At 46.3% G+C, this 72,089-nt stretch overlaps 1 protein-coding gene across 2 annotated transcripts; it reads left to right on the top strand.

The window, feature by feature from the left end:
* Positions 1–15,231: 15,231 nt before the first annotated feature.
* On the top strand, positions 15,232–47,882 carry LOC138741289 (CD151 antigen-like). 2 transcript variants are annotated; one of them, XM_069895134.1, is made up of 8 exons: positions 15,232–15,316; positions 28,836–28,937; positions 29,675–29,866; positions 42,754–42,828; positions 43,851–43,955; positions 44,986–45,144; positions 46,486–46,572; positions 46,997–47,882. In XM_069895134.1, exons 2-8 carry the CDS (start codon positions 28,854–28,856, stop codon positions 47,057–47,059), a joined length of 765 nt encoding a protein of 254 aa, XP_069751235.1. In that variant the 5' UTR covers positions 15,232–15,316; positions 28,836–28,853; the 3' UTR covers positions 47,060–47,882. The 2 variants fall into 2 exon arrangements, with proteins under 2 accessions (XP_069751235.1, XP_069751227.1); XM_069895126.1 differs by lacking the exon at positions 15,232–15,316 and adding an exon at positions 15,390–15,542.
* The last annotated feature ends 24,207 nt before the right edge of the window (positions 47,883–72,089 follow it).

The following is a 72,089-nucleotide window of genomic DNA, read 5'->3' as shown; positions in this document are numbered from 1 at the left end:
CTGTCCCTAAACCTGGTGGTGCAAGTGTTGTGGTATCTATAGTGCTTTCCTGATGGCAGCAGTGAGAACAGCGTGCAGGCTGTCTAGTGAGGGTCCCTGATGATCGCTGCTGCCCTCCGACGGCAGCATTCCCTGAAGATGTTCTCGATGGTGGGGAGGCCTGTGATGTCCTGGATTGTGTCCACTACTTTTTGGAGGGCTTTACGCTCAGGGGTATTGGTGTTCCCATACCAGACTGTGATGGAGCCGGCCAGCACACTTTCCACCACATCTCTGTAGAAATTTGCCAGGGTGTCATACCAAACCTCTGCAAACTCCTGTTGAAGTAGAGGTGCTGATGTATTTTCTTCACGATCACATTGGTGTGTTGGGTCCAGGAAAGATCCTCCGAGATAGTGACTCCCAAGATCATAAATTTGCTCACCCTCTCCACCTATGATTCCCCAATGATCACTGGATCGTACACCTCTGGCTTTCCTTTCCTGAAGTCAACAATCAGCTCCTTAATTTTGGTGACAACTCCCTGAACATTGTCTTTCAAGACATGTTCTCCAATCCAGGCAACAATATGAAGGAACAAAGATATATTGGGGTCCAAGTCCACAGTCCCTCAAGTTTGCTGTGCCAGTGGATAGGGCATATGGTATAGTGGCCTTCATTAATTGGAGGGATTGAGTTCAAGAACCAAGTAGTAATGTTACAGCTCTATAAAACTCCTGTTAGACCACACCATGTATTGTGATCAGTGCTGGCTGTCTCATCACAAGAAAGATGCTTTGGGGTGGGTGTAGAGAAGGTTATTCTGGACATTGCCTAGATTGGAGAACATATTTTGTGAGGCAAGTTTGAGGGAGTTGGGGCTTTTCTCTTTGGAGTCATGAAGGATGAGAGGTTCAACCAATGAACCACACAGTCCAAATGGTCAGGAGGAGGCATGCAAGGAACAGAGAGCTTTGGTGACCAAGACAGGATGCAGGGACCATCCAATGATCCCTGTTTCCAGTGTCACTACTAGATCTTGTTTCTTTTACATGATTTTGATGTGAAGGAAATCTTTAGTGGTGCGTAATGCTAATCACAGTCTTGTGCATATTTGTTTACTGCCTCTGAATCCAGAATTGTTTTGAAATTAATGATCACATCATGGTTACTTTATTGTTAAAGTACTTGTCTTGAAATTAGACTCCCCTGAAAAGTCTCTTCAATTTTCCATAAATAAAAGTAAAAACAAAGAAATAAAGGATGAGGGGTGACTTAATAGAGATGTATAAGTTTATGAGGGACCTAGATATAGTGGGCAGCCAACACCATTTTCCTGGGCTACAAAAGCAAACATCATTCAGGGCCCAGTGAAGCAACATTTCACTTTCAGGGGTCGTCTACTGCATCCAGTGCTCCCGATGTGTCCTCCTCTAAAGGAGAGGTTAGACGCAGACCGGGAAATTGTTTCATTGAGCGCCTCCTCTCTGTCTATCTAAATGGTGGGTATCTCCCAGCGGCCAACCATTTCAATTCTACACTCCACTTCCACACGGACATGTGCACGGCTAATCCAAGGCCAGCCACAAATTGGAGAAGCGACACCTAATATTCCGTCTGGGCCCTCTCCATCCGAATAGCATTAACATTGACTTCTCCAGTTTCCATTAGGTCACTCCCCTGTGTCCCTCCCTCCCCTATCCCTCCGTCTATGGCTTTCCACCTCCTTTCCTCTCCATTCAGAGAGCCATCCGCCTCAGCACAGGCCCGCGCTCCTCCCCCTGCCCATCTCCCCAACATTTTATTCAGGCACCTGTCTGTTTTTTTTGAAAATTTTATTTAAAAGTTTTGAAAAATACATTCGTACAAAATTATCAAACAAAAATATCCACTCTCCCCCCACCTCCCACCTAATCTGCCCCCGAATACCCCCCCAACCCCCAAGAGCTAAAAAAAACATTATGCCGGGTATTTAATGGTTGCTGCCTGGTGTGCCAACCCTTTACATCACAAATAAAAACATTTACTTAATATCCAAATCCATATATTCCAAATATAAACTCCACATTTTAATAAAAATAGGATAATTATTTTGCAAATTCTAAGTTATCTTCTCCAAATAAAGACACGATTGTATTTCATTATGCTATCTTTGTATATTCAGTTCAACATAATTTTTCCACATAATAGCTATACATTTCCTAGCTACTGCCAACTCTAAATGTATAAATGCAATTTGGGATTTATCCAATCGTAATCCCGTTGTTAATGTATTCGTATAACCCAACAAACACGCCAAAGGATCAAGTTGCAAATCTGTCTTAAATAAATCTCCCAAAAATTTAATAATTTTTTTCCCAAAAAAGTCTAACTTTTGTACATGCCCATAATGAATGTAAGAAAGTTCCCTACCTGCCTGTTTTTAGCTCATACCTTGATGAAGCACTCAGGACCAAAATGTTGGTCATATATTTTTATCTTTGCTTCATAAAGAATGCTGTGTGACTTGTGTTTCTCCAACAATTATAAGAAGAATATCAATAAGGTAGAGAGGGTGCAGAGATTTACTAAAATGCTGCCTGGATTGCAGTGTCTAGAATATAGAGAAAGATTGAGTAGACTGGGTCTTTATTCATTGGAGCATAGAAGGCTGAGGAGGGATTTGATAGAGGTATATAAAATTATGAGGGGAATAGATAGAGTAGATGTGAATAGGCTCTTCCTTTGAGGGTAGGAGAGATTGGAACGAGGGATCATAAGTTAAGGGTTAGGGGTCAAAACTTTAGAAGTAACATAAGAGGAAGCTTCTTCACTCAGAGAGTGGTGGCTGAGTGGAATGACCTTCTGGAAGAGGTGGTTGCAGCAGGGTCAATTTGTCATTTAAGAGAAGGTTGGAAGAGTACATGGATGTGAGGGGATTGAAGGGTAGGAGGGACTAGAGGAGATCACTTAAATTGGTGCAGACTCAAGGGGTGGAGATGGTCTGTTTCCATCCTGTAATTGTTCTATGGTTATATGTTATATAATTTTGTATAAACTAAAATTATGGCATCAGCAGCTTTTCTTGTTTATCAAAAGAAATCTGTTTAAGGTGAGTGGAGCAAAGTTTAGGGGAGATGTCAGAGGTCAATTCTTTTTACTCTGAGAGTGGTGGGTGCCTGGAGTACATTACCAGGAGTGATGGTGGAGTCTGGTACAATGGGGCCATTCAGAAGACTCTCAGGTACATGGATGTAAGAAAATGAAAGGGTTATGGATGTGAGTTAGGGATTGTTGTGAAGTAGGCTTACATGGGCCAGCACATCATCATGGGCTGAAGGGCCTGTACTGTGCTGGAATGTTTCATTATTCTAAAATGGAGGTATACGGGAGACCACTGGAACCTGAGGCCAAACACAGTCTGCTAGAGGAATTCAACAGACTGAGCAGCATCAGTGGGAGAAAAAGAACTTGGGTTGCTTCAGGCCAGATCCTTTCATCGAGATAAAGGAAGAAGATTAAAACGTCTCAGGGAAGCTCGGCCATTGAGTGTGCAGTAGATCCCAGTGGACTGGGTGTGTCTGTCCTTTTGGAAGGAAGAAGAAGCCATTGAACACTTTTATCCATTTGGAATGGCCTCAATAGCTGGCATCTGACTTGGAGACTTTGGTCCTAGACTAGGCTAACTGCTGCTCACTCCAAAGCAAGAACCTCTCTCTCCAGAACTGGTGACCTCTCTCTGTGAACTGCAGCCCTGTCACCCACCTCTCCTTCTGAGCCAAGCATTCAGTTCCCTGAACTTCGTGACCCCACGCCAACGTGTGTTGGCTCATGCAACAATCAGAGATTGTTAGCTGCGATGTCCTCTCTTTCCATTTCAATCTCCTTAAACTCTCTGATCAGAGCTTTATTGCTCTCGTTTACATTATTAGTCTTGACAAGAACAATGAAAACTACATCTCCTCTTCCTGTTTGTAAGGCATTGGTCAGGCCGCACTCAAGACTGTTGAGAAGTTTAGGGCTCCTTATCCAAGGAAGTACGTGCTGGTGTTGGAGTGGGTCCAGAGGAGGTTCACGAGAATGATCCCGGGATGAAAGGGTCGATATATGAGGAGCATTTGAGGGCTCTGGGACTATACTCACTAGAGTTTAGAAGAAGAGGAGGGATCTTATTAAAACCTATCAAATACTGAAAGGCCTGGATAGGGTGGACATGGAGAGGACGTTTCCTGGAGTCTGGAACCAGAGGGCACAGCCTCAGGATACAAAAACATTCCTTTAGAACAGAGATGAGAAGGAATTTCTTTACCTGGCCTGGATGGGGGGGAGGGGGGAGTGAATCTCTGGGACGTTGCCACAGACCGGAGGGCTGTGGAGGCCAATTCATTGAGGGATATTTCAGACAGAGGTAGATCATTTCTTGATTAGGAAGGGAACCAAGTGTAACAAGGAGAAGGCAGGAGAATGGGGCTGAAAAGGGAGAGCCAATCAGCCATCGTGGAATTATGGGGCAGACTCAATGGGCGAAATGGCCCCATTCTGTTCCTGTCTTCTGATCTTACGCAATTCATGATGAGATATGGGTATCAATGGCGTCAGGTGCAGCATAATCTCTGGGTGGGCCTGAGAGAATGCCATTCCACCACTGCCTTCACCATACCCCGACATCAATGAGACCATCTTCACCTTCCCCATGGCGGTCTTCCCGCAGCCTCACAGCCCCAGAGACCCGCATTCGAACCTTACCTCAGGTGCTGACTACATGGAGTTTGCACACCCTCCCTGTGACAACGTGGATTCCGTCTCCCACCTCCACGGGTGTTCTGGTTTCCTCCCACATTCCAGAGATGTCGGGGGGAATAAACTGCTGTGTTCCCCCCAACCCTTGGTGTGTGAAAGAAAGAAAAGGAGCAAAGGGGAGTGGACGGACATGTGAGGGAGAGAACGAGTGGCAGGTGTGCAGGTAATCAAGGAGAGGGGTAGTGGGACTGAAGCAGGACAGACGGGCTGGCATGGTTAGCATAGCAGCTTTTCCAGCACGTGACTCTGGTTCAAATCCAGTGCTGTCCGTTCTCACTGTGACTGCGTGAGTTTCCTTCTGGTGCTCCAGTTTCAAGAGTCGATTTATTGACCTGTGATAAAGACAGCGCAAAATTTGTTTTCGAAAGCCGTAAGATGGACAGATTTGCAATCGGCAGAAATTGCCTGAAGCACTTCTTACAGTCAGAGAAAGAGAAGCAAAAGAGAGATCCCCAGAGTCACCGTGCATTCGCCTCCAGCGCACCCGCAGCCTCCGCAGCCACACAGAGTCCAGTCCAAACCATCGGCAACCCAAGCTCCAGATCCCAACCTCCCACACAAGCAGGAATTCTTCAGAGCCCTTGGCACCCTCTCGCATCCCAGTTCCGATAGCTGGTACCCCTTCAGCCAGTCTCGAGGCAGTCTCCAGCTGTCCACAGCCTAGCGTGAATCCCTCGACTGCAGCCTGTGCAGGTTCCTCTCACGTCTCAAAGATATACAGGGGTAGTAGGTTAATTGGTCACATGGGTGAATTTGGGTAGCATGGGCCCATGGGCCAGAAAGGCCTGTTAGCATGCTGTGTCCCTAAAATTTAAAAAATACATTTCGAAAAATATTAATAAATAACTATCAAATAAACTCTGCATGGAGCTGAATGGTCAACTGCCACCGTAAGTCGGTAAATGTCAGACAAGGGTGAAAGTTCACTGAGCCCTTGGACCTGCCCGGCTCACAGCCCAGGATCTGCAGCCTCTGACCCCTCCCAGGTCAAAGCCCCCGCTGCTTGGACTCTGACACAGGTTGCACACCTGGTTCTGCCTGACTGCCACCACCATAACTGAGCCCTAAATGAAATGAAGCTGGGAAAGGGGAAGGGGGGGGGGAGCTTAGAGTGCTTGTTTTGCCCCTCATGATGTTCAGGCATCCTGTTCAATGATGTGAAGGCAGTGACCAGTGACAAAGACGACTGGGGGTGTGGGGGGGGAGGCGGGGGACAGAACTCTCCAACATCCTCTACCCCGAAACACACCTTCGACCAGGATGTTGTTGGGTCACAGGCCCTAAGTTGCAAGGAGAGGGGGCTCCCCAGACAAGATGGGAGTTTATTGCATTATACCTACACAATGTACTGCTGCAAGGAGATTATTTCCTGCTGGATCTACATAAGCGTGTAAAATGCATGATTGTAGCGGTAGCTACGTCTGGAATACACCACTGGTCAGTACAGGTTTCAGTTGAACTGCTTTATTTGAATCTTCGTGTGTGCCCTTTAAGGGCCGCTGTGAGCTCCGCCCCGCGCTGGCGGTGATGTCACCACGCTGCCTAGAGGTGCGTGCCATGGCCACGAGGCCCTGTTGAGCCCCCAACTGCGCCATCTTTCTCGCAACTGCTCCAATACCGTGGCGTTACACGCGGAGCCGGTTTGCCAGCAATCGATGTGCGCCACCACACTATAAATATACATTACAAAACAATGCACCATGAGAGAGCAAAAAATTATATTAAATAAATATTCACAACTTTGTAGAGTTTTATAAAATCTTGAGGGGCAGAGAATGGGAGATGGCCATGGTTACATTTTCCCCAGCTCAGGGAATGATAGAGAGGGGTAAGGTTTAAAGGGGCACCTTCTTCACACAGAGGGGGCAGTGGGTCTGTGGAACAAGCTGTCAGAGGAGGTGGTGGAGCTGGGGCAATCATACTTAATCAGATACAGAGATAGGAAAGGTTTAAAGGGAAATGGGACAAGCTCAGGAAGACAGCTTAGTCAGTGTGCTGAACTGCTGTATTCCTGATTACCTGGTTCCGCCCTGTCCTGTGACTGTACCTGTAGCCCCCTCCCTCTTTTGACCTTGTAGAAAGCCTCAAACACTTTGACCCTTCCCCAGAAAGCCCGGGTCACGGCACAAGTTGAGGTCCCTGTCCACTGTGAATGAAAGCCTGTAGATCAGTGACTCAGTCGCAGCCTCTCGAGTTATTTAGTGCGCGTCAGTTGGCATGGATGAGTTGGGCAGAAGGGCCTGTTTCCATGCTGGCTGGCTGTATTACTTCGTAGATGTGAGTTTCAAGGATGGGACCAGACTCCATGTGACCCCAGTGATACAGGTAGGCCTGGCACCCCTCCTGGCTGATTTCATCCCCATTCCACCTCTCTATCTTTCCCTCTTGCTCTGCTTCAGTTTCCCATTTCTCCCCCCCCACCCCCCGCCCCACCACCTTCTCCTGGTGTCTGTTTCTCTCCCCCTCTCTCCTTTCCCTTTGCCTGCTTGTCTCTATCTCAGTCCCTAGGAGGTTCTCAGTGGGTCGAGCAGCATCTGTGGAGGGAGGAAGAAGGAATGAGCACCGTTTTGGGGCTTGTCGCGAAGCATTGACGGGTTACTCCCCCCACCAACCTGCTCGCCCTGTCCCCGCGGAGGTCTGTGCATCTGCTCCAGTTTCCAGCAGTCCTTTTTACCTCCGCACTTTGCTCTCAGTGCCTCTCCACATTCCACTGTAGCTCTTACAATTGAACACCAATTAAGACACAGAACAAAACCCATCATTGTGATATCCTGGAGAAGCAATCTTCTATCTAGAGCTGACATACACTGGTGATGTTGTTCCTGTGGTGAGCAGTAGTGATGGCTCCTGTGAGAGGAACGTTTGTTTTACTCTCTGATACTTGAGAGAAACAGACCAGAGCAAGGAGGAGCTGGAGGGTTGCGGACAAAAGTTCAATGGTGGTTTAGTGATCAACAGTTAAATGCTTATTCACAGACTTTGACATCCCTTTATACATAGAACAGTACAGCACATTACAGGCCATTCAGCCCACGATGTTGTGCTGACCTATGTAAACCTACTCAACTCTCCTCCCCTCCCCTCCTCCCCCATCCCCCATACCATTTTGTTCAGGTGTCTGCCTGATTGTAGTTTGTGGACCGTTTCCAGCTTCAAGGTCCTTCAATCCATGGAGATGGACTATCACCATGAATGTCCATGGAGGTGAGAGGGGAGGGGTGTCGCCGAGGATGGGAAGAGGAAAGTTATACAACACCCCCCTCCCCTTGACCCCTACACAGGCTACTTAACCATACAGTCTGCTTCCGTGCAGGTGTGCATTTCACTCTCATTCCACCATATTACCACAAGCACTGATCTCTATCTGGGGTGAGGAGGGGGTTACGGTGGGGGAGGGGGGGGAAGGAGGGGTCTGAGGAAGAATGGTTCCAACCATAGTGGATAAAGTGATTGAGGCAGGTACTCCCACTCCAATCAATGATATACCAATATCATGAGTTTATTGTCATGCACATAAGTACACAGAACTTCCACAGGGACCAGGCCCTCCATGACTCACTCCCCCCTTCCCACCAATCACCCCCTTGGGATCTACCCCTCTGACTATAGGAGATGCTCCACGCCCCCATACCTTCTCCCTCGGGGCCCCAAATAGTCTTTCCAAGTGAAGAAACATTTCAAGTCAAGTCAAATCATCTTTATTTGTCATTCATACCATGCTCACACAGTAAAGACGAGATAGTGTTTCTCCAGGACCTCGGAGCAGATTTACACTAATATAAGTTAGAATAGTTCAACACATTAAAATATTACAACGTATACAGTCCACGGTTCACTATCACATATGTTCTGGGAATTCAGGAGCCTGATGGCTTGGGGGAAAATATTGTTGCCCAATCTGGACGTAAGGGCTGAGTGCTACGGTACCTCCTACCAGGTGGCAGAAGGGAGAACAATTTACGAGAGGGGTGTGTGAGGCCCTTCACAATGTTTATAACCTTTCGCCTGCATTGAGTGTTATTTGTCCTTCATGGTAGGAAGGGAACCCCCAGTGATCTTTTCCGCTGACTTCACTCTCCTCTACATGGTCTTGTGGTCTGAGGTGGTTCAGCTTCCAAACCAGGCGGTGATGCAGTTGCGCAGGATGCTCTCGATACATCATCTGCAGAATGTAGTGAGGACGGAGAGTGGGAGATGATCTTTGCAGGAAGTAGAGGAGCTGCTGGGCTTCTTGGCTATGGAGCTGTAGTTAAGGGACCAGGTAAGATTCTCCACCAAGTGCACTCCAAGGTACCTGATAATCTTGATGACCTCAATGGTTGAAATGTCAGTGGTCAGCAGAGGCTGATCCTCCCCTGCCCCGGGCCCTCCTGAAGTAGACAACCATCATTTTTGTTTTATTAACATTTATTAACAGGTTGTTGGCTCTGCACAAACAGTTTCCTGACACTCGTGATTCACGTGAATTTGCAGAGGTCACCTTCTGCATCTGGTGCTCCCTTTGTGGTCTCCTCTACATTGGAGAGGCTGGAGCAGACTGGGAGATCACTTCGTTGAGCACCTCGGCTCTGTCCTCTGCAATAGTGTGGATCTCCCAGTGGCCACCCATTTCAATTCTCCACCCCATGCCTGTCCATGGTCTCGTGTACTGCCAAACTGAGACCACCTGTAAATTGGAGGAACAACTCCTCATCTTCCATCTGGGCCGCCTCAAAATGGATGATATTAACATTGACTTCTTCGGTTTTCAGTAGCACCACCTCATGTCAATCCCTATGTCTCCTTTTCTCTTGCTGGATATCTCTTTCTTTTCCCTTTTTCCTCAGTCTGTTTTCCCCCAAACCTCCATTCATAGAGCCAACCTTCCCCAACTGTCCCCCCAGTCAATTCTCACCTTTCCTATATCCAATGATCACCTTTTGTCTGTTGGTCTGTACTCCTCCCCTGCCCCATCTTTTAATTCAGGCACCTGCCTGCTTTTCACTCATACCTTGAAGATGGGCTCAGGCCCGAAACATCAGAAATATATCTTTACCTCCCATGGATGCTGTGAGATGGGCTGAATCCCTCCAGCATTTCTGTGTGTTTACTGCAATCACAGACTCTCGTGCTTCACTCCACTGACATTCTTGTTGCTGTAGCTGAACAAGTTCACAAAACACACCAACAAACAGTATAAATCTAAATACCACACAAGAGATACTAAGTCTAGAAGGATCGATTACAATGGTACAGAGGGACCTTTTGGTGGTGCTGGAGTAGTGTTATGGCAAGGGAACATTAGGAATGGCCAAGAGCCTGATAAATGAAGGTGCTGGACTTCAGGCCTGAAGGTAGGAGGGAGAAGAAGTGGTGACCAGGGTGATGGGGGTCCTTTATGTTGTTGGCTGCCTTCTTGAGGTGATGGGTAGTTGAGGCTTTCCATAGTGTGGATGAGTATTTCATGCCCAGCATGGGTGCAAGGGGCTAAAGGGCCTGTTGCTGTGCTGTGTGATTATGAGTGTGATTGGATTATTGATAAAGCGTCAGCTAGCGTTTGGGAAGGAAATTCCAAATTGTCCCTTTCCGTTTTGTGGAATCCTGCCTCTTGACCAATTAATCACAGCAGTTAACCTTAGGGACATGGGAGGAATCTGGAGCACAGAGTGGGGTTAACCCATGGGATCACAGGGAAAACATGCAAACTCCACCCAGGGATTGACTGAGGTCGTGATCAAACCTGGTCCCCTGGAGCTCTGTGTTGGGAGACGCCCTCAGTATAGTTCCACTCCTGGCTTTGATACCGACCATTGTTCACGACCCCATTCATGAAAAGGTGATTCCCGGCAAGTCTATTTCATTTGAACACCTTGGTCCAAATAACTTCTCAAACACTCCACTTCAGAGAACAGTTTCCTGATACTTGACCCACTAATTTGACTCTGTGAGCCCCAGCACCTTCCTGATGTCTCTGCCAGTGGAGCAGGTGGGGTTGATCAAGAGGTGAACACAGTTGGACTTGTGATTTTCAGAGTCCAGGGTTTGATCCTGGTCTTGGGCACTGTTGACGTTGAGTCTCCCCACCCCCATCTCCCCTGTTTCCCCTCTGAGAGTTGCTGGATGAATTGGTCTCTGTGAGCTACTGTTTGAGAAACTGCGGAGAATAGGTCACAAGAAAATTAGTAGGAGAATGGGATCACCCTGAGAGCTGGTACAGACTCAATTGGCCAAGTGGCCTCCTTCGATATTACAAAATCAAAATATGAAATAGCTGTCCTGATTTGCATTTCTGCTGAGCTCTCAACTCTTGTGCACCCCTGCTGCTTCCCACATGCTCTCATTCCAGCCTGACTCCATCATGCACCACGCATTCTCCGACCACACATTCTACATCCAAACATTCTTCTCTGAAGAATTAACTCTGTTCTTCTGCTTATTCTTTGGATAGAACCTCTCCTTGCTGCTCCCTCTGGGCAGAACATACAGAAATCTGAAGTCCAGCACCTCGAGGCTCAACAACAGTTAATCCAGTCTCTCGAACCTTTCTGTACTTGTGTCACTGGAAGGCCAGACCATGAAGAAACCGTCTGCACTGTCGAAACATCACTTCTTTTCTTCTTGCACTAACAGTGCCTGTTAATATTAATCTATCTTTAATATTTACTATCTATTTCCATTCGGGGTCATTTAATGGATACTATTTCAGTTTTTTTTTCCCCAAAAAACCTGTTCTGATGCAGAATTTCAACACACTATTACATTGTACTTCTGTGTGAACAGTAAATATAACAGATTTATTGTCAGAGTACATACATGACAACACATACAACCCTGAGATTGGTTTTCCTGTGGGTGTGGCAGAATTACCACTTATTGGTAGTGCCAAAATAAACTGTGCACAATGTACACATGTAAACAAATAAATAATGTAAATAAATGTGCAATATAGAGAGGAGGAAAAAAAACAATAAAGTGCAAAATTAAGAGTCCCTGATTGAGTTTGATGTGGAGTCTGATGGTGGAGGATAGCAGCTGTTCCTGAACCTGGTGGTGCGAGTCTTGTAGCACCGATATCTCTTTCGAGAACAGAGTATGTGCTGGGTGGTGAGGGTCTCTGATAATTGCTGCTGCCCTCCGACGGCAGCATTCCCTGTAGATGTTCTCGATGGTGGGGAGGCCTGTGATGTCCTGGGCTGTGTCCACTACCTTTTGGAGGGCTTTACACTCAGGAGTATTGGTGTCACCATACCATACCATGATGCAGCCGATCAGCATACTTTCCACCACACCTCTGTCGAAATTTGCCAGGGTTTCTGGTGTCGTACCAAATCTCCGCAAACTCCTGAGGAAGTAGAGGTGCTGATGTGCTTTCTTCACGATGCTATTAGTGTGTTAGGTCCAGGAAAGATCCTCCGAGATAGTGACTCCCAAGAACTTTCATTTTCACCCTCTCCACCTCTACATCTTCTTTGGCTTGGCTTCGCGGACGAAGATTTATGGAGGGGGTAAAAAGTCCACGTCAGCTGCAGGCTCGTTTGTGGCTGACAAGTCCGATGCGGGACAGGCAGACACGATTGCAGCGGTTGCAGGGGAAAATTGGTTGGTTGGGGTTGGGTGTTGGGTTTTTCCTCCTTTGCCTTTTGTCAGTGAGGTGGGTACATGTGTAATCCACAAAAGTGCTGGAGAATCTCAGTGGGTCATGCAGCATTCATAGGAAGTAAAATTAAAACTTTACCATAATTAACATTATAATTCCTTTCCTCACTGTCAGTAACCTTTGGAAGTATTTCTCTGGAAAGCAGATTTGTGTCATGTCTTTCAATTCCCATTACTGTCAATCCCTGAATGGGGATTTCCATTTGAAATCTCCAAGTAATTCCACACACTGAGGGTCAAACATGATGAAGAAGGGCGTGGATAAACTCCCAAATATTTAGTGATAAATCTCATCGCATGGAAGTAACAACAAAATTAAACCTGGTGCAGATCCTGACTAAGTTGTCTATTCTTGGCACTTTAATTCATTAAAAAGTCGGCTTGAAATGTGCAGTTTTAATTTTTGGTTCACACAACCTACATTTTGGCTATTGGAGCACTGAGGACAACACCTCAGAAAAGATGTGTCAGCTTTTGGTCTCTTAATAGTTAATATTATTTAATTGACAATATCTTCACTTTCTTATCAGGGGAAGATATTTTACCTATTTTTTTTATCACCTCCCCACCCCTGCAGTACCAGAATTTTCACTGAAAAATAGGTGGAAGTTAAAATGAATCATTTGTGTAGACTGCTGTTGCAGTAGCATGCCAGCAAGAGGATTGGAGGCAGAAGGACTCACTCAAGGCCATGGGCTGCTGGAGACAGACTCACAGGAACCAGGCATTGGGACTGAGATCCGTGAGGGCGTGGATAGCACGCAAGGCTCTCGAAGGTGCCTTTGTATCAGGGGACCGGAACTGGGAATCTGTGTTCACTGCTCGAACAGACAGGAGCCCAAGCAACTTCAGAGGCTACGGGAGCACAGGGGGCGAATGCACAGATGCTCGGTATCTCTGAAGTGATTCTCCCAGTCTAGCGGCAACTCTTGGTGTGCCTTTATGGCAAGCTGCCATTAACAAATGTTGATTTTATTATGGGTATGATAATAAAGGAATCTTGATTTTTATCAGTGAAATTAAATGAAAAGCAATATTTTTGGACATCATTTTAGGATTTTGTTGGTTGGAAATGGAAAAAGACAGTTTCAGTGAGGGGTACCGACCCAAAACATCAACCGTTCTTTCCTCCCACTGATGCAGCCTGGCTCGCTGAGTTCCACCAGCAGCTTGTGTTAAGCTTCAGATTCCAGTGGCTGCAGTGTCTCCAACAAATATTCATCAATGCAGTTAGTGCAAGAGGAAAGTCAAGTCACATCAAATTTATTGTCATCTGATTGTACATGGATCTCCGGTCCTCAGTGCAAAACATGCAGATACATAACCAGACATAACACAACTACAGATAAACAATACATACTGTATGGAGGGCAAAATTTTTTTTATCTATACAAATAAATAATTCTTGTTTTGCACATATGAGAGTCTTGGAGGGTCAGTGTGAGCAGTTTCTTTGGTCGTTCAGCATTCTCACTGCCCCTGGGAAGAAGCTGTTCCTCAGCCTGGTGGTGTATCTCTTCCCTGATGGGAGCAGCTGAAAGATGCAGGATGGAAGTGGTCCTCAATGATTTTGCGCGCCCTCTTCAAACAACGATCCTGGTAGATCACATCTATGAGAGGGAGACAGACACTCTTACGGTCCTGTGGATTGACCTCCAATCTATTTCTCTGCAGCAAACATACCACGCTGTGACGCAGCCGGCCAGGAAACTCTCAATAGAGCTCCTATAGAAGGCTGACGTAATGGTGGCCGGTCGCCTTGCCCGCTTCAGTCTTCTCAAGAAGTGCAGTTGCTGTCGCACCTTCCTGTCATGTAAGGAGATGTTCTGTGTCCATGATAGGTCACTAGTTAAGTGAACTCCAAGGAACTTGGTGCTCTCCGGTCTCTCTGCTACAGAGTTGTTGATGTGCAGTGGAAAAGTGGCATTACATTTGTGCAGACAGATCTTTTGATGGTCCTGGAATTTATGGTCAGGGTTAGGGATGTACGGAGATGTTCAAGAACAGGGTAGCTATTGGGTAAAAACTGTTCTGGAACCTGGAGATGCTGAACTTCAGGCTTCTGTGCCTTCTACAAGTGGGAGTGTCTGAAGAAAGAAGCCTCTATCCTCAAGGGGCTCCCCCACCACCACCACCCAGACTATGCCCTCTTCACACTGCTACCATCAGGAAGGAGGTGTAGGAGCCTGAAGACCACACAAGGACCGCGTCTTCCCCTGGGCCATCAGATTCCTGAATGATCAGTGAACCACAGGCACTGCTGCACTTTCACTGATTTTTGCACTAATTTATTTATTTTCTTTTAAAAATATTTTATTGAGTTTAATAAAACAAAACCTATGTACTTAATAATCGAGTGAATGACCTTGGTCATTATATACATAACATACATCAATTTTAAATCGAAAACAGCCATAAATCTTAACCAAAACATTAAATCTAAGAGTGGATTGAATTAACAATTGACACTTTCTATTTTCCTCTCTTTTTTATTGAGTTTTATAGAACATTGTTGAGTGAACACAAAGTTGCAAAATGTGAAATGTAATTTTATAGCAATATTTGCCTGTGATGTCGTCGCAAAACATGTTCATGACGAGAAATTCTGATTCCATCGACTTGACAACCCCGAATGTCTCTGTCCGGCGATCTTTAGTGTCTCGACCTGAGTGTTATTTGAATCAATAGACTGGGTTAGATTTTGAGTCTGGACACAGGGCGATGTGTTGAAAAGCCGCTCCCTCTGAATAATTCTGAAACATCTTTTCAAGAGCAAGATTTTTATGTCCACAAGTGCCCGGTGGACTCCAGCCCGAGCCCCAGCGACGCCCACCTCAGGCTTATCGCTGGACGATCGAGTCACTGGGTCCAGGCACTGGGCGGGACGGGTCCGGACTCGGGTCCAGGTCCGGGCACTGGGCAGGTTCGAACTTGGGTCCGGGGTGGGCAGCGGGCAGGGCGGGACGGGTCGGGTCCAGGTCCTGGACGCGGGGCGGGGTCTAGCGCCGGAGGGTCGGACCTGCTCGGGCGGCTGCGGGTCCGCCCCGAGAGGCAGGGCTTCGACTCCTTTGTCAGTCGCTTCGCTTTCCGGCCAGTCAGTTTGGCAGCGGCCCCGGCTCAGGAGCGGCGTGTGACGGGCCTGGAGCACGGTAAGAGGCGCCGCCCCGGGCACTCCCTCTGGGCCGCAGCGGGAAGGTTGTCCGGGCCGGCAGCCGCCGACAATCCCAACTTCCCAACTTTCATCGGGCCGACGGAAAGTCCGCACTTCCAGTGGTGACTGGGCGTAGGATCCTACTGTGGACCGGCACGGTCCGGGTGTGGGATCCTGCTGTGTACCGGCACGGTCCGGGTGTGGGATCCTGCTGTGTACCGGCACGGTCCGGGTGTGGGATCCTGCTGTGTACCGGCACGGTCCCAGTGTGGGATCCTCCTGTGTACCGGCACGGTCCCGGTGTGGGAGCCTGCTGTGTTTGGGCACGCTCCTTTTGTGGGATCCATCTGTGGACCGGCATGATCCGGGTATGGGATCCTGCTGTGTATGTGCGTGGTCCTACTGTGGGATCCATCTATGTGTGGGCACAGTTCCAGCATCGGATCCTGTTGTGTACTTTCATGGTCCGGGTGTGGGATCCTGCTGTGTATTTGCGTGGTCCCAGTGTGGGATCCATCTGTGTGTGGGCACAGTCCCAGCATGGGATCCTATGGTGTACTTTCATGGTCCGGGTGTGGGATCCTGCTGTATACAGGCGTGATTTGGGTGTGGGATCCTGCTGTGTATGGGTGTGGTCTGGGTGTGGGATCCTGCTGTGTACAGGCATGGTCCGGGTGTGGGATCCTGTTATGCATGTTCACAGTCTAATGTGGGATCGAGCTGTGTATGGGTACAGTCCGGGCGTGGGATCCTGTTGTGTACAGGCATGGTCTGGGTGTGGGATCCTGCTGTGTTCTTGCTGGAGCTGGTATTGACCAGAAGAGTGTGCAGCCCCTCTCAGTGCGCTGTTCACTCTATCGGGCTGAGACTGAGGAGTGCGTGGGCCTCTCCACCAACATTGATATTTGCTCACACCCAGCCACAGTTCACCTACAATGGCAGAGGGATGGGAGCACTCAGTTAGTCTCTGGCCACTGACCCCTCACCCCAGTGTGATCCGAGGCTTTTTCTCACTGACCCACTGGTTACTGGAGATAAAATGCTTTAAAAGGGATGTCACACTGTAGCCAGCACACATGTTTAACTGTCATAATTGCTATAGGACTGATTGATGCCCCTTTACCCTCTGTGCTGCCTTGGAAAATAGTTTGGCTTGTTCAGCTAGCCCTGTGTTTGTTTAGATGCCCTTCATTGAGTAGTGTTACCTGGTGCTAAATGTCATGCGAAGGAACGTGCTGTACAGACCACAGCACATGTTGGGGAAGAAGAGTCTGCACCACGTCCACACCCCATTCTATTACTCTCCCTTCTAGTTGCATGCAAAGACTTGGATTTTCCACATGTGGATTGGGGTGGTGTTACACGAGTCTGGGGTATCGGCGTTACCTCCATGACAAGACCTGGTGTCCTATTTTGTTTTTTTTTGTGCTGAATCTCAGTGTCATCCTTGATCTCTGGCAGTAACTCAGGGCAAAGCAGTTCGGAACAGTTCTCTGTACAGCGTTATAAAACATGCAAGTCGATTTAGTTACCATGCTGTGACTAGCAAGTACTTTTAGGTGCGAGATTACGTCTCTTCACACCAAATTCATACTTCACATTGAACATGGGTGTAAACAGTGTCAAAATTCTCATCCACCCTGACCAACTTTTTACCCATTTACTTCTCAAGAATCTTTCTTCTTACACTCCATTCAAAGACTTTGTTTTCACCACTCATTTGAGGGGAAAAAATAACACTCCAGCAGTCTTGGACAAGGTGACGCCTTGTCGCTGGTTTTAGATTTGAGTCATGGAGTGCACAGCACAGAAACAGCCCATCACTTCCATGCTGACCATTAATTACTACGAATCCCCTTTCTCAGCTGTGGACTGAAGCTAACTGCACCTTGATGGTTGGTACAAGTGCTTGTGCAGGTCACCGAAGCCCATTTTACACTGAAAAGCCGCATTATTGCCAACTCTGGAAGCCGGCTTGCTTGTTCACGCAGAAGAAAAGCTGGGTCGGTGTGTCCTTTTACACAGCATGCCAGCTTCTCGAAGCAAGTTGAGACCCCCCACCCCAACAATCCACCTTCGATGTGTTCACACAGCTTGAAAGCTGGATAATACCCAGCTTTAATCATCTGTGTAAAAAGGGTAATGTGGAAACAGGAGCTTCGGCTCAACCTCCCCACACCGACCAAAATTACCCTCCTTCCCCCCCCCCTCCCCCCCACACGTCCCACCTGCCTGCATTTGGCCCATGTCCCTCTAAACCAGGGGTGCAAACCTTTTAGTTTTTAATTTAGACATACAGTATGGTAACAGAGCATTTCGGCCCATGACCATGTACCGGGGGTGTAGGTTAATTGGGCGGCATGGACCCGTTGGCCAAAATGGCCTGTTACTGGGCTGTAAATCTAAATTAAAAATTAAAAGATTGACCATCCCTGCTCTAACCTCCCCACACCGACCAAAATTACCCTCCCCCCCCCCCACACACGTCTATCCAAATTTTTCCCATTCGTCACAATGGTAGCTGCCTCGACCATCTCCTCTGGCAGCCGGTTCTATACACCCACCACTCTCTGTGTAAAAAGAGTTGCCTGCTAAATCTCCCCCCCACCCCTGGTAAACCAATGTCCTCTGGTTACTGATTCCTCTCCTCTGAGCAAAAGGCTCTGCATTCACCCGATCTATTCCCTTCACGTATTTGGTATACTTGTTAAACGAGTCCCTGTCTCAACTACTCCTCCCAGGCAGTGCATTCTATATTCCTACTGCCCTCTGGGCAAAAAAAATCTTTCCTCAGATCCTTTCTAAGCCTTTTAAACCTCTCCTTCAACATCTGCCCTCAGGATTCAGATATTTCCACCTTGATGAAAAATGTTCTACTATTTAATCATGTCTCTATGCCTGATCTCAGAGAGATGTCCAACGTCATGAGAGAAATAGGTTTGCGGGGGGGGTGGGGGGGGGGTGCGGGAGAGATTTAGCGGGGTAACTTTTTTTTACACAGAGGGTGGTGGGTGTAAGGAATGGACTACTGGATGAGGTGGTTCAGGAAGGTACTATTGCAACGTTTTAGACAAAGAATTGGACAGATATCTGGACTGGATGGGTTTAGGGGGATATGGGGCAAATGCAGCAAGGTGTGATTAGTGTGGGTGGGACATTTTGGGTGGTGTGGGGGCAAGTTGGATCAAAGGGCCTGTTTCCACACTGTACAACTTGATACCCCACAAATGGTATTGCTCTTCTCACATGAAGCTTGTCAGGGCTCCTTGAGATCATTTCTGTTTCAATCAAGTCCCCTCTTGCTATTGCAATCCCCAGCCTGTGAGACTGATCTGTGCCAGACAACCGTCTCATGTCTGTGGTTGTATAATGGTGCAACTCAATCATCCCTCATGGACTGAGATTGCTGTTGCCTGCTGACAATGCATCTGAGCAGGGAAATTGGAGTGCGGAGTCTGATATGAACCATCGCCTGTGTAGCGACGTAGTAGCCATGCAGCCGTCTGGGAGTCGGCTGTTACACTTCTGTGTCCAAGATCTGTGGCAACCAAGCCACACCGAACCTCAGCTGAAGGGCATAGAAACACAAAGGAAAGATTGGTGCAGCACAGCTGAACTCTGTGACTGTCCTGTCACCCCACCCCCATCCTTGTTCTCCACTCTTTCCCAACCGCATGGTTAGCTAAACACCGTGATTGGATCGAGTGTATTTTGGGTGAGCCGCCTCTTCCAGAGATGTCCACGCTGGACCTTGCCCAGTCCATGTAATCCTACAGCACAGAAACAGGCCATTCAGCCCAACTCACTCATGTCAACCAGTGAGCCCCCTTCCCTCCCAGTCCCCGTCTCCCAGCCCTTGTATCGTGGCCCACTATGACTGTGATTCATGTGGTCATCCCTCTTCCCCCTCCCCCACTCCCCCAGGCAGTGTATTCTAGGGAGTGCCCACTCTTTGGGGACAAAACATCCCCCCTCAGATCCCCTCCTAACCTCTCTTACCCTTCGTCATTATCCTCTCCATTTATCTTCCTCTCTTAGATACCGCATGGTAACAGGCCCTTCTGGCCCATGAACCTGTGCTGCCCCAAATACACCCATGTGACCAATTAACTACTGAGCCCCATACAACTTTGGAACGTGGGAGGAAACCCAAACATGGGGAAAACGCAGGTGGTTCGATTCTGGGTTGCTGGCACTGTAATAGGGCAAACCATTCTGCCCAAATATGGGGAAGGGTTTCCTGCAGTCTACTGTCTCTTTATCCCTCCTAATTCTCTATCCCTCCATCACATCTCTGCTCCAACTCAGACCCACCAATCACTGACCTGCTCTGTCCCAGGCAACACTGGTGAATCCCCTCTGCACCGTCTCCAGCACTTGTCACATCCTCTCTCTACTTTGGCCAGGTCACGCAACATCTTATGTGTGGGGAGGGAGGGTGGGGTCGCCAACTCTCAGTGGGAGCTAGGGGTCTGTAATGGCTCTCTGCAATTAGCCCGTAATGTTCCAAGGGTATGGTCTATCTCCCTGCCATGAGCCCCCAGGGCTGCTCAGATGAGGTGCTGTTCCTTGTGCCCTGCTCTTTGCAGCTCCTTGGTGAAGAGGAGGGGTGTGGGGGGGAGGTGGCTGGCACTTAAAGGAACAGTGCACAGAAAAACCAGCCTTTACCATATCTGCGAGCGGGTACACACAGCAGGGGTTGTGCACTGCCAGGGTGTACCGTGTGCGTGAGTGCTCTGTGAGCAGGCGGTGAGAGAATTCTTGAGCTCCTTTCTCCCTGCACCAATTCCTGCTCCCTGTCAGTCTCTAATGGAGTGAAAGCACACAGAAATGCTGGAGGAACTCAGAAGATCTCGCAGCATCCATAGGAGGTAAAGATACATCACCGACATTTCGGACCAGAGGGAGACTGGCAGGGGGAGGAGTCCAGACCAACAAAAGGTATTAATTGGATGTGATAGGAGAGGTGAGAATTGGTCTTGACTCTGTGAAAGAGAGAGAACATAAGAAATAGGAGTAGGAACAGCCCATCGAGCTTCACCGACCTGGGGGGGAAGAAGATTGATGGCGGGGTGGAGGGGGGGGTTTTAATGAAAATGGAGAGGTCGATGTTAATGCCACTTGATTAGCGGGTAACTAGATGGAAGGTGAAGTGTTGTTCCTCCAGTTTAAGGATGGTCTCAGTCTGACTGTGCATAGACCATGGACAAACACATCAGCAAGGGAATGGGATGGAGAATTGAAAGGGGTGACCACCAGGAGATCCACACTACTGTGGCGGATAGAGCCAAAGTGCTCAATGAAGTGATCTCCCAGTCTGCGCCTGGTCTCAACGACGTAGAGGAGACCACAATGGGAGCTCCTGATGCAGTAGATGGCCCCTGCTGCTTCCCTTGGAAAGACTGTTTGGTGTTTGGGGCCTCGAATACTGGTGAGGGAGGAGATGTGGGCGCAGGTGGAGCATCTCCTGCAGTTTGCTCTACCTGTGGCCACACTCCTCCCTCCCCACCGTTCAGGACCCCAAACAGTCCTTCCAAGTGAAGCAACATTTCACTTGTGAATCTGCAGGGGTTGTCTGCTGCATCCAGTGCCCGTGCTGTGGTCTCCTCTACATCGGAGAGACTGGGTGCAGACTAGGAGATCTCTTCGTTGATCACCTCCGCCTGCTGCAATAGCGTGGATCTCCCAGTGGCCGCCCATTTCTATTCCTCATCCCATTCCTTTGCCGACATGTCGAGTGCAGCCAAAGCGAGACCACCCGCAAATTGGAGGAATGACACCTCATCTTCCTTCTGGGCACCCCTCCAACTAGATGGTATTAACCGACTTCTCTGATTCCTGTTTGAACCCCTCCCCCCTTCTTCCCCCGTCACCCCCATCTCTCTCGCTCTCTTCCCTTTTCCCTCTTTCTTTTCACAGAGCCAAAATCAATTCTCCCCTTTCCTCTTGTCATATCCTAATAACACCTTTTGTTGGTCTGAACTCCTCCCCCTGACCAGTCTTCAGTCTTTATTCTGACACCTTCCTGTTCTTTGTTTATTCCTTGAAGAAGGGCTCAGGCCTGAAACGCCAGTAATATAACTGTACCTCCTGTGGACGCTGTGAGACCGGCTGGGTTCCTCCAGCATTTCGGTGCCTTTTAACTAAAATCACAGCATCAGCAGGCATCTGTGATTCTGCATTGGCCTAGTAACTGTGTTGTTCTCTCTGCCCATGACGGCACCTTGGAGTGACCTGGAATAGTGCTGTGCTGCCAACTGTATAACATTCTAGCACAGTACAGCCTCTTCAGCCCACAGCATGATCTTGTGCCAATCTATATAAACCTACTCCACCACAATCTCATCCTTCCCAAACTCACACCCATAACCCTTTCTTCTCTTTGTGCCAATCGAAGAGTCTTTTGAATGTCCCTATTGTGCCAGCCTCCATCACTACCCCCGGCAATGCATTCCAGGCACCCACCGCTCTCATATATTTAAAAAAAACATCTCTGGCATCTCCCCTAAACTTTCTTCCACTCACCTTAAACATACGTCCTCTGGTATTTGCTAGTATGGCCCGAGGAAAAAGGTGGTGTCCGTCTACCCTGTCTAGGCCCCTCTATTAAGTTACCTCTCACCCTTTGTTGCTCCAAAGGGAAAAGTCCTAGGTATGTCAACCCTGCTTCATGTGACATGTTCTCCAACCCACTAAGGGCACTGTGGGATTGAGCCTGTAACAGTCCTGTACTGCCTGGCTCATAGTGGTGTTTGGGATTGTGCGCGACAGTGAAGGCCTTGGAATGTTGAGGTGGGTTCTTCTGTTTCATCTGCAATAAAGCTACTGTTGAAATTCACCTGCTGGGGTGAGGTGGACCTTGTGGCACAAGTGATAGAGGTGCTGCCTTAGTGACCCAGTTACCAGCCCAACCTTCACTGCTGTCTGTGTGGAGCTGGTAGGTTTTCTTCATGGCCAGATTTGACTCGGGTTCTCTCCATTCTGCAACCCCCCCCACAATATTCTGAGGATATGCAGGTGCATCAGTCTACCCTGAAGGAGTAATTCAATATAAAACAGAGCCCAAGGTGAGTTGATGGGCCAGGATGAGGAAAGACAAATTGCAGGGATCTGGGGAAACAAGAATATGATGGGAGCCTGCACTCAGCTGATGGGCTGAAAGGCCTTTTTGTTGACACTGAGCAGAATGTAAAAGATGGACGTGATTTTTGAGCTGGAGGATGCAGGTACGAGGTCTTCCCCTACACCCCACCCCCCCACCTTTTAATGCGTTGGATGCAGTGCAGAGAAGGTGACCAGGATGATACCTGCCGTAGGTGGCTTGTCTGCTTCGGAAAGGCTCGGCTTGTGTCCTCTGGAGTTCAGAAGAATAGGACTACAGCACAGAAATAGGCCATTTAGCCCATCTCATCTTTGCTGAGCTATTATTCTGACTAAAATTGCCCAGCACCCGGACCATATCCCTCTGTACCCCTCCCATGCATAGACCAATCCAAATGTCTCTTAAATGTGAAAATGAAGCCCTCAAACATCACTTCAGCTGGCAGCTCATACCACACTACCTGATTCACCGCTCTCTGTGTCAAGTTCAAGTTTATTATCATCTGATCGCACAAAATCAACCCATTGAAATAGCATTCTCTGATCCTTGGGGCAAAACATGCAGATGCACAACCAGACAAACAATGAATAATCAGGATAAATATACATATATAAAATAAATAAATATTGTTTTGTCAGTATTAGAGTCTTGGAGGGTCAGTGTGAGCATTTCCTTTGATCGTTCAGCATTCTCACTGCCCGTGGGAAGAAGCTATTCCTCAGCCTGGTGGTGCTGGCTCTGATCCTCCTGTATCTCTTCCCTGATGTAAGCTGCTGTGTGCAGGGTGGAAGGGGTCCTCAATGATTTTGCACGCCCTCTTCAGACAACGATCTCCATAGATCACGTCGACAGGAAGGAGGGCGACTCCAATGATCCTCTCTGCCACCCTTTTGGTCCTGTGGATTGACCTCCGATCCATTTCTCTGCAGCAACCGTACCACACTGTGAAGCAGCCAGCCAGGACGCTGTCAATAGAGCTCCTGGAGAAAGTTGAAATGATAAAATAAAGTTGAGAAGTTCCCCCTAAACATCTCTCCTTTCACCCTTAACCCATATCTTTTAGTTCTTGTCTCGTCTAACCTATCTTGTGGCAGAATCTGGAACCAGGGTAAGAGACAAGGCGATAACTTTTCTGGGTGACGTTTCTTTCAACTCTCTCTTCCTCCAAGGGCAGTGGAAGCAGGGCCTTGGAATGTTTCTGAGACCTTCCAAACTTGGGCACGGGAAAATTGGGGGGAAAACCCCCACAGACGTTGGAAATGTAAAACAAAAGCAGAAAATGCAGAAAACACTCAGCAGGTCAGACAGCGACAGTGAAGAGAGAAGCGGCATTAACATTGGAGGTGGAAGATCCTTTGTTGGAAATGAGAAGCTTATGGATCTGCAGGGGACAAGGGATATCCTGGACAGGGTAAACCCAGGATGGCCATGGTTGCACATTCCTTTGCAGTTGTCCTTGACCTGAAACATTAATGGTTCTCGTCCCATGGATGCCCCCTGACCTGCTGAGTGCTTTCCGTTCTTGTTTTGGGTAAGGCAATGTGGGAAAGGCCGGGGAGGAACATGGGGCCAGGGAATTGGGAATGATGTGGGGGTTGTGATTGAAGGTGGAGAGGATGATGGTTTTGTTCTGTTGCTGTGACCTGTGCAATGACTTCTCATGCTGGAGTCGTATATCATAGAAAAATAGGAGGCCATTCAGCCCATTGAGGCTGCACAATCATTCAATACTATCACGGCTGGTCAGTCCCTTTCTCCATATCCCTTGAGCCCTCAAAGAGCCATATACAAACCTTTTTGAATATATATAACGAATCGGCCCCAACAACTTCCTGTGGTTGGGAGTTCCACAAGTTCACAACTCTTTGAGTGAAGAGCTTTTCTCCTCATCTCACTCCTAAACACATCTAATCTGCCTTGCCTGAATGTTATAGGTCTCCACGACTTCTAAATTTCAGTGAGACTAATTCTAATCTGTCCAGTCTTGCATCATCCCAGGGATCAGTCTGGTCAATCTTTCCTTCAACCCCCTCCACAACAAGCACATCCTCAACCCACTGAGCTCCCCCTCCAAGACTGTGTTTGGCTTCACACGACCCTGCTTCAATGTTTGGAACCTTAGATAATAAAGACCAATACTGCGCTCCAATCCTCAGTGACCCGCCCCCCCCCCCCCCCCCCCGGTCTCGTTACTCCTCCATTTCCCGATCTGGGCCGAGGGCGAGGTATGCATGGTGCTGGGCTTGGCTCTTGTGCCCCGCAGGCTGTGCTTGCTTCCTTCACTTTCCCAGTGACTGGCACTGGCTGGCTCCCCCCCTTCCCATCCATCAGCTGCACTGAGCAAAGGGGCCATTGTCGAGTTGCTGGCTGGCTCTCGAGCTGTGCCAGGCATACACATTCGGGACACTGCCCTCCCTGGGGTGGGGCTGGTGGGTGTCTGGCCTCCTCATAGGGTGGGAGGGAGGACTGCTGGTGAATCTGTAATGACGAGGAGGAGTGGGCACACCTTGCTTTTGGGCATGGATGCCCGCGCGGCCTGTGGCAGGGATTGTGACGGTGGTTAGTGCTGGGATTGAGAGAGGGTGGGAGATGGGGGATAAGGGGGAGGGAGAGAGAGAGAAGTAGGAGAGGGGGAGAGAAAGCAAAAAGAGAGTGGGAGCAAGGGGGGAGAGAGAAAGGGAATGAGGAGGAAGAGAGAGAACACACGAGTAAGAGAAGACAACACATGACCCCCGGACCCTCCTTATTTTTCCTCTCTCCCTTTCCCTGGCACCTGCCAATCAACTGCCTCCACCTCCCCATCTGTACATCTCCCACTGACGCTCCTTGACCCACTGATTTCCTCCAGGTGGGTTTTTACTCCAGATTCCAGTATCTTGTAGAGGTTTCCATTGGGTGCTGTCAAGGGGGAGGCTGGACAAATGCCTCAGGCTGGACACGGCACCTTTAAAGCAGGGGATGGTCACAAATGGCAGAGTGTGGAATGTGGGTGAGGTCGAGAAGCAGAGACACATCATGAATAGCAGGAAAGCCACAACGAGAGCTCAAGGTCCAGACTGCCCCAGGGAGACTGGTCAGCATGGAGATTCCTACATTGCTCCCTCCCACCCAAGGGTGAAGAGATCATTGTGGGGTGGGGGGAACCTTACACCCCTATCACCCTGTACCATGCAGACAGAGTCTCACACACACACACACACACACACACACACACACACACACACACACTGTTCCGTACATACAGGGTCACATACAGCCCACTCTATACTGTGTAGGGTGGGTGGTTTTTTTTTTAAACTTTATTTATTCATTCAAAAAACAAATAGTATATGACATATACAACAATTAACCATAAACATGAATGTTATTTTTTATATATAAAAAGAAAAGAAAAGAACCCCGCCCCCCTTCAGCCAACTCTCCTCAGGAGAGCCATAAAGAAAGAAAAAAGAAAAAATATTAAAGAAAAATTAAATATACATATTAAGATCTAATGAATGTAAATTGAAATGTAAATATTCTAAATATAACAACCACTTATTAATTTTAAAAATTATAATTATCACGCGAAACATACATAATTTTTTCCATTATTAAACAATATTTCATATAATTATGCCATCTATTAATATCAAACATTTTTGTATCTTTCCACGTACTAGCAATATATTTTTTCACTACAGATAAAGCTAAATATACAAAAGCAAACTGAAACTTATCTAATCCCAAGCCTTTCAGAGGTTGCAAACTACCCAATAAAAATACTGTCGGATCTAAAAGTATTTTAATCTTATACAGGTATTCTAAAAACAATTGAATTTTCTTCAAAAAAGATTGTATATGTTTCCTTTTTTCTTTTTTTTTTCTTTGGCTTGGCTTCGCGGATGAAGATTTATGGAGGGGTAATGTCCATGTCAGCTACAGGCTCGTTTGTGGCTGACAAGTCCGATGCAGGACAGGCAGACACGGTTGCAGCGGTTGCAAGGGAAAATTGGTTGGTTGGGATTGGGTGTTGGGTTTTTCCTCCTTTGTCTTTTGTCAGTGAGGTGGGCTCTGCGGTCTTCTTCAAAGGAGGTTGCTGCCCGCCGAACTGTGAGGCGCCAAGATGCATGGTTTGAGGCAATATCAGTCCACTGGCGGTGGTCAATGTGGCAGGCACCAAGAGATTTATTTAGGCAGTCCTTGTACCTCTTCTTTGGTGCACCTCTGTCTCAGTGGCCAGTGGAGAGCTCGCCATATAACACGATCTTGGGAAAGCGATGGTCCTCCATTCTGGAGACGTGACCTACCCAGCGCAGTTGTATACATGACCAAACAGCATGAAAAAAAGTTCCAACTGTATTACCACATCTAAAACACAAATCTGATTCATGAAAACCATACTTTTTTAATTTTTCAGGTGTTAAGTATAATTGATGTAAAGAATTATAGTTAATCATTGCATAACATGCATTTATCAATCTAGTTACACTATCATAACAGATATCTAACTAATCATCCTCGGAAAAAATAAAACCAGTATCCACTTCCCATTTACTTTTAGATCTATCCCAACCCTTTTTATCCATACCATCCTGTAATATTTGATACATAAATGAAATATAACCCTTCTCTGGTACCTTCATAAGAAAAGTCTCAAATTTAGTCATTTCAGGTAAAATCATATCTCTACCAAACATACGTTTTACCAAAGATCGAATTTGATAATAGAGAAACAAAGAGTTCTTATCAATACCAAAACTATCCCTCATCTGATTAAAAGATAAAAATTTACCCTCTTTAAAACAATCTCCCAAATTTTTCACACCTTTAAATCTCCAGTGCAATAAACGTCGATTATGTATTGAAAAAGAAATGTTGATTATTATACAACGGAGTCAAAGCTGATAATTTACCCCTAGAGCCTATCATTTTATTTTTCTTTATCCATAACTTCATTAAATGTTTTAGTATAGGCACATTATATTGTTGTAACAAATTTATATTCCATCTAAACAAAAATTGATGTATTTCAAATTCAGAAATATTTACCATCTCAATTTTGGCCCAACTAGGAGGCCATACCAAATCCATCAATGAACTAATAAATTTAAGTTGGGCTGCTTCATAATAATTTTGAAAATGTGGTAAACGTAATCCCCCTAACTCATATTTCCAAGTTAATTTATTCAAAGCTACTCTCGAAAATTTACCTCTCCATAAAAACTCCCTAACCAATTTATTCAAGTCTCGAAAAAAAATATTATCAAATAAATACGGAATAGATTGAAACAAATATTGTATACGCGGAAAAATATTCATCTTAATTGTATTTATCCTACCCAATAAATTAATAGGTAAATCTTTCCATTTAATCAAATCAGTTTTAATTTTTTTTATTAACGGAACATAATTTAATTTATATAAAGATTGATATTTAACATTCAAAATTATACCCAAATATTTAATTTGATCAGTCCATTTCAAATTAATAATATTCTTATAAACTGAATAATCTCCTTCACTTACTGGTAATATTTCACTTTTTCCCCAATTAACTTATATCCAGAAAGACGTCCATATTGTATTAAACATTCCTTCAAATGCAAAAGTGACTGAGCTGGGTTTATTAAATACACCAATACATCATCAGCAAATAAATTAATTTTATACTCCTCATCTAAAACTTACATAACTTGTATCTGTGTATTTCGTCTTATCAGACGTCTTATAAAGGACAACCTTGACGACTTGATCAAGTCAATTTAAAAGGTTCTGAAATCAAACCATTCATCAATACTTTAGCTACCGGTTTACTATATAGAGCCCTAATCCAACCAATAAAGAAAGGACCAAACTTAAATTTCTCCGAAACTTTAAACAAAAAATTCCATTCAACTGTATCAAATGTTTTTTCTGCATCTAAAGATGTCACCATCGGGTGATCTGAAGATTGTCAAAAATCTATTAATCAAACTAATCACGCGCAAAATATCTGAAGCATATCTATTCTTTATAAAACCTGTTTGATCCATATGAATCAACTTGGGTAAAAATTTAGCCAATCTATTCGCTAATATTTTAGCTATTATTTTATAATCTATGTAGGGTGGGTGGTTGATGTTATCACTAAACCGTGTTTGAATGAGTGGAGTAGAGTTGTTGTGCCTGTAACACATCAGTGACTGTAACGTTGTGTCCCATCCACAGTTTTAACGGTGGGGCAGGATGGGTGAGTACGTGGAGAAGAGAGACACCTGTGGGACGATCTGTCTGAAGTACCTGCTCTTCATCTTTAACTTCTTCTTCTGGGTAAGGCAGTGTCCGGCATGGCTCCTTGAGACGCGAGTGACCCCTCGGGATGGTGCCCCTCTGGATAGGAATGCACCCTCCAGTACAGGTCTGGCACCCTCTGGAACAGGAGTTACTCATCAGTATGGTGCCCCACAGGATGGGAGTGCCCCCCACCCCCCTGGGGAAGGGCCTCATTTTGCCCCACCACCCCCCCAGGGACAGGAGTAACAACTCAGGATGGGGGAGACACTTCAGGATGCCCCACCACCCAGAATGGATCTTTCCCCCCCCCCTCTTTTCCCCACTGGTACGACTCCCCCCCCCACCCAGACAGGAGAGACCCCTTGGGACGTTACCAGGTTTCCTTCAGGATGGTCTGACACCCCTGGGACTGGAGTGACCCCTCAAGAAGGAAGTGCCTCCTCCCCCCACGATGGGTCTGACCATCAGGGATGGGTCTGAGCACCCCCCCACCCCGTTGGAAGAGACCCCTCAGGACAGTTACCCTCAGAATAGGTCTAGTTCCCCTCCCCCCATCCCTGGGATGAGTCTGACCCCTGAGGACAGGTGCGACAACTCCCTGGGTGTGAAGGGGTGTGCTGGCAGTTTGGGGGGTCTGGCCTGGATGGTTGAACAGGACCCCTGGTTGAAGTCAGTCCTTGCCCATATCGGCAGTGATGGATGGCAATCTGATCCATCACGGGTCTCACCTGCCTGGGTATCAGGGAGAGGAATGACATCCTTGTCTCTTGCAGCTGGCCGGGGGCGTGGTGATGGCTGTGGGCATCTGGACCCTGGTTGAGAAGAGTGACTACATCAGCTTGCTGTCCTCCAGCATCTATGCAGCCACGGCCTACATACTGGTGGCAGCAGGAGCTATCGTCATGCTGACTGGGATCCTTGGCTGCTGTGCCACCTTCAAGGAGAGGAAGAACCTGCTCCAGTGGGTAAGAACAGTAATCCTGTGCACCTCACAGGTTATGAAGTAAATGAACTACTACCCTAGGGGAGGGGCAACTCTGCAGTCCATGCATTCTCAGGGGCTGGCTCTGTGAATGGTGGTGAGGCCATTGTCTGGTTGGTGGCCTGTAACTGTGCCCCAGTACAGAGTAACTCCCATCCCTGTAACTGTGTCCCAGTACAATGTGTCTCCACCATCCCTGTAACTGTGTCTCAGTGCAGTGTATCTGCCCCATCACTGTGGCTGCACCCCAGTTCAGGGTATCACCTCCATCCATCTAACTGTGTCCCAATACAGTGTGTTTCACCCCCAGACCTGTAACTGTATTCCAGTAGTTTGTCTCCTCTTGTAACTATAACTGTCGCCCAGCACAGTGTCACTCCCATCCCTGTAACTGTGTCCCAGTACAGTGTGTCTCCCCATCCCTGTAACTCTGTCCATTTAGAATGTGTTTCCCCATTCCCGTAACTCTATCTCAGTACAGAAAGCCGCATCCCAGTAACTGTGTCCCAGTACCGTGTCACTCCCATCCATGTAAATATGTTCCAGTACAATGTCACTCCCATCCTTGTAACTGTGTCCCAGTACAGTTTGTCTTGCCCTGTCCCCGTAACTGTGACCCAGTACGGTGTGTCTCCCACATCTGTCTAACTGTGTCCCAGTACAGTGTGTCTCTCGCATCCCTGTAACAGTAACTCAATAGAGTGAGTCTACCCCATCCCTTTAAATGTGTCCCTGAACAGTGTGTATCCACATCTCTGTAACTGTTTCCCAGTACATTCAGTCCCATCCCTGTAACTGTGTCCGGGTACAGTGTCACTCACATCCTGGAAATGGATGCCAGTACCATGTCACTCCCATCCCTGTAACTATATCCCAGTACAGTGTCTCTCCCCTCCCTGTAACTGTATCCCAGTACAGTGTCTCTCCCCTCCCTGTAACTGTATCCCAGTACAGTGTCTCTCCCCTCCCTGTAACTGTATTCCAGTACAGTGTCTCTCCCCTCCCTGTAACTGTATCCCAGTACAGTGTCTCTCCCCTCCCTGTAACTGTATCCCAGTACAGTGTTGCTCCCCTTCCTGTAATTGTATCCCAGTAGTGTTGCTCCCCTTCCTGTAAATGCATCCCAGTACAGTGTCACTCCCATCCCTGTAACTGTGTCCTAGTACAGTGTCACTCACATTCTGTAAATGCATCCCAGTACAGTGTGGCTCCCCATCACTGTAATTGTGTTCATTTCAGTGTGTCTCCCCTGCCCTTATAACTGTTTCCCACTACGGTGTCCCTCCCACATCTGTGTAACTGTTGCCCGGTACAGTGTGTCTCCCCATCCCTGTGATTGTGACCGGGTACAGTGTGCCCCAGCTGTCCCTGTAACTGTCTCCCAGTACAGTGTCACTCCCATCCTTGTTACTGTGCCACAGTACAGTGTCACTCCCATTCCTGTCACTGGATCCTAGTACAGTGTCACTCCCCTCCCTGTCAATACGTCCCAGTATAGTGTCACTCCCATCCCTGTTACTCTGTCCCAGTACAATGTAACTCCCATCCCCTTAACTGTGTCCCAGTACAGTGTCACTCCCATCCTGCTAACTGTATGCTCGTACAGTGTCACTCCCCTCTCTGTAAATGCATCCCAGTACCATGAAACTCCCACCCCTGTAACTTTGTCCCAGTACTGTTTGTCTCCCCCTGACCCTGTAAACTGTGTTCTATTACAGTGTGTCTCCCCTTATCCGTGTAACTGTTTCCCAGTATAATGTGCCTCCCCGTCCCTGTAACTGTGTCCATTTACAGTGTGTCTCACCTGCCCCTATAACTGCGTCCCAGTATGGTGTGCCTCCCACATCTGTGTAACTGTTGCCCAGTACAGTGTGTCTCCCCTGTCCCTGTAACTGTGTCCAAGTACAGTGTGTCTCCCCATCCCTGTAACTGTGTCCCAGTACAGTGTCATTCCCATCCCTATAAATATGTCCCAGTACAATGTCACTCACATCCTTGTAAATGTGTTCAAGTACAGTTTGTCACCCCATGTCCCTGTAACTGTCTCCCAGTACAGTGCGTCTCCCCATCCCTGTAACTGTGTCCCAGTAGGGTGTGTCTCTCTTATCCCTGTAACTGTATCCCAGTAGAGTGAGTCAACCTCATCCCTGGAATTTGTCCCTGCACAGTGTGTTTCCCTATTTCCATAACCCTATCCCAGTACAGTCAGCCCCATCCTTGTAACTGCGCCCCAGTACAGTGTGTCTCCCAATCCCTGTAACTGTGTCCATTTTAAGTGTTTCTCCTTCTGCCCCTGTAACTGTGTCCCAGTAAGGTGTGTCTCTCGCATCCCTGTAACTAACCCAGTAGAGTGTGTCTGCGCCATCCCTGTAAATGTGTCCCGGTACAGTGTGTTTCCACATCTCTGTAACTCTGTCCCAGTACAATGTCACTCCCATCCCTGTAGCTGTTTCCGAGTACAGTGGCACTCCCACCCCTGTAACTGTGTTCGAGTACAGTGTCATTCCCATCCTTATTACTGTGACCCAGTAGAGTGTCATTCCCATCCCTGTCACTACCTCTCAGTAACTGTGTCCCAGTACCGTGTCACTCCCATCCATATAAATATGTCCCAGTACAATGTCACTCCTAACCTTGTAACTGTGTCCCAGTACAATTTGTCTCCCCCTGTCCCTGTAACTGTATCCCAGTACAGTATGTCTCCCCATCCCTGTAACTGTCCATTTACAGTGAGTCTCCCTCTGCCCCTGTAACTGTGTCCCAGTACGGTGTGTCTCCCACATCTGTGTTACTGTGTCCCACTACAGTGTGTCTCTCACATCCCTGTAACTGTATCCCAGTAGAGTGAGTCAACCCCATCCCTGAAATGTATCCCTGCACAGTGTATTTCCCTATTTCCATAACCCTATCCCAGTACAGTCAGCCCCATCCTTGTAACTGCGCCCCAGTACAGTGTGTCTCCCAATCCCTGTAACTGTGTCCATTTTAAGTGTTTCTCCCTCTGCCCCTATAACTGTGCCCCAGTAAGGTGTGTCTCTCGCATCCCTGTAACTAACCCAGTAGAGTGAGTCTGCTTCATCCCTGTAAATGTGTCCCGGTACAGTGTGTTTCCACATCCCTGTAACTGTGTCCCAGTACAGTGTCACTCCCATCCTGGAAATGCATCCCTGTACGGTATCACTCCCATCCCAGTAACTGTATCTCAGTACAGTGTCACTCCCATCCATGTAAATATGTCCAAATACAATGTAACTCCCATCCTTGTAACAGTGTCCCCCTTTCCCTGTAACTGTGCCCCAGTACATTGTCTCTCGCATCCCTGTAACTAACTCAGTAGAGTGAGTCTACCCCATTCTTTTAAATGTGTCTCTGTACAATGAGTTTCCACATCCATGTAACTGTTTCCCACTACAGTCAGTCCCATTCTTGTAACTGTGTCCCAGTACAGTGTCACTCCCATCCATGTAAATATGTCCAAATACAATGTAACTCCCATCCTTGTAACACTGTCCCAGTACAGTGTGTCTCCCAATCCCTGTAACTGTGCCCCAGTACATTGTGTCTCTCGCATCCTTGTAACTGTAACTCAGTAGAGTGAGTCTACCCCATCCTTTTAAATGTGTCTCTGTACAGTGAGTTTCCACATCCCTGTAACTGTTTCCCACTACAGTCAGTCCAATTCTTGTAACTGCGTCCCAGTACAGTGTCACTCCCATCCTTGTTACTGTATCCCAGTACAGTGTCACTCCCATCCCTGTAACTGTGTCCCAGTACAGTGTTACTCCCATCCTGTAAATACATCCCAGTACAGTGTCACTCCCATCCTTGTTACTGTGTCCCAGTACAGTGTCACTCCCATCCCTGTAACTGTGTCCCAGTACAGTGTCACTCCCATCCTTGTTACTGTGTCCCAGTACAGTGTCGCTCCCATCTTTGTAAATGTGTCACAGTACAGTATGTCTCCCCGTCCATGTGTGTGTCCAGTACAGTGTGTCTCCCCATTCGTGTAACTCTATCCCTGTACAGTTTGTCGCACCATCGCTGTAAATATGTCCCAGTATAGTGTGTCTCCCCATCCCTGTAACTGTCATAGTACAGTGTCCTTGTAACTGGCTCACGCTGTCCCTGTAACAGTGTTCCCGTATAGTCCGTGTACAGTGCATCTCACCCTGTAACTGAGTCCCTGTACAGTGTGCCTCACTCTTTCCCAGTAACTGTATCCCCGTACAGTGTGTCCACCCTGTCACTGTGCCCCAGTTCAGTGGGTCTCTCCAATATCTGTAACGGTGTCCCTATACAGTGCGTCTCCCCCAAATCTGTAACTGTGTTCACATTACAATGTGTCTACCAAGCCCTGTAACTGTCTCTCTGTACAGTGTCTCCCCCTGTCTTAGTAACTTTGTCCCAGTACACTGTGTCTCCCCATGCATGTAACTGAGTCCATGTATAGTGTATCTCCTCTTGTCCCTGTAACTGGGTCCCATGACAATACGTCTCCCCCAAGCCTGTAACTGTGTCCATATAAAATGTGCCTCCCCATCCCTGTAACTGTGTCCCAGTATAGTGGGTCTGCCCCATCTCTATGTCTGTAACCCAGTTCAGCATATCTTCCCCATCCCTCTACTGCATCCCAATACAGTGTGTCTCCCCATCCCTGTAACTGTGTCCCAGTACAGTGTGTCTCCCCATCCCTGTAACTGTGTCCCAGTACAGTGTGTCTCCCCATCCCTGTTACTGCGACCCAGTACAGTGTGTCGCCCCCTGTCCCTGTAACTGTGACCCAGTACAGTGTGTCTCCCCATCCCTGTAACTGTTGCCCTGTACAGTGTGTCTCCCCGTCCCTGTAATTGTTGTCCAGTACAGTGTGTCTCCCCATCCCTGTTACTGTGACCCAGTACAGTGTGTATCCCCCTGTCCCTGTAACTGTGACCCAGTACAGTGTGTCTCCCCCTGTTCCTGTAACTGTGTCCCAGTACAGTGTGTCTCCCCATCCCTGTTACTGTTACCAAGTACAGTGTGTCGCCCCCTGTCCCTGTAACTGTGACCCCGTACAGTGTGTCTCCCCCTGTCCCTGTAATTGTTGTCTAGTACAGTGTGTCTCCCCATCCCTGTTACTGTGACCCACTACAGCGTGTATCCCCCTGTCCCTGTAACTGTGACCCAGTACAGTGTGTATCCTCCTGTAACTGTGATCCAGTACAGTGTGTTTCCCCATCCCTGTTACTGTGATACTGTGACCCTATCCCAGTAACTTTTTTTGGAATATTTTACTTTTAATTTTTCACACAGGTCTGTGCAGTGATTATACCACGTCCTGCCAATGACGACAGTTCACAATCTCCTATACATTCCTTTTCTCTATGACTATATATATATATATATATATATATATACACACACAAGCCCGCGTCATTGCCCAGCACCTATAAAACTAAACATTTCATTAATACGACAATGTCAGTAACTATAAAAAACACTAACATTAAGGAAATGAATAAGCAGTACAATAATAAAAAGAAATGAGAAAAGAAACAGGGACCATCATGGCTCAATGGACGGCTTCTGGGTCAGTCCTCACTCTTGACTTTCCTTGATCGGAATCAGTGCGGGAGAGTGGGAGCCACATCAGGGAACGGTAGAACAATCACTTCCATCCACCTGTTAAATTTTCCAAGAGGTGCTGTACTTGTTTCTCCGATTGTAGGTTATTTTCTCCAGGGGAACGCAATTTTGTATTTCCTTGTTCTATCACTCGATACTAAGAATAGAGTCGGACTTCCAGGTCATCGCAATGCACTTCCTGGCCACTGCCAATGCGATTAACACAAATTGGATTTGAAAGTTGGGCAGCTTCATTGTAAGCCTTATGTCCATTATATTCCCCAGCATGTACACCTCTGGTTCCTGGGGGAATCGTTTACCTATAATTTTTGCCCAGGACTTGGCCTAGATCTAACCAAAAGGGCCTCACCTTGGCACACGACCAAGTTGCATGTACAAACGTCCCGGCTGCAACACCACACCTGAAGCATTTGTCCAGTAGTTCTGGCTTTGATCTGTTAATTTTCTGCAGCGTTATGTACAACTGGTGCAAAACATTATACTGGATCAGCCTGTACCTTGCGTTGCTGACCGTGGTCATACTTTCCCGGCACAAGTCGGACCAGCAGCTCTCATCAATTGTAATCCCCAAGTCCGACTCCCATCTTTCTCTCGACCTATGAAGGCCCGGTTTGGGTCCCTCTGACTGGAACAGGTAATACATTGCTGAAATAAATTTCTTGCCGATCCCCCTTCGAATCAGGGCCTCTATGCTACTGCAACGATGTAGGACCATACCTGGACCTAAATCATCCAATAGAAAAGACCTTATTTGAAGATAGCAGTGGAATATTTTATTCTGTAAATCATATTTATTTTTAAACTGTTCAAATGACATTAATTGCCCTTGCTCATAACAGTCCTCTATACTTCTGACTCCATTACGGAGCCAGATGTCCAGAATCCCATTACCCACTGTCAGTGATATTAATTTATTCGGAGTCTAGGCGTTTTTGGGGACAACCCCTCTTTAATATCCAAATACTAGTTAATTTTGGCCCAGATACTAATCATTTTTAATGTGAGGCTGCGCTTCTTCCCTGTCAACAATTTAATGTCCCATTTATAAATAAAATCTTCTGCTATCTTCTTGCCCACCAGGTGCAGATCAATTTGCGCTCAGGATGGTACATCTCCTCCCTGATAAAGGGAGGCGATATATCTCGACTGAGCCGCCCAATAATATTTTTTGAAGTCCAGCAATCTAAATCCACCTAGACTATAGTCACATGTTAATTTTTCCATAGAGACCCTTGGTACCTTGCCATTCCAAAGAAACCTCCTAACCATATGTGATAACTGTTTGAAGAAGCCCTGGGGCAACGGCACAGGCAATGTTTGGAAAAGATGTTGGAATCTTGACAACACATTCATTTTGATGCAGTTGACCCTGCCACCAGTGTGATAGGCAAGGGCATCCACCTCTTAGTCCTCCTCGACTCTTCCCAGCAAGGGGGCATAATTTAGCTTGTATAAATTATTCAAATCACTATCAATATTGACTCCAAGCTATTTGATCCCCTACTGTGGCCACTTTAAACTACTAATTCCTTTAAATTGATTATAATTACTCTCAGTGAGTGGCATTACCTTGCTCTTATCCCAATTGATCTTATACCCAGAAAGTTCCCCATAGTCCTCCAGTATCTCGTGCACCCTAGGTAGGGAAGTCGCAGGGTCTATCAAATATATCAGTACGTCGTCAGCGAACAAGTTAATTTTGTGTTCCTCCTGGCCAACTCTATCACCTTTGATGTCTGGATCCTGCCAAGTGGCTTCTGCCAACAGTTCCATAGCCAGTGTAGTGGCCTATCTGACAACACTACCTTATGCAAGTGGCAATAAATGACACTGGACTAAGTAGAGTCAGGAATCAGTACCTTTATTGTGCTTAACCACAGCTTTTATAGTTCCCACTGCACGTTTCATGCTGAGCCTTCTGGGTTACGGTAGTGACGTCACTTTCCAGTGTCGGGTGCCATAAAAAGCACGGGCTCTTATTCGCACGCTTTTCCTAATTGCTGGTGCCTGACCTGCAGCTGGAGGACTGGGACGTTGTTGGAGGCTCTGTGCTCTGGTAATGCACTTGCTTAACTGTTGTGGCTGTGCGTGATTCTGTTGTACGTGTGGGCTCCCACTACACCAGCACAAAGAGAGCCGGTGAGAGTGGGCACCCTTGCCTACTAGATCTGGTAAATGGGAAGGCTGAAGAGACCTGCCCATTTGTTACAACTTTCGCCTTGGGCGCATGATATAGCGCCCTAATCCAATTTTGAAAAATTGGTCCCAGCCCTGCCTTCTTCAGCACCTTGAATAAAAATTCCCACTCCAATCTAGCAAAGGCCTTTTCTGCTTCAAAAGAGATGGCCAGACCCTTCTCATTTCTAGATTGTGCCAGATGCATTACACTCAGCAATCTGCCAATATTATCTGCTGCCTGCCTTCCCTGCATAAAGCCTGTCTGATCCTTGTTTATCAATTTCGGCAAATGCAATGCCAATCTATTTGCCAGGGTCTTGTAATTGGTATTCAGCAGATAAATTGGCCTATAGGAAGAGGGCATAAGTGAATCCTTACCCTTCTTCAAAATCGTCGTAACAATCGCCCCTGTAAAAGATTCCGGCAGGAACCTTGTTCCCCTAGCCTGGTCTACCACCTCCATATACAGAGGCATTAATAAGTCCTTAAATTCTCAATAGAACTCATGCGGGAACCCGTCCTCTCCCGGAGACTTGCCTGTTTGCAACGCACTCAATGCTTTACCCAGTTCTTCCTCAGTAAAAGGAAGATCTAATTCTACCTGATCCTCTGGGTTCAGGCAGGAGAGGTCTAATCTGGCCAGGAACTCGTCCTCTTGATTGAGATCCCCAGACAATTCAGATTTATATAACCCTTCATAAAATTCCCTGAAGGTCTCATTAATTTCCTTTGGTTTGTACAAGACCTGGCCATTCCTCATTCGTATTGCATTAATTGTTCTAGAGGCTTGTTCTGCCCTCAACTGCCAAACGAGTACCTTATGTTCTCTCTCTCCCCCCCAACTCATAATATTTTTGTCTTGACCTCATAATAGCCTTTTCCATACTATATGTCTGAAGTGTATTATATTCCAATTTCTTGTTTGTGAGAGCTCTGTAATGGTCCTCTAGGCCTGATTCCTGAAAATCCTTCTCTAATTGGGTAATGTCCTTTTCCAGTTCCTCCACCTCCCTCATATAATTTTTCTTGACCATCTTCATATACCCAATTATCTGACCCTTGAGGGTGTCCCATAGAAGAAATTTATCTGGAGTAGAAGGATAGTTGTCCTCACAAAACTGAGTTATTTGAGATCTTATAAAGCTACAAAATTCCACCTTTTTCAATAGCAAAGTGTTAAGATGCCACCTATATGCCATGTCCTGCTTATCTGGCATGTCTATAGTTAAGATCAGGGGGGTGTGGTCAGAGAGAAGTCTCACTCTGTCCTCAGTTTCCATGATCCTACCCTCTAAATGGGCTAAAGCCAAAAAGAAATCTATTCTAGAGTAGGAGTCATGTTGTTTTGAGTAGAATGAGTAATCTCTCTCTCTTGGATGCATTCTACGCCACATATCTATTAAATTCAACTCCCTCATAGTCAATGGTGGCTTTCGCTGCTCTAGTCCTAGTTATACGTTTTGTGGGCTTGTTCAATACAGGATCCAGGCATAAATTAAAGTCGCCCCCTATCAAAATATTTTTGCTTTCCTCCGCCAAACATAGGGACATGTCCTGTATAAATTTTTCATCATCAATATTGGAGGCGAACACATTGACCAGGGTCCAGGACTCTGAGTATATTTGACAGTGCACATTACAAATCTTCCCACTTTGTCTGCAGTCACTCTCTGCACCAGCACTGGAACACTTTTCCTTACTGAAAGTGTCACTCCCCTTGCTTTTGAGCCAAACAAGGAAGATATAACTTGGCCCACCCATTCTCTTTTTAACTTTTGATGTTCCGGCTCAGTTAAGTGTGTCTCTTGAAGAAAGGCCAAATCCACCCCCATTTTTTAAATGGGTGCCAAGACCCTTTTCTGTTTCACCAGACTGTTTAAGACATTAACATTAAAAGAGACTACCTTTATGCTCTTACTCATTATCCCCAGGTTCTTCCCAAGGTACCCCCTCCATCACTACGACCCCCCCTCCCCATGCACCCCCAATCTCTTTACCGTCTGACTTTTGGTCCGTTCCACCCGAGCTGCGAGAGTAAGGAAATAAAAATACAAGGGAAGACAGACAATAACTCAAATAACTGAGCAAAGCAAAAGACAATCACAGTCATACTTCTTAATCCCATACTACCTCCCTCCCCCCCTCTATTTTGTTGATAACCTTTATTGATTACCAACAAACCCCTCATACCACAGGTTGTGCCACCGGCACCCATCAACTCCTTTCCCCAACTCCTGAGCTCACCAGGAAAAACTACAATTACAACTTTTCATTTGTTTGGTCTAACCTCTTTCTCAGCTTCTCTATTTATACAATTTAGATAACATTAAAAAAACACCATGTTATTATAGTCCAAGGCATGTCTATGTCCCCCTACGGGTCAAATTTGTTACTTATTAAAACTACTGCAGGCAGTCCCCTGACCAGACTTTACATTCCCGTTGTGCTCCCCAACGTGGGTAAGCTTGCGGCATATTTCTGGGCTTTTTCCGGATCTGTAAAAGATGTCTTTGCTCCTTCTGGCAATGATATTTTCAAGGTGGCTGGGTATCTCAACACATATTCATATTTCTTCTGATTGAGCAGTCTCTTAGCCAGTTCAAATGCATTTCTGGCCTTCAAGAGTGCCGAGCTAATATCTGGGTAGAAAAAGATTTTGTTCCCCTCTAACTCTAAAGGGAGTCCCCTTCTCTTTGCCCTGATCGCTGCCTTCCTAATATTTTCTCCTGTCCTGATACCGTAACAGCCTCAGCAGAACAGAGTGCGGCCTTTGTCCGGGACCAGGTTTGGGGAAGAGGGACCTGTGTGCTCTCTCCACCTCTATTCTTTCACCCAGTATCTCCTTACCCAATACCTCTGGGAAAGAAGCACCCTGGGTTCTCACCTTCCACCCCCCCCTCCCTTAGCCCCACTATTTTAATATTGTTCCTCCTGGTATAATTCTTGAGAGTATCCAGCTTCTTCCAAATGTTCTCCCTTTCTTTTATTAACTTTTCTATTTTATTGGACATAATATGGATATCATCTTCATTCTTATTTATTCTTTCTTCTGCCTCGGTCACCCTGCCCATTAGCCCAGATAGGGTGCTCTGAACCCTTCCAGTCCCCCCCCCCCCCAACCCCATGTTCTGGGCACTTCTGTCCACAGCTAGGAAGAACCTGCCCTCCATCTGCCATAGCTTGTTAATTACATCCTGCAGGGAGGTCTCTGAGCCTCCCTGCTTACTTTTCCTTAACAGTCCTTTTCCTTGGGGCTCCGAGCTTCACAGGGTCTCCCCTGACCATTGGCCTCTTCCTCCTCCGGACTGCTGGACCCCTCTTCACTGCTGCTGGTGCTCCCTGCCTCCTCTGATCCAGTGCTGGACTCACAGGCTGCTCTGCTTCCTCTGTTGGGACTCCCGTTGAGACTTGCAGTTTCCCTTCTGGCCTGCTGCTAGGGCAGAGGTAAGTTTCACTCTCTGCCTTAGTGTTGGCAGCAACACCGGTTTCTTGCAGTTTTCCCTTTTGTCGGGCAGGTTCGTTCCCCATGGTGGTTGCTGCTGCCGCCCTGCACCCGACGCCGACTTCACCTCGGGCCTCGCCCCCGCCACAAGCGTGCCAGACTTTGCAATCCTGCTGTGGGAGAGGGGGACCCAGCATTTCCTTCTCTCCAGGGGCTTCCAGAGGGATTTCCCTCCGTATCTGCCGGGCATTGACGCTGGATCCGACCAGGACATGTTCTCCCCATCTGGCGAGTTCTTCCTTTGGAGCTGCGGTTCCCATTTCTGGCCCTGAGGTGGCCCCGTCATTTTCCTCACCATGAAGCATTCCAGGCTTGCCCTCTCACCTCGATGGTGATTCTTTCGCACTCTTGCTTGCAAACTTGCTTTTTTTGGTCATGTTGCATTTTTAAAAAAATCTTTTCACATCCTTTTTTGGCGTTTTGGACTGGTCAGTTGAGGTTTTGACCTTGTTTGTAATCAAAAATCCTGGGAGCTCTCGGAATGCACCTCCTCTTACTCTCTCCACATCACATGACCTCCCCCCTGTCCATATAAGTGTGTCCCAGTACAGTGTGTCTCCCCATCCCTGTAGCTGTGTTCCAGTACAGTGTGTCTCCCTATCCCTATATCTGTGTCACTATACAGTGTCTCTCCCCATTGTCCCTATAATTCTTTCCCAGTACAGTGTCTCCTTCATCTCTGTAAATGTGTCCCAGTACAATGTGTCTCCCCATCCCTGTAGATGTGTTCCAGTAAGTACAGTGTGTCTCCCTATCCCTGTATCTGTGTCACTATACAGTGTCTCTCCCCATTGTCCCTGTAACTGTTTCCCAGTACAGAGTGTCTCCCACATCTCTGTAAATGTGTCCCAGTACAGTGTGTCTCCACCTATCCCAGTAGTTGTGTCCCAGTAGTGTGTCTCCCTTTCCCTGTAACTGTTTCTGAGGATGGCGTGTCTTCCCTATAACTCTGTCCTAGTGCAGTGTCTCTACCATCCCAATAACTCTGTCCCATTACAGTGTATTTCCCCCTGTACCACCCTGTTGCTTGGTGCCTCCCAAGTCTCCTGATGGTGTAATCAGTGTAAGTCGTTGCACAGTTCACCACACGGGAAGCACGTACATTGTGGATTTGAGTTATCACAGGCTACACTGGTGGGAATGGATAGTTAGTGCCTGCACGTACACTAGTGCGCAGTTGTGTGTGCATGTGTGAGTGCTTGCATGTCCGTGTGTGAATGAAGGATTGATTGGGACAGCCATTGATGAAGAGACTGAACATGAACATCAACTGTTCTGACCATTGATTTACTCCCACATGTGAGCAGGCACTAAAATTCTTCCTTGCTCCAATGGAACAGGTACTTGTTTAAATAAAACACCCTCAAAACAGCTGAAATGACTGCAACCCCATACTTAATTGAATTGAAAAGGGACTATAAATGGAAAATATTAATACATAAAAATATTCACAATAATCGGAGTGCAACAAAAGTTATTTGCAGTTTTGAGCATTGCTGCAGAACAGTGCTGGCCTGTGTTATTTTTGTGTGTGTGGTACCTCACCACTTTCTCTACTTCATTCCCAGTACTTTGCACTTCTGCTGTTCATCTTCCTGCTGGAGATCCTGGCTGGCATCTTGGCATACATCTACTACCAGCAGGTACTGTGTCCTGGTCCCTATTCCCAATCTGCACCCACAAGTAGCCTCGAGTTGAGGGTTCGGCTATCTGCCCCCCAACCACCCTGTCCGCCTCACCTCCTCCCCACTGCATGAGCTTGGTTTGTAAAGCCCCCTCGTTTCCTGCCACCTCAGCACGCTGACCCTTTGTGCAGGAGTGTGCAGAGGCCCTCCCACGGAGGACAGGTTCCCCATAGCCATTGAATAAACTGTTGCATGGACTGTTCGCCAACTCTCCTGAGAAACTGCCCCACAAAAACTCATTGCGCCTGGTGAGCCAAGTTCGTGGCTGATCCACAGTTCCCAGCTCCAGCTGTAATAATGCAATTATTGTCACACATTGTTCAATGTCCATTTGCATCAAAATTATTATTGCAGCAGCCTAATGGGTACTTGTAAAGACATGCTCCAATAAAGGTACGGTATGTTTCACCTGTGTTTTCATGTTACCTCCTGCATGCTAACCTACCACCCCATGCCAGACCTGGGTAAAACCATCCGTTCACCTCTTGCCCTATGTTAGACATGGGTAGTGCAGGACAAGACACCCTGCCCTCCTGTGCAGTCGTGTCTAGGCCCAAGAGCAAGATCTCGGTGCAGCAAGGTGTTTTACGCCATGCTGACCACTATCGGCCCCGTATTTAAAAAAACCTCCAGGGCCGATCATATCAAGTAATGTTCTCTCCTGCCCTCGGACCTGATTCGCTCCCTCCCCACCTCCACCCTTCCCAACTCTCACTCCCTTCCTCTCCCCACCCTCCTTCCCTCCCCTACCCCACTTTCCCCCACTCTCACTCCTTTCCTCTCCCCACCTCCATCTCCCATACTCGCCTCCTCCCCTCCCCTCCCATTCTCTCCTCCCCTCATCTCCACCCTCCCTCACTACCCATGCTTTTCCTTCCTCCACCATCCCCTTCCATCCTACCTCCCCCCCGTCCCTCCCCCACCTACCCTTCTTTCCCTCCTTCCCTCACTCACTCTGCCTCCTCCCTCACTGCCCACAGTTGAGCGATGAACTGAAGACCAACCTCCGGTTGACGATGATCGAGAAGTACAGGGTGGCAGGACATGAGGATATCACCAAGGCAGTCGACAAACTGCAGCAAGAGGTGAGGGGCTGGTTGGTCACCTGTCTGGGCTGGGATTGGATCGGACACAGAGGGGCCATTTGGCCACCAGTCTGGGCCGGGCTGGGCTGAGATTGCAACAGACACAGAGGGGCTGGTTGGTCGCCAGTCTGGGGTGGATTGGGCTGGGATTGGATCGGACACAGATGGGCCAGTTGGTCACCTGTCTGGGCTGGGATTGGATTGGACACAGAGGGACCAGTTGGCCACCTGTCTGGGCTGGATTGGGCTGGGAGTGGATCAGACACAGAGGGGCCAGTTGGTCACCTGTCTAGGCCAGACTGGGCTGGGATCAGATTGGACACAGAGGGGCTGGTTGGTCAGCAGTCTGGACTAGACTAGGCTAGGATTGGATCGGACACAGAGGGGCTGGGAACAACACGAACATGGTTAAGGAGGGAGCGGGTAGAGCAGGGTTTTGCCTGAGCTCCATCCTCCTCCACAGACAACATCTGTAGGCAGCTCATAGGTTGAGCCACTGCAACTGTTTGGCTGACTTATAACTTGCTCAATTCCTGCTCTGACCACTGATTGGTTGGGGGAGGGGGAAGGTTGGGGGGAGGGATGAAGGGGGAAGGTTGGGGGGAGGGATGAAGGGGGAAGGTTGGGGAGGGGGTGGAGGGGAAAGGTTGGGGGAGGGGGAAGGTTGGGGAGGGGGCGGATTGGGAAGGTTGGGGGTGGGGGAAGGTTGGGGAGGGGGCGGATTGGGAATGTTGGGGGAGGGACGGAGGGGGAAGATTGGGGAGGGGTGGAGGGGGAAGGTTGAGGGAGGGACAGAGGGGGAGGGTTGGGGAGGGGGCAGAAGGAGAAGGTTGGGCGGAGGGGCAGAGGGGGAAGGTTGGGGAGGGGGTGGAGGGGGAAGGTTGGGGAGGGGGTGGAGGGGGAAGGTTGGGGGGAGGGACAGAGGGGGAAGGTTAGGGGAGGGGCGGAGGGGGAAGGTTGAGGGGTGGGGAGGGGTGGGACACCTCCTGACTGTTCCCTGCTACTCTCTGCCCTCTCCTGCACCCCTCAGTTCCGTTGTTGTGGGAGTAACAATTCACTGGACTGGAAAGATAGCAATTGGGTGAAGAGTTCCAACTCTGGGGGCCGCATTGTACCAGACAGCTGCTGTAAGACCAGGGTCAATGGCTGTGGCAAGAGGGACCACCCATCCAACATCTACAAGGTGGAGGTCAGTGTCAGGGGCTGCAGCGTGGCAAGCTCCTTGCTCCCAGCATTAGGATTTGGAGCCCCCGCAATCATGACATGCAGCTGTATTAACCTCAGCTGATATCCACACAGTGAGGCTCACCCTACAGCTGTGGACCATCGATTGCCATTGATTATTGATCACATATCAATCGCTGTACACCTGTCATTAATTGCTGCACAAATGTCTCATTTCCTCCCCGTCCGACCCACTCCCCCCCTGACCCACTCCCCCCTCCGACCCATTCCCCATGACCCACTCCCCCGTCCGACCCACTCCCCGTCCAACCCACTCCCCGTCCGACCCACTCCCCGTCCGACCCACTCCCCGTCCGACCCACTCCCCGTCCAACCCACTCCCCGTCCGACCCACTCCCCGTCCGACCCACTCCCCGTCCGACCCACTCCCCGTCCGACCCACTAACCCACTCCCACCTCCGACCCACTCCCCCCTCCGACCCATTCCCCACGACCCACTCTGCCTTCTGAGCCACTCCCTCTTCCAACTCACTACCCCCGACCCACTCCCCAAGCTGACCCACTCCCCAAGCTGACCCACTCCCCAAGCTGACCCACTCCCCAAGCTGACCCACTCCCCAAGCTGACCCACTCCCCAAGCTGACCCACTCCCCCGTCCGACCCACTCCCCCGTCCGACCCACTCCCCCGTCCGACCCACTCCCCCGTCCGACCCACTCCCCCGTCCGACCCACTCCCCCGTCCGACCCACTCCCCCGTCCGACCCACTCCCCCGTCCGACCCACTCCCCCGTCCGACCCACTCCCCCGTCCGACCCACTCCCCCGTCCGACCCACTCCCCCGTCCGACCCACTCCCCCGTCCGACCCACTCCCCCGTCCGACCCACTCCCCCGTCCGACCCACTCTCCCGTCCCACCCCTCCCCGTCTGACCCACTCCCCCGATCCACTCTCCGACCTACTCCCCTTGACCCACTCCTCCTCCGACTCACTCCCCCATGACCCACTCCCCCTGACCCACTCTGCTCTCTGACCCACTTCCCTCCGAATCCCTCCACACTGTGCCCATTCCAACACCCCCCTCCGAAACCCCCTCATACCAACCGTCCCTTTCACACTGATACCCTGCCAATGAGAATCTCCCGTTGCCTTCTTCACCTCTTCCCCCACTCTGCCCAGCCACCCTCACACCTCTACCTCCTCCCACACAACCCCCCTACCCATTCACACAATTCCCTGACAAGAGGTTGAGGCTTCCCCCCCTCCCACAATGAAAGCCTCCTGTCTGCCCACCCTACTGGACCCTCGCTCTGGAACCCAGTGCTCATGGGCCTTTACCTTTTCCAGGGAGGGTGCATCACCAAACTGGGTGGGTTCATCCTGGCCCACCTGAAGATCATCGGGGCGGTGGGAATCGGCATCGCCTGTGTCCAGGTAGGGGAGCGTTGAAGGGAGGGGAGCTACACCCTTGCTGTAATGTGTTGGGACCCATCTCACTTTTTTTGGAGGGAGCAGAAGGCGGGATTCAGACACCTGTGGATGGGAGCGTCTCAGATAACCTGGAGGATCCCTGCAGGAGCAGAGTGGAGGAGGGTAGCGGAGGGGTGGGGGGGCAGGAAAGGGGAGGTGGAAGGAGAGGGGGAGAGGTAGGGGAGGGGAGGTTGATGGGGAGGGCAAAGGGGGCTGCGGAGGGGAGGTGTTTAGGGTGAGGGTTAGGACTGGAGGAGGAGGGGTGGCAGAAGGAAGAAGTAGATGGTGGAGGGGAGGCAGAGGGGGCAGCAGAGAGGGGCTGCGGGGTGGGGGGGAGAGGAGCAGAGGCAATGTCCAATGACCATCTCCCTGCCCCTGTGCTCTGCAGATTTTCGGGATGGTCTTCACCTGCTGCCTGTACCGGAATCTGAAGGAGGACACTCCATATTGAGCTGAGGCAACGCTTCCTCCTCCACACCCTCACCTCCCACCTTCCATCCTCACCAGCGGTTCCTCATACCCTCCCCTGGTCTGTTCTCCCCCCCACCGCACTCCCAACCCCAGCTACACCTCATGGCCCTGCAATGCTTTACCCCTCCTCCGGCTGGTTCTGGCCTGTGGTGGGCACACACTGCTATCCTCAGCACTGTGCCCAGGTTCCCCTGCTCCACCCTCTGCCTCTCCCATCTCCACCTCATGCCCCTCCCCACTTTCCCTCAGTTGCCCCACATCACCCTCCACTCCTCCCCGTTTCATCCCTTCCCCTGCCTGCTCCCTCCTGTTTCACCCAGCCCCCCTTCCCTGCTCAGCTTCTCCCATACCCTTGCTCCCTTTAACCTTCCATCCCTCCCTCCTTCCTCCCACCACCCATGGTCCCCTCCACCCAGGATATGCTGCCGCTCAGTGCCACTAAGCAGGGTGAGCCACAAGCCCTGTGGGTGGGGAGAGCGAGCGAGAGGGCGATGAAGCCGCCACTGGGGAGCCCTCATCCCGCAGGATCTGATCCCAAAAAAGATCTGGCCCGGAGTGGGTGAAAGGATGCTTGGGGCTCCTTGGCCACCACGGTCCATCTCACCCATTTGGTCTGGGGTTGAGAGGAGTTGTCCGTGTCTGCCAACTCCCTTTTGGGGCGTGTCTGCACGAGCAGTCCCCTGCTCCTTTTCCCTAACCCTTCTGTAATAGCACTGCTGTACACAGGGACATTGCTGCTTCCTGCCTTGTATTTTTATATTTACTGTAGAAAATAAAACACAATCTAACACCTCCAGACTACACACCACTGTTCTGCTCTCTACTTTGGGAAGGATGGGACTGCATTGGAGAGAGTGCAGAAGAGACTCACTCACTAATCCCAGCAAAAAAAAACACAAATGCTGGAGAAACTCAGCAGGTCAAACAGTGCTTTTACGTAGCAAAAGTGTAGATACATTACCAATGTTTCGGGCTGGAGCCGATGAAGGGGCCAAGCCTGAAACGTTGGTGATGTATCTTCACCTTTGCTACATTAAGGCACTGTTTGACCTTCTGAGATTCTCCAGTATTTGTGTGTTTTTTTCACTTAACCAGGGTGTCAACAGAATCCTATGCCCTTACAGGTACCCATGGAGACCCCTTTGACTTGGAGAAAGCACAATGAGTCAAAGGAGAAGATATTTCAGACAAGTTCTGCCAGCTGTAGTAGAGTGGTGGAGGGGGACTGGTTGGGTCTGTTGTCAAGGAAGAAACGAGGGGCTTTGAGGCCTTGGGTGTGGGGGATGGAGGTGTATAGGGATTGGATGTCCATGTTGAGGCGATCAAGTTCAGGGAGCTGGAAGTTATTGTGGACAACAACCACTGTGATGGAGGGTACGTGAAGTATGACTGATGAAGATGAGGAGGGACTGTACCTCGAGGGACACGACCAAGTCAGCATAGATGGATACCAGTTTGGTGGGGCTGGATCATGTGGAAATGATGGGTCCACTGGGACAATTGGATTTGTGAATCTTGGATAGGAGGTAGAAGTGGGCAGTGGAAGGTTGGGAAACAGTGAGGTTGGACGGACCCAAGCTATGCCTGCCTCTTTGTTGGCTATATGAAGCAATCTGTGTTACAAGCCTACACAGGCGAGGCCCCTCAACTCTTCCTCCGCTAAATTGATGACTTCTTTGGTGCTGCCTCATGCACCCATGATGAGCTCATTGACTTCATCCATTTTGCTGTTAACTTCTATTCTGACCTCAAATTCACTTGGTCCATTTTCAGTAACATTATCCCCTTTCTCAATCTCTCTCTGTCTCCATCTCAGGAGACAAACTTTCGACAAACATCTTCTACAAACGCACCAACTCCCACAACGACTCCTGAAAGGATTCCATTCCTTTCCTTGAATTTCTCCTCTCAGTCACGTCTGCACCCAGGATGAGGGTTTCCATGCCAGATCATCAGAGATGTCCTCCTTCTTCAAACAACATGGCTTTCCCTCCACCAGCATCAACTCGACCTTCACCCGCATATTCTCCATTACCCGCACCTGCCCTGGCCCCTCCTCCCCTCTGCGCAACAAGAACAGGATTCCTTTTGTCCTCACCTACCACCTCACCAGCCTCCAAATCCATCATCCTCCCCCATTTCTGCCACTTACTAGGTGATCCCACCATCAGACACCTCTTTTGTCTGCCTTCTGCAGGGACCGCTCCCTCCATGAATTCTTCATCTACTTCACCCTCCCCACCAATCACCATCTTGGCACCTAACCCTGTGACCGCAAGAGATACTCCACCTGCACCCACACTTCCTTCCTCACCAATGTTCAGGGCCCCAAAGAGTCCTTTCAAGTGAACCACGTGAATTGACAGGGGTCATCTACTACATCCGGTGCTCCCACTGTGGTCTCCTCTACATTGGAGAGACTGGGAGATCACTTCATTGAGTACCTTGTCTCTGTCCACCACAATACCCTAGATCTCCCAGTGGCCACCCATTTCAATTCCTTGCCCCATTCCCTTACCAACATGTCTGTCCATGGTCTCGTGCACTGCCAGACTGAGACCACCGGCAAATTGGAGGAACAACATCTCACATTCCATCTGGACACCCTCTTAACAGGGTGATATTAACATCGACTTCTTTGGTTTCTATTAACACATCCCAACCCCCAACCCACCCACCCTCTTTTCCTGTCTCCTTTTCTCTGGCTCTTTACCCTCTGTCTCCTTTCACAGAGCCAATAACAATGCCCACGCCCACAATTAAATCTCGCCTTTCCTCTCTTCTGTCCTCTTGTATTCAATTAACACCTTTTGCCTGTTGGTCTGTACTCCTCCCCCTCCCAATCTTCTCTTTCCCCTGCCTTTTAATTCACAATCCCACCTGCATTTTACTCATAGCCTGAAGAAGGGCTCAGCCCCAAAACATGAGTTGTATATCTGTACCTCCTGTGGATGCTGCGAGACTGGCTGAGTTCCTCCAGCGTCTCTGCGTTTTTATTACAATCACAGGATCTGCAAACGTTTGTATTTCACTGCAGTGCCCAGGCAGGCTGAGACCACACCAAACTCTGTGTTAACTGTCACATCCTTCACTTGTTCTCTCTCGTAACATTTGATACCAATGGCAACTTCATCACTGATAAATATACTGAGATCTCCTTTGAAAAGTCTAAGATCTTTTCCACGTAACCCAATTGTGTTATCACCCCCATTATAAACACCTTAAATCACCAGACAGTTTAACCTTGGCCACTGACCTGAGCTCAATTTCTCAAACTGCTTTCTAAATCCTGGGAGCCCACAATAAATTGTACCTGCACCTCTCAGTTCTGTTGGCCCCTGAGTTTCCTCATGGAGGTTCTTCGCTTGTTGAGATGAACCTTGCACAGAATGATAGGAGCTGGTTCCTCAGCTACTGCTGCACTTCAACACAGTTGTGGGGGAGTTTCTCCTGGCCTAAGCAGCCCTCACGTTCACCGACAATCTGATCCATTTCTTCGGGTGTCTGCGCCTTCCTCAGGGCTAAGGCAGAGGAAAAGAGGGTGGGAACTTGGGTGTATTATCATACAATGCACCAAAATTCTTATACACTGCAGCCACACAGGTATGAAAGGTATATAATCTACAACAGTTTCCCAACCAGGGGTGCTCGATAGCATTTCAGTTTTTTTGTTTATATTAAGGGTACTGTCCTATATATTCAAGATAAAAATATCGATTTTTTTTAAAGTCCATGTTAAAGATGGGGTGCCCTCTTTTTTTCTCTATTCAATAGAATGAGATTCTCTATGAATTTTAGCACGTTTTGACGTGCTGTTTCCTTTAAATGGCATCGCCCTATAACTTTTTTTAAATTGGGACATTTAAAATGGATGAAAATTTAATTTTTTTGTAGGGTTTATGCAACTTTTAATTTGTTGTAATATTTTTTATTTTCCATATGTTTCATTTTTGTTTATATATTATTAAAAATTGATTATACAAATTTGTTTTGGTCACCTTCACCTTTATTCTTCAATAAATTATTACTTTAAGGGGTGCGAGAACATATTAAAAAATTTTAGGGGTGCAGGACATAAAAAAGGTTGGGAACCACTGATTTACAACAAAAAAAATAATTATCACAATACAAAGAAATACGAAAGCGATAGATATTCAGAGTCGGTCAGTGCAAGAAAAATAAATCGTGCAGACAGATCATTTAAATAAGGTGGTTGAGACTGGTCTCATCACATTTGGACAGATACATGGATGGGATTATAGGGTTAGGAGGGATGAGAGTGGGGTGGGACATCTTGCTCGGCATAGGCAAGTTAGGCTAAGGGACCTATTCTATGCCTCAATGAGAAGCAGTAGCCTAATTTTAAGGAAGTGCTTGGATTCAGCACGTTGCAAAGACTACAGGTCACACTGTAATAAAGTTGCATCATCAGGAGAAAAGAGTCGAGCCTTGCCTGATACCTCACAGACAGGGTTCACCGCTGCAGTCTCATTGAAAGGAGGAAAAGCATCTTTCATTCATGAAGATGTTATTTGAAATACTCTCCAATTATACCCAAAATGACAAGAAAATTCACCATTGCTAATATGCAAGAATCTCAACCAGAATTATGAATTGCATTCAGTTCTGATCACTTCATTACAGGAGGTAAGTGCTTTGGAAATAGTACAGAGGAGATTTTTCCCGAATTGGAGAACATGAAGCATACAGCAAGGTTAACAGAGCTCTACACTTTGGAGCCACAAGGGATGAGGGGAGACTTAATAGAGGTGTGTGAGATTATGAAGGGCTTGGATGGGTTGGACAGCCAGTGCAACAACAGCAAATACCAGAGGACCTCTGTTTAAAGTGAGTGAAGGAAAGTTTAGGGGAGGCATCAGAGGTCATTTTATTTTTAAAACACAAGAGTGTGGTGGGTGCCTGGAATGCATTACCTGGGTGCTGGTGAACAATGGTACAATAAAGATGTTCAAAAGACTTAGGTAGACACATAGATGCAAGAAAAAAATAAGAGGGTTATGGGTGTGAGATGGGGAAGGGTTAGGTTGTTGTGAAGTGGGATTGCTTAGGTCAACACAACATCGTGGGCTGTACAGTGCTGTACTGTTCTATGTCTAACATTACACATGGAATCTCTGGACTTCAGCCTCTTATTCCAGCTGATAATTAGCCATCTGAATTCAATACACGAAAGAATGAAATGGAGAAACAAGACTGCAATGCTGGAATCTGGAGCAAAGAATAAGTAAGCTGCTCGGCGTCCTAGGAGGGAAATGATCAGTGGGAAATTGCGGATGAGATCCATTTCCCTGCAGAAAGATGGAGGCTGAGAGGCCGTGTGTGCCAACAACGGCAGGCAATTACAACATCCCCTCTCCATCGGCACCCTTGGGTTTCTTCAGGCACCTGAAACAAAACCCTGGAAAGGATCTGTTACCCTGAACAAAACCTTCACATTCTGCCCTGTGAATTTCAAGTCAGGTTCACACTCCAAACCTGTGGAGTCAATCCAACATTTAAAAAAAAATCTAGCTCAGACACGCAGCATAAATTTATCATACATTCAGGAATGTTTCACTGAAGATCAAGCAACACCACAGGTTTTTGGCTCCGGGCCACAATCATTGTCAGAATGGTTAGGGTAGGGGTGGGGGTGATCAGGTGATCCCCTCTTGTCCCGTGAGGGTAGAGGTAGGGGCAATCAGGTGGTCTCCTGTTCCCAAATGCCATCAAGTTTCTTGGCGCTGAGAATTCTATCATTGGGGTAACTGGCTCCTTGTAGCTGGTGGAAAGCATCAAACTGCCCAGATCTGACCTCCTGCCTGTGCTCCTCCCCCTGCCCCCTCCCCTCTCAGCCTTTTTATTCAGGCACTTGCCTTGATGAAGGCCTCAGGCCCAAAACATTGGCTACCTTTCACGTCCTAAGGATTCCGTGTGACCTGCTGAGTTTCTCCAGTCCGTTTGTGTGTTGCACTGCAATCACAGCTTCTGCAAACGTTCCTGCTGAGAATCAAATGGCCTGTAACAGTGTTGACAGTACATCCAACATTCCAGCACAGTATAGGCCCTTCAGCCCACAATGTTATGCTGACCTATGTAAATCTGCTCTACAACAATCAACCCCTTCCCGACCTCACACCCATTACCCTCTGTTTTCTGTACATCCACATGCCTATCCAAGAGACTTTTGACTGCCCCTATTGTACCAGCCTCCATCATGAACCTTGTCCACACACTGTGTCAGGAATCCTTCTTGGATGCATCTGACAAATTCTGCCCAGTGTTCTTGGACACTGTGTTAAGGCTGGAACACGAGCACAATTCCGATTCATAAACTCACATAACAGGCCATTCAGCCTAACCTGTTTGTACCGACCATCAAGCACTCTCCTACACAATCCCCGTTTACCAGCATTTGGCCCACAGCCTTCCGCGTCTATCAAATACTCATCCAGATAGCGAGAGTCCTGTCAGGCAGTGTCTCCAGATTCCAGATACAGTCTGCAAGACCATCAAAGGTTACAGGAAGAAGGCACGAGATTGCGGCTGAATGGGAAAATGGATCACCATGATGGAATGGCAGAACAGGCCAAATCTGATGACCTTGCTGAGTTTCTCCAACACCTCTCCATATTCCAGCCCTCCTCTGAGTGATAAAATGGAGCATTAAACAAGAACTTACCAGTTGGAAGTTTGATAATTATTATTTGAGTAATTGTAGCGGTGAAATTATATGAGATCCCATCTGCACATGTGCAGCCAATCTTTGAATCTCAAAAAAGATGACCACTGGTCTAATTCTGTCAAAAGAGCATTTTATTGTGAGGCATACATGCAACACAAGACCTTAACAACGTTTTAAGTAATTACGGGAGGGCAAGGAGGGCATATTATCTCACCGCTCCCATTACTCAAATAATAATTATTGAACTTCCAACTGGTAAGTTCCCATTTAATGCTTCATTATTTTTCATAATGCTCGTTGGTCCACTAATATGAGATTTCAAAGCTCAGTGGTCGCTTTTTCACATGGTCTGAAGCCCATAGGGTAGATCAAAAGACCTCCAGTATGAGGCACAATTCAAATGGCAGCCTGCAAAATTGCTGCAGTGAAATGTTTCCCCTCCATCCCCAGAGGTTTATCGTAAAACCTGTTAAATGTTCTTTCATTTGACCATCCCATTTGATGGAGGAATCCAAAATAAGGACTTCTGCTCTACTAGGCGTAGATGTAGCTGCCGCTCTGGTTGAGTGAGCCTCAAACCAAGTGGTATCTATTCTGGCCAACCTCATGGTCCTCTTTAGCCATCTGGCCAAGTCTGAGAGGATGCCACTAATGTGGTTTCCTGTACCATATAAACAAGAATCTCTCTTCCCCTTGCGACTACATTCAATATATTGTCTCAGAAACTGCACCACACATAATCTTCCATTCTTTTGATAAGCGTACAATTTAAACTTTGTTCCCACACTACCAGGTTTATTATGCTTCAACAAGTCATGAACATGAAATTCAACCAAATCATTTTCCCAAAGGAAATTCAACCAAATCATTTTCCCAAGGGTAAACAAGTTAAAGTCTGTATCCTTTGGGCCGAAGTCAAGGCCACAAACATGAGCAATTTCCGAGATAAGTCACATAAGTCCAAAGTGTATGTTGGCGAAAATGTTGCAACAAATCCAACACAACTTTAACATCCCAGATGGTGTGATGACGTGGCAGAGGCAGATGTAAGTGAAATATTCCTCTCATGAGGAATCAGGGGATGATTCCCAAAAGAATGTTTGGTATTTTGTTGAGTCAGGAAAACCACCAAAGCCCTCTTGGCCATATTTATAGCACTATAACTGGCTACATGAACATAAAACAAATCAATGAGGAAATGAAAAACATCTAAAACTGAATCGTAATTAAGATTTAAACTTTCATTAAAACAAAACAGTTGCCATTTATTAACATAAGTGACGTATTGCTTCTGAGTTGATTTTCTCCATGAAGCACAAATAATGTCCACTGTTTTCAGCTGCCTTTTATGCTGAACTTTTCACGCCAATTCTGCAACATAAGAGACTGAGATGAGTGAGAGGATGGGGAAGGAGAGATACTGGTTGAACTAGCAGTTCCTTGCTCCTTCTCAACAGTAAAGGCCATTCTTGCAGCATCTAACTCAGCATTGGGAACCTGGACTGGGAAGGCCAATTTGGCACCACCAGGAATCCAGTGTTCCTGTCCTCCTAAACTTTGTACAGGCAGTTATCTTCTAATGAGAAGGGGGGAAATCATAGAAATTCAGTTCTGCCCAATCATTCGCAAAGGCATCTACGGCTTCTGCCTGGGGGTCTGGCAACCAGGGTGCATATCTCGGTTCTTGGGCATTTAAATGAGATGCAAACATTGATTGCTGGCAACGCCAAATTCTATACTTATTCCCCCAACATCTACTCCATTCTATCATTGAACTTTCTAGACATCAAATCCACCTGATAGTTCAGATACCCTGGCAAATACGCAGCTGTAATCCAGATATTCCTTTCAATACACCAACTTCACATCTGTATTGTGAGCCAGTTATGTGATGGGGACTTCAAACCTCCCATTTTCTTCAGGTATGCTACTGCTGAGGTGTTGTCTAACCTCATCAACACATGTATACCCCTTTTCTCTGCACAGAACGATTTCAGTTCTAACTGAGCTGCAACATTTCTAGGAAGTTAATGCCAGATGCTGATGCCAGTCTAATCTCTTGAATAGTCCATCTGCCACCAGCAGAGGTAGTTGTGCCCCAACCTTCACCATGAGCATCTTTTTGGATTTCCATATCAAACTTTCTCATCTCTAACATGGCATAAGCCTCCAACGCATTTGTTGTCCACCATGCAAGTTCTGCTCTAGCCTCTTGCGATAAGCTCATAGGTCTATCAAAATGACCCCTGATGGCCTTTAAGGCTTGTATTTTATCTCTTGTACTTTATCCCTTTCCAGGAATCTATATTTTATCAGACCGTACTGAACGGCTGGGAAAGCATCCACCAATTTCCCAATTACTTTTGCACCTTAACAAAAGAGGGATGTAATTCTAGAATCAAAACACTACAAGCCTGAAGAATTTCCACCTTTTTATCTTCTGGCAGGGTTATTCTCATAGATTCTGTATTTAAGAGGAACCCGAGGAATTTAATTTCTCTGGTTGGGCTGAGGACTGATTTTTCTGGGTGCATAATAAATCCAGGTCCTGCAGCAGTGCTATAGTGGCGTTCACAACTCTCTGTGTTTCGCCCATGAATCTACTGATCACTATGGCGTCATCCCAGTAACCGATCACCATTTGACCCTCCTTACTGAGCCGGGAGAAAACCAGTTTCAGCAATTTTGTAAATATTCTTGGTGCCCAACTATGTCCATTAGGTAGTGCCTTATATTGACACAATTAGTCCTTCCAAATAAACTTCAGGTACTTTCTAGAGAGCGGGTGTATAGATACTGAATCTCGTAAATTGACGGATGCCATAAAATAGCCCTTATGTAATAATGGAGTGAATCGTGTCCATTTTAAAATGTTGGTATAAGACATACTCATTTAGGTCAGATAAATCTAAGATCACTCTCGCTCCCCCACTTTTCTTTGGCCTCGTGAATATCTTTTTTTTAAATTTTTTATTTTTCACACTATAAATCATAATTTCTTCTTAAATATATACAGTGTCATTTTCTCCCCCTTTTCCCCCCTCCCTTTCCTCCCTCCCTCACTCCATTTCCCATTTATTTAAAGTTCAAACTATAAGATACATTAAACCCATTAAACAATGTTGACACTTAATAAAAATAAACAAGAAATTTTACTGAGTCAGTTCTTTTCGTTGTCTTCTCCTTCTGTCATTTTAGGTGGTGGAAGTCCACGGTAGGATTTTTCTATTGTGTTTCATGTATGGCTCCCATATTTGTTCGAATATTGTAATATTATTTCTTAAATTATATGTTATTTTTTCTAATGGAATACATTTATTCATTTCTATATACCATTGTTGTATTCTCAAGTTATCTTCTAATTTCCAAGTTGACATAATACATTTTTTTGCTACAGCTAGGGCTATCATAACAAATCTTTTTTGTGCTCCATCCAAATTGAGTCCAAATTCTTTGTTTTTTATGTTACTTAGGAGGAAGATCTCTGCGTTTTTTTGGTATATTGCTTTTTGTGATTTTATTTAATATCTGGTTTAGATCTTCCCAAAATTTTTTCACTTTCTCACATGTCCAAATTGCATGAATTGTTGTTCCCGTTTCCTTTTTACAGCGAAAACATCTGTCTGATCCTGTTGGGTCCCATTTATTTAACTTTTGAGGGGTAATGTATAGCCTGTGTATCCAGTTATATTGTATCATGCATAACCTCATGTTTATTGTTCCAGAGCATAACTTCTCCCATGTTTCATTCTTTATCTTTATGTTTAGATCTTGTTCCCATTTTTGTTTAGTTTTACCATTTGTTTCCTTGTTCTCCTTTTCTTGCAGTTTGATGTACATGTTTGTTACAAATTTTTTGATTATCATTGTGTCTGTAATCACATATTCAAAATTGCTTCCTTCTGGTAACCTCAGACTGTTTCCCAATTTGTCCTTCAAGTAGGTTTTCAGTTGGTAGTATGCAAACTTTATATCGTGAGTTATATTATATTTATCCTTCATTTGTTCAAAGGATAATAATTTATTTCCCGAAAAACTATTTTCTATTCTTTTGATCCCTTTTCTCTCCCATTCTCTAAAGGAAAGGTTATCTATTGTAAAAGGGATTAGCTGATTTTGTGTCAATATTATATTTGGTAGTTGGTAATTTGTTTTATTCCTTTCTACATAAATCTTCTTCCAAATGTTGAGCAGATGATGCAATACCGGTGAATTCCTACATTGTACCAATTTTTCATCCCATTTATATAGTATATGTTCAGGTATCTTCTCCCCTATTTTATCTAGTTCTAATCTGGTCCAATCTGGTTTTTCCCTTGTTTGATAAAAATCTGATAGGTATCTTAATTGTGCGGCTCTATAATAATTTTTAAAGTTTGGTAGTTGTAAGCCTCCTTGTTTGTACCATTCTGTTAATTTATCTAGTGCTATCCTCAGTTTCCCCCCTTTCCATAAAAATTAAAGAATTTCTCTGTTAGGCGTATTGGTAATGACTGAAATAGTTATTGCATTCTTGGGAAAATGTTCATTTTAATACAGTTTATCCTTCCTATCAGTGTTAGTGGTAAGTCTTTCCAATGCTCTAAGTCGTCTTGTAATTTTTTCATTAATGGATGGTAGTTGAGTTTATATAGATGGCCGAGGTTTTTATTTATTTGTATACCTAGGTATCGCATTGCTTGTGTTTGCCATCTAAATGGCGATTCTTTCTTAAACTTTGAGAAATCCACATTATTCATTGGCATTGCTTCACTTTTATTTGCGTTGATCTTGTACCCCGACACTTCTCCATATTCCTTCAATTTCCTATGTAATTCTTTTATTGATATTTCTGGTTCTGTTAAGTATATTATAACGTCATCTGCAAATAGACTGATTTTATATTCCTTCTCTTTCATTTTTATCCCTTTTATTTTATTTTCTGTTCTTATCAGTTCTGCTAGTGGTTCTATAGCTAACACGAACTGTGAGGGAGATAGTGGACATCCCTGCCTTGTTGATCTGCTTAAGTTAAATTTTTTTGATATATATCCATTTACTGTCACTTTCGCCAATGGCCCCTTATATAATGCTTTAATCCAATTAATATATTTCTCTGGTAAGCTGAATTTTTGTAGTACTTTGAATAAATAATTCCATTCTACTCTGTCAAAGGCCTTCTCTGCGTCTAAAGCAACCGCTACTGTTGGAGTTTTATTTCCTTGTACTGCATGAATTAAGTTAATAAATTTACAGATATTGTCTTTTGTTCATCTTTTTTTAATAAATCCAGTTTGGTCTAGATTTACTATTTTTGGTACATAGTCGGATAATCTGTTTGCTAATAGTTTAGCTATTATCTTATAATCTGTGTTAAGTAAAGATATTGGTCTATATGACGCTGGTGCAAGTGGATCTTTCCCTGTCTTTGGTATTACTGTAATTATTGCTGTTTTGCATGAATCTGGTATGCTTTGTGTTTTATCAATCTGGTTGATTACTTCCAGAAGGGGAGGAATTAATAAGCCTTTAAATGTTTTATAGAATTCTATTGGGAATCCATCCTCTCCTGGTGTTTTATTGTTCGGTAGTTTTTTTTTATCTCCTGTAATTCTTCTATTTCAAATGGTTTTATTAATTTATTTTGCTCCTCTGTTTGTAATTTCGGTAGTTCAATTTTAGTTAGAAATTCATCTATTTTGTCTTCTTTCCCTTCATTTTCAGTTTGATATAGTTGCTCGTAGAATTCCCTGAAGTTTTCATTGATCTCCGTTGGATTATATGTAATTTGCTTGTCCTTTTTCCTTAATGCCAATACCATTCTTTTAGTTTGTTCTGTCTTAAGCTGCCACGCTAGAATTTTGTGCGCTTATTTTCTCCTAGTTAATAATATTTCTATTGTCTTCATTATGTTCTTCTCCACCTTATATGTTTGTAGTGTTTCATATTTTATTTTATCTGTCAATTCTCTTCTTTTAGTTGTATCTTCCTTTATTGCTAATTCTTTTTCTATATTTGTTATTTTCCCTTTCCAACTGTTCTGTTTCCCAATTGTAGTCCTTCTTCATCTTAGTTACATAACTTATTATTTGCCCTCTGATGAACGCTTTCATTACGTGCCATAGTATAAACTTATCTTTCGCTGATTCCGTATTTATTTCAAAGTACATTTTAATTTGTCGTTCAATTAATTCTCTAAAATCCTGTCTTTTAAGTAGCATGGAGTTTAATCTCCATCTATACATTCTATTGCCAATAATAGGGGTGAGTGGTCCGATAATAGTCTAGCTTTATATTCCGTTTTCCTAACTCTCCCTTGAATGCGGGCTAATAACAGGAATAGGTCTATCCTTGAATATGTTTTATGTCTGCCCAAGTAATATGAATATTCCTTTTCCTTTGGGTGTTGTTTCCTCCATATATCCAAAAGTTGCATGTCTTGCATCGATTTAATTATAAATTTGGTTACTTTGTTCTTTCTGTTAGTTTTTTTTCCAGTTTTATCCATGTTTGAATCCAAATTAAGGTTAAAATCCCCTCCTATTAGTATGTTCCCTTGCATGTCTGCTATCTTCAAAAATATATCTTGCATAAATTTTTGATCTTCTTCATTAGGTGAATATACATTGAGTAAATTCCAAAATTCTGAATATATCTGACATTTTATCATTACATATCTCCCTGCTGGATCTATTATTTCCTCTTCTATTTTGATTGGTACATTTTTATTGATTAATATAGCTACTCCTCTGGCCTTTGAATTATATGATGCTGCTGTTACATGTCCTATCCAATCTCTCTTTAATTTCTTGTGTTCCACTTCAGTTAGATGTGTTTCTTGTACGAATGCTATATCAATTTTTTCTTTTTTCAGTAAATTTAACAGTTTCTTCCTTTTGATTTGGTTATGTATTCCATTAATATTTAAAGTCATATAGTTCAACATAGTAATTTCATACTTTGTTTATCTTTCCTTTCCGTTTCCTCATCACCACCTTCCCTTCTTATCCATTTCTGCTTTCTTTTTTTGAACACATTATAAGACAACATTTCTAAAACATAAAATATTTCCACTATTCTCATATCTAAAATTCCTTTAACCACAATAGTCCCTCCCCTTCCTGAATTGCCCTTTGTCCCTTGTCAGGCAACTACATCTCCCCTCTCTATTTGGATTTGCGAATTCACTCGCAAGCATCAACTGATTTCGCAGTGACTGTAATTCTTCCCCACCCAGCCCCCCCCCAGAAAAGATTTTAATCTTCATATATAACAAAGGTCACTCTCTTAATTCCCTCCTTACTTCCTTTCTTTCTCTTCTTAGATACATACACACACACATATATATATATATATATATATATGTCTTTGGCTTGGCTTCGCGGACGAAGATTTATGGAGGGGGTAAAAAGTCCACGTCAGCTGCAGGCTCGTTTGTGGCTGACCAGTCCGATGCGGGACAGGCAGACACGATTGCAGCGGTTGCAAGGGAAAATTGGTTGGTTGGGGTTGGCTGTTGGGTTTTTCCTCCTTTGCCTTTTGTCAGTGAGGTGGGCTCTGCGGTCTTCTTCAAAGGAGGCTGCTGCCCGCCAAACTGTGAGGCGCCAAGATGCACGGTTTGAGGCGTTATCAGCCCACTGGCGGTGGTCAATGTGGCAGGCACCAAGAGATTTCTTTAGGCAGTCCTTGTACCTTTTCTTTGGTGCACCTCTGTCACGGTGGCCAGTGGAGAGCTCGCCATATAATACGATCTTGGGAAGGCGATGGTCCTCCATTCTGGAGACGTGACCCATCCAGCACAGCTGGATCTTCAGCAGCGTGGACTCGATGCTGTCGACCTCTGCCATCTCGAGTACCTCGACGTTAGGGGTGTGAGCGCTCCAATGGATGTTGAGGATGGAGCGGAGACAACGCTGGTGGAAGCGTTCTAGGAGCCGTAGGTGGTGCCGGTAGAGGACCCATGATTCGGAGCCGAACAGGAGTGTGGGTATGACAACGGCTCTGTATACGCTTATCTTTGTGAGGTTTTTCAGTTGGTTGTTTTTCCAGACTCTTTTGTGTAGTCTTCCAAAGGCGCTATTTGCCTTGGCGAGTCTGTTGTCTATCTCATTGTCGATCCTTGCATCTGATGAAATGGTGCAGCCGAGATAGGTAAACTGGTTGACCGTTTTGAGTTTTGTGTGCCCGATGGAGATGTGGGGGGGCTGGTAGTCATGGTGGGGAGCTGGCTGATGGAGGACCTCAGTTTTCTTCAGGCTGACTTCCAGGCCAAACATTTTGGCAGTTTCCGCAAAGCAGGACGTCAAGCGCTGAAGAGCTGGCTCTGAATGGGCAACTAAAGCGGCATCATCTGCAAAGAGTAGTTCACGGACAAGTTTCTCTTGTGTCTTGGTGTGAGCTTGCAGGCGCCTCAGATTGAAGAGACTGCCATCCGTGCGGTACCGGATGTAAACAGCGTCTTCATTGTTGGGGTCTTTCATGGCTTGGTTCAGCATCATGCTGAAGAAGATTGAAAAGAGGGTTGGTGCGAGAACACAGCCTTGCTTCACGCCATTGTATATATATGTATATGTATATATACCTACATACACACATACATATAGTTTGTTGTCATTTTTGTTCTTGTTACATCTCTTCATCTCTCTGTCTGTTTTGTAGTTGTTCTACAAATTTTCGTGCTTCTTCCGGATCCGAGAATAGTCTGTTTTGCTGTCCCGGAATAGCTATTTTAAGTACTGCTGGGTATTTTAACATAAATTTATATCCTTTTTTCCATAGGATCGCTTTTGCTGCATTAAACGCCTTCCTCTTCTTCAGGAGTTCAAAACTTATATCTGGATAGAAAAAAATTTTCTGACCCTTGTATTCCAGTGGTTTTTTGTCTTCTCTTATTTTCTTCATTGCCTTCTCCAATATATTTTATCTTGTTGTACATCTTAGGAATTTTACTAGAATGGATCTTGGTTTTTGTTGTGGTTGTGGTTTAGGGGCTAATGTTCTGTGTGCCCTTTCTATTTCCATTTCTTCCTGTAATTCTGGTCTTCCTAGGACCCTGGGTATCCATTCTTTTATAAATTCTTTCATATTTTTGCCTTCTTCATCTTCCTTAAGGCCCATTATCTTTATATTGTTTCTTCTATTATAATTTTCCATTATATCTATCTTCTGAGCTCACAGCTCTTGTGTCTCTTTAACTTTTTTATCAGATTCTTCTAATTTATTTTTTAAGTCATCTACTTCCATTTCTATGGCTGCTTCTCGTTCTTCCACCTTGTCTACTCTTTTTCCTATATCTGACATGATCATCTCTAATCTATTCACTTTTTCTTCTGTAATTTTTATTCTTCTTTTTATTTCACTGAATTCTTGTGACTGCCATTCTTTTACTGTTTCCATATATTCTTAAAAAAAATATATCCATGTACTTGCCCTTCCCTTCATCTTCCATTTCTCTGTGTTCTTCCTCTTCTTCTTCTGAGTCCACTCCAGGATCTGTGTCCTTTACCTCTGTCTCTTCTGGTTTTCTTGTTGGGTTGTTTGTTTTATTTTGTTGGGTATTTTTGGTCTTCTTATTTTTATTAGAAGTGTCTTGCTGCTGGTCTTCTTCCTCTGGGTTGGTCATCTGTTGTTTCTTTGATTTCTTATTTTTACTCTCTTCTTTCTTGCTCTCGTTATTTTCTATGTTTTCCTCTTGCTGTTGTGTTGTAGTTGTCTGTTTCAGCTGTGGAGATCGACTCCTCAGCTGGTCCCCCCCTCCCGTCAATGTTATTTTTGCCTTGCGTGAGGAGTCGCGCATGCGCGGTTGCGCACTTTTGTTTGGCTCCGTGAGCCATTTATGTAGTCCCGAGTTCGGGGCTTCGATTGACCTCAGGGAGCGGGCTTCTCTCTCCACGGCGGACCTCCTCGTACAGGTAAGGCCTTCACCTTCTTTTTCTGACGTCTTTCCTTCTTCTTTTCTTCCTGTTGTTTTTGGCTTTTCTTTCTTCACTGCCATTTTCTCCACACTTTTACTTTCACTTTGTTTTGGTTTTTATGTTTGTGCCTTTGTTTTTTCTCTATCTTTTTTTTACTTTTCTGGAGAGGGCTGGAGTTCCCCGACCGGCCACTACTTCATCACGTGACTCCTGGCCTCGTGAATATGTTTGAAACGAACTCATTCTCTTCCCAGCAGCAGCATTTTATTATGTTATTGTGTTCTAAAGCCATAATCTCTTTATGTGTAGCTTCCATGAGCTGGGGGCTGCATATATAATTGTATAAGCCCTTTCTCCTAACTGGAGTGAATTTCTGTGGATCAAACTCAATTTGAGACCCAGACATTGGATGCTATGCATTAGCATCAGTAGTAAAGAACATTGTTAATCAACCACCCACAATCTAATCATAATTAGAAAATGAGCTGTCTATAGGTGGTGCTCATTTTTTGGGCACACTTGGCCGGCGTGGCTATGCAATCTAGCTCGACCTCTGCGAAGAGCTTTGGGTGGGAAAATTCTGCTGCCGCTGTCTCCACAGAGGACATTGCCCTAAAAAATCCCTGCATGCTCCAGAACTCTGAGAAATACAATAATCACGAGGTTTTGCATGATACAATATAACTGGATACACAGGCTATACATCACACCTCAAAAGTTAAATAAATGGGACCCAACAGTATCAGACAGATGTTTTCGCTGTAAAAAGGAAACGGGAACAACAATTCATGCAATTTGGACATGTGAGAAAGTGGAAAAATTTTAGGAAGATTTAAACCAGATATTAAATAAAATCACAAAAAGCAATATACCAAAAAAACGCAGAGATCTTCCTCCTAAGTAAGATAAGAAACAAAGAATTTGGACTCGATTTGGATGGAGCACAAAAAAGATTTGTTATGATAGCCCTAGCTGTAGCAAAAAAAAGTATTATGTCAACCTGGAATTAGAAGACAACTTGAGAATACAACAATGGTACATAGAAATGAATAAATGTATTCCATTAGAAAAAATAACATATAATTTAAGAAATAATATTACAGTATTCGAACAAATATGGGAGCCATACATGAATCACAATAGAGAAATCCTACCATGGACTTCCACCACCTAAAATGACAGAAGGAGAAGATAACGAAAAGCACTGACTCAGTAAAATTTCTTGTTTATTTTTATTAAGTGACAACATTATTTAACGGGTTTAATGTATCTTATAGATTGAACTTCAAATAAATGGGGAAGGGGGTGAGGGAGGGAGGGAAGGGAGGGGGAAAAAGGGGGAAAAAAACAACACTATATATTTAAGAAGAAAAATGTCTGTATGTATCTTGGTCAATATGGTTTATAGTGTGAAAAATAAAAAATAAAAAATCCCTGCATGGTGGTGCCACCTCTCTTAAAATCCCCCCTGTACCTGCAATAGGGGTGAAACATAGCACTTGCTCTTGCCTGTACTTTCGAGCTTCTAACCATTCCAGCACTGGCTTCCGCTGCTCATTCAGGTCCTTCACCTGTTTACTCAGATATTCACCAAAGAGAATTTTAGTGACAAGATTAACGAGTTTACATAAATGAGCATAGCGAACATTTAGATCAGGCTTTATCAGCTCCTTCCGGAAGGCATTAAGTTCGCAATTGGCATGCAAGAGCAACCCCAGGACATCTTGTTGTGTCTCTGTTATATCTGACAACAGTCTCTGGGCAAACTCAGTGATACCTTTAACCAGAGAGCCTTGTAATCTTTGCAGCTTCATGTCCTTGGCTCTCTTGGGGACATTCAAATTGTCCCATATTGCTGGGTGTACCTTTGGTACATCCATCTGAGGGCAATTAGCTGGGCAGGGGTATTTTTTAATTGAGTCCTCTAGTACCATCTCTTTGAAGACATTAGATATGGTATTGACCCCACAATTTCTTCATCAAAGAGTTGCCCAATGCCCCTCAGTCCTGCAAATTTGGCTGCAATAGATGGAACATTTCTCTCATCCCAACCAATCAGAGAAGTATTGGGGGTTGGGGACTCAATTTCCATGTCCGGCCCCTCGGGCTCTCCCTCGTCCCATTCATATTGGAAATAAGATTCCTCCCTCTGCTCAGAGGGCATGTGGTTTACTCATGATGGCTGATATCATGCCGTCCAACTTGTCCAGTCTTAGCAAAATCTCTTCATTGGTCATATGCTCTGCACTCCACCAGGCTTTTGTGATGGACCCCGATTGAGTGGATGCCCTTGGATCAGAGACACTTACGTTGCCTTTTGTGTGGCTGGTGGTCATCCTCGCCTGTTGAGTGGGTGGGTCGTAGAGCAGCCAAGCCTTGACTTACTAAGTGAAGGCACCTCCTCTTCACTGCTGCTACAACTGTGGAGACAAGCCCTCATTGAGCTCGCCTCCTACGGCAGCATTTCTGTATCACTGCCAGACATGTCGGACCCCAACTTCAGTGAAGCTAGGTCAGTGCAGCCAGACTTGGGCCCCACCCTCCATGAGGGTATGCCGCTGTCACCTGATCCCATCCCCAACAGAGGTAGATCAGCTTGCCCTGACCAAACCCCCAACAGAGGTAGGTTGGCATTGCTACTTCTCAGCAGGTTGACTGCTCCCTAGCAGGCCTGCTGGTTCTTCAGCGCTTCGATCGTGTTGTAGGAGATCTGTGAACTCGAGGCCTTTTTGCTGCACTCATCCCCCACCTTAGGGCCTGGGAACTTCCCACCATCTCCCTTGGATCACTTTTTGCTCACCTCCTTCGAGGTAGAGCCTCCCTGGGGTTTGCGCTTGGCCTCCATATATTGGTCAGATCGTCTTAAAACACGATTTACTGACTTTATCACCGCTCAAAATGGTGCCCGTGCTACAAGTCAGACAGATGAATTGGCTGCACATGTGCAGATGGGATCTCATATTAGCGAATCATCAACTGTCATTCGTCCCTTTTACACAGCCTCTTCAAGACGGGAATATTGCACCTCACTGTTCTGTGTAAAAGGTACCAACATGGAATGGGGGGAGAGGTTAATTGTAGTCCTGCCTTTAAGCCGGCAGCAGAGGTAGTTACAGCACCAAATCACATTATGCCAGCACTGTTTAGTTCAGTTTAATGATGGGTCTTCTTCTTTATGGCCCTATTGTGGGGATCCCTGATTCTGACCAAGAGCCAGTGGGTGAATTAACCATTAGGTTGAGTAGGCAGAAACCTAGGGGCCCGGAGGGTAAGGGGGGCCCCGAGACCCTATGCTTTTGATCGTTTTGCCCTTACTGCGTGGGTGAAGCTGGTGACTGTGGAGCCTGGGCCAGAGTTGACGTTGCTGGAGGTGGCCCCTGGGAACTCGCCGCTGCTCCTTGAAGTTTAGCGGCGTGTCCGATCCTCCACCTTCCCACCCAACGATTCGATTTTTAATGTCCAGTTCGGCTGGAGATTGGGAACTACAGCAGCTCGCCCGGTGCCGGAAGGCGGGTGTCATTAGTGGGCCTTCTGGTGGGTGCCGCTGCGAGATTGAGAGGACGTCTCAGTCAATCACCCACTCACGGCCTTTAGGTGCTGTGGACGAGCTGCTGTCATCCAACCCCCACCCCCCCCAATCCACCACCAAATGATTAGATTTTTAACGTCCAATTCGGTCGCTAAAAATCTAATAGTTTGTAGGAAGGTGGAGGATTGGGATGGGGTTGAATCCTGCCCGTTATCTTCAGTATGCGGGATGACATAAGAGTTTAGGAGCCCTCCCCACCCATATGACGACCATGATGCGACCCGGGCCGACGCTAGTATCGCAAAGGGCCACTAAGGATTTAACTCGTGGGTCACACCTCACTGCCTGAAAAATGGGGTTCATTTCAAGCGAATAGGCTGTGTTTGAGTGTCCCGAGGGCATGGTGGGGGAGAGACCAGAGTGGGGGAACAACCTCACTTCGTTCCCTGAACTTCATTGCTGTCTCAGCCTATGTTTTGCCACAAAGACGGGGTCAATGCAAAGTGCAGTCACCTCGCCACTTCCCGAGAGCCTCCCACACCCCAGAGGTGTCCCAAAGTTCACAAGCTTCATTAAAATAACCTGGTTCTTGTATGTCTCCCAACCAATCGGAAACATATCTGTGCATTTTCAGCGTGGTATTTATGATTTAATAAATCTGAATTGATCAACTGAGAAACTTTCAGTCGTCTTGTCAAGGCACAGTGAAAGCAGATCCTGGACAGAGCGTTGCATCGAATCGATGTAATTAGAGGGAAGGCAAGGCCAGGGATCTGTGCGGAAATAGAAATATAGATTATATAAAAGTAGATTACATCTTAGAAATTCACCGATGCTTGACTTTTACCCAGCTGTTTCTCGTCTCCGGTTATTTCTCTGAACCAGAGGATAGAATGCCAGCATGGCCGAACTGGTTACACGGGCGACCGGCATCAAGGCACCCTACTACCGGCCCAACCCCTCTCCTCTGCACCTCATGCACCCCTTTCCACTAGGCTATTGCCTCCCGGCCCATCAACTCTATTCCGCCATTGCCGAGCACACCACACCCCGATTGTTATGGATAGAGAATTTTGGTTAAAAAGGGTTTAAGTTAAAATGTGATGATTAGTCATAAAAGGGGAAGCAAGAGTAGACAGGGGGCTAACCACAAGAGTTTAGCTGGAAAATGTTACAACAGACTTGCAACAGATTTAACTACAGAGAGACATGCAGGAGCCAAAGATTGATAAAGAGTGAAAAACAGGATTTGGTGTGGGCAGAGGTCATGAATGATCGTGGTGTGCGTGACTAACATGATACTAAACAAGTACAAGCGTAATCAGGATGATTCTGCAAAAACTAACCAATTAAAGCAGTGTAGTGGAGATGCCGAAGGACAAGCAAATTGTATAAAAAACAACGCACTGTATGTATCGGGGCTCGACTTGGCGAGAAGCCGGTTGAGTCCAACTCTGCAGACTTGTGAATAAAGCTTGTCGTGTCACCGATCTTAAAGAGACTCATTTATGAGAATTTGTGTTTCTGACAATTTGGGGACTCGTCTGGGATCTACACTCCGGCCGTGGGGGGAGGCGAGAAAGGGGGACGTCGGAGGTGGTGCACCCCGCTGAGTTCAGCGGCTCCTAGTGCCTTGCTCGTCGCCTCGGGTGGCTTGAGCGAGTGGTATCCGGACAAGGTGACACGACAAGACAACAAGACAAAAAGGAGAGGGGTGATGGTTCAATCCCAAGGAAGTGACGACTTACGATTGTGGTGTGGGGATTGACGGACGAGACCACCCAGGTAACGGTCATGACGGAGTAAAAATATAAATAAGGTGTAAAGATGGTGGCGTGAGGACCCCGTCGTGGGACCTTAGGATAGACCCCAGCGAAACCTCGGCGGAAACCGGCGGAGGGATAGTACCTCCATCGAGGCGACCGAGACGAAAGGGAGTAGGGTCCCGAAAACGGGGGGGTCTTCAGCCACGATAAACGGATCTAGGCGGGAAAATGGGAGGAAAAAAGTCTAAGGGCTCGTCTGAGGGATCGGGACTTTTCCTGGGGGTTCCCCCTGACAGCCCCTTGGGGAGAATGTTTGAAAATTGGGATAGTAGACGATATCGAGACAAAGACAAGAGAAAGATGGTTCAATATTGTCTCCTTTGGTCGAAACAGCCTATCAAAGGTTCCTCGGTCTGGTGGCCGAAATTCGGATCTGACGAGGATTGGGTTAGACAAGCATTAAACATATATGTAAACTCAAGACCAAAGGTGAATCAAGAAGAGTCAGCGTATGCATTTTGTTGGGTTCCCTGGCCAGGATCCTTAACAAAATGTTTTAAATTGGGGGTAGCAGGAGAAAAGAAGTGGGAACCTTTGGACAACCTCCCCCCTCCTTATGTTCCCCAGGAGCCCACGGCGCCCGAGGGAAACTTGCTGCTGGAGGGGGAAGGTGATGAATCTGATTGTCCCGGAAGGGGCCGGGAACGGAGTGATGAATTAAGTGAAGTCATTGAACTAAGGGAGTCGGACCCTAGACTTCCACCGGTGGACCGACCCTGGACCAGATCCCAGACTGGTCCAGGACCATCGAAGGCTCCAGTAAGCCTAAATCCCCTGAGGGAAGTTACTATGGGAGGACCGGGAGGGGGAACGGGATACGTAAACGTTCCCCTAACCAGTACTGAGGTGCGGGGATTTAAGAAGGAAATGAAAAATCTGTTGGAAGATCCCATGGGACTGGCCGAACAGTTCGACCAGTTCCTGGGACCAAACACATATACCTGGGAAGAGATGCACGCAATAATGGGAACATTATTCTCACCCCAGGAGAGGCAGATGATTCGACATGCTGCCCTCCTTATGTGGGAACGTGAACAACCTGGGGACCCCAGACCCCATGAACAAAAATATCCCCTGGTAGGAGTCACGTGATGGAGTAGTGGCCAGACGGTGAACTCCAGCCCTCTCCAGAAAAGTTGGAAAAAACAAAGGAAAACACAAAGGCACAGAAATAAAAGTTAAAGAAAAGTGAGTATAAAGGTGAAAAGAAGATGGCGACAATAAAAGAAAAATCGAAAACAACGGTAAGAAGAGAGGAAGAGAAGACAACGGAGGAAGAAGGAGAAGGCCTTACCTGTTCGAAGAGGCCCGCGGTGGAGAGAGAAACCTGCTCCCTCAGGTCGGTAGAAATTGGACTACAAAAATGGCTCGCTGAGCCGAGTAAAAGTGCGCAAATGCGCATGAAAAAAAACACACCGACAGGAGGGGTGACCAGCTGGGGAGTCGACCTCCACAGCTGGCAACGACAGCTGCAGAACACCTGCAGCAAGAAGAGAGCACAGAAGACAATGGAAACAAGAAAGAAGAGAAGAAAAGGGCAACAAAGAAACAACAGATGGCCAACTCAGAGGAAGAAGAAGAGGAAGAGGAAGAATACAGTGAAATAGAAGAAGAAGGGAAAGGCAAGATAAAGGATATACTTTCTCTTATTAAAGAATACATGGAGTCATTTAAAGAATGGCAAACACAGGAATTTAATGATTTAAGAAAAAGAATAAACAATACAGAACAGAAAATGAATAAAATAGATATGACCTTAACAGAAATGGGAAAGAAAATGGACAAGATGGAAGAGCGGGCAGTAGCGTAGAAATGGAGGTAGAGGACTTAAAAAAGAAATTGGAGGAATCTAATAAAAAAGTTATAGAGACACAAGAACTGTTAACTCAGAAAATAGATATAATGGAAAACTATAACAGAAGAAATAACATAAAGATAGTGGGCCTTAAGGAAGATGAAGAAGGCAAGAATATGAGGGAGTTTATAAAAGATTGGATCCCTAGGATCCTAGGATGTCCAGAACTACAGCAAGAAATGGAAATAGAAAGGGCACATAGAGCATTGGCCTTTAAACCACAACCACAACAAAAACCAAGATCTATTTTAGTAAAATTCCTAAGATATACTACAAGAGAAAAGGTACTGGAGAAGACAATGGAAAAAGTAAGAGAGGGCAACAAGCCACTGGAGTACAAAGGGCAAAAAATCTTCATTAATCCAGATATAAGTTTTGAACTCCTAAAGAAGAGAAAGGAGTTCAATACAGCAAAGGCGATTTTATGGAAGAAAGGGTATAAATTTATACTAAAGCATCCAGCGGTATTGAAAGTATTTATTCCAAGACAACAAAACAGACTATTCTCGGATCCAGAAGAAGCACGAAAATTTGCAGAACAATTACAAAATAGACTGAGGGATGAGGACGTGTAATGAGAGTAAAAATGATCACGATTGATATGTATGTGGGTAAAGAGGTATAAGAGTGTATAGGTATAATGTGCATACGTGAATGTATCTGTACTTAGAGGAAAATATAGATAGTATAGACAAGAATTAATAAGGGAAGGTAATGGAATAGAGGGAATAAGGAGGGAACTAAAAGAGTGACCTTTGTTACATGTGAAAAGTGAAATCTTTTCTGGGGGGTGCTGGGTGGGGGGGAGTTGTGGTCACTGCAAAATCAGTTGACGCTTGCGAGTGAATTCGCAAACCCAAATGCAGAGGGGAGATGTGGTTGTCCGACAAGGGATAAAGGACAACTCAGGAGGGGAAGGGGAGATTGGGGCTAAAGAAGTTATAAATAGGAGAATAAGGAAAATGTTTGATGTTTTAGGAATGTTGTCTTATGAAGGGTTTAAAATAAGAAAACAGAAATGGAAAAGGAGGAAAGGTAATGATGGAAAAACGGAAAGGGAAGATAAACAAAGTATAAAATGGCTACGTTGAACTTTATGACTTTAAATATTAATAGAATACATAACCAAATTAAAAGTAAGAAACTGCTAAATTTACTGAAAAAAGAAAAAATTGATATAGCATTTGTCCAAGAAACACACTTAACTGAATTGGAGCACAAG

This window comes from Narcine bancroftii, chromosome 1 (genome assembly GCF_036971445.1).
Source record: "Narcine bancroftii isolate sNarBan1 chromosome 1, sNarBan1.hap1, whole genome shotgun sequence".
Taxonomy (NCBI): Eukaryota; Metazoa; Chordata; class Chondrichthyes; order Torpediniformes; family Narcinidae; genus Narcine; species Narcine bancroftii.
This window is presented reverse-complemented; position numbering and strand designations above follow the sequence as displayed.

Coding starts and splice junctions, on each gene's coding strand:
- LOC138741289 (XM_069895134.1), top strand. CDS start 28,854: ATGGGTGAGTACGTGGAGAAGAGAGACACCTGTGGGACGATCTGTCTG. Junction 29,867..42,753: donor GGAAGAACCTGCTCCAGTGG/GTAAGAACAGTA, acceptor CTTCATTCCCAG/TACTTTGCACTTCTGCTGTT. Junction 45,145..46,485: donor CCAACATCTACAAGGTGGAG/GTCAGTGTCAGG, acceptor TACCTTTTCCAG/GGAGGGTGCATCACCAAACT.